The 72,089-nt window shown below is 35.7% G+C and overlaps 1 protein-coding gene and 2 long non-coding RNA genes across 3 annotated transcripts; 2 read left to right on the top strand and 1 right to left on the bottom strand.

Moving 5' to 3' along the window:
- The first annotated feature begins 20,093 nt into the window (after positions 1 to 20,093).
- Positions 20,094 to 29,604, top strand: LOC105532544. Its single transcript, XR_001005002.1, has 3 exons — positions 20,094 to 20,204; positions 24,080 to 24,156; positions 29,160 to 29,604. It is a non-coding gene; the product is annotated as an uncharacterized LOC105532544 (long non-coding RNA).
- Positions 29,605 to 41,089: 11,485 nt separating this feature from the next.
- On the bottom strand, positions 41,090 to 64,234 carry LOC105532543. The gene is made up of 3 exons (XR_001005001.1): positions 64,117 to 64,234; positions 42,266 to 42,349; positions 41,090 to 41,668 (listed from the first exon to the last, which is right to left on the bottom strand). It is a non-coding gene; the product is annotated as an uncharacterized LOC105532543 (long non-coding RNA).
- Positions 64,235 to 64,379: 145 nt separating this feature from the next.
- On the top strand, positions 64,380 to 70,977 carry MRPS30 (mitochondrial ribosomal protein S30). Its single transcript, XM_011970714.1, has 5 exons — positions 64,380 to 65,024; positions 66,464 to 66,609; positions 67,354 to 67,459; positions 68,645 to 68,821; positions 70,383 to 70,977. The coding sequence occupies exons 1-5, from the start codon at positions 64,436 to 64,438 to the stop codon at positions 70,670 to 70,672; spliced, it is 1,308 nt and encodes a 435-aa protein (XP_011826104.1). The 5' UTR covers positions 64,380 to 64,435; the 3' UTR covers positions 70,673 to 70,977.
- The last annotated feature ends 1,112 nt before the right edge of the window (positions 70,978 to 72,089 follow it).

Here is a 72,089-nt window from a genome sequence, read left to right as displayed (position 1 = left end):
CATATTTATAACTATAAAAATGTTTATATGACAAGTATTTATATGACAAAATCTATTAATCTAATTCACCATATTCATAAGTTGAATGGTTGCAGCTGGAAACCATCATTCTCAGTAAACTATTGCAAGAACAGAAAACCAAACACCGCATGTTCTCACTCATGGGTGGGAATTGAACAATGAGATAACTTGGACACAGGAAGAGGAACATCACACACCAGGGCCTGTTGTGGGGTGGGGGGTGGGGGGAGGGATAGCATTAGGAGATATACCTAATATAAATGACGAGTTAATGGGTGCAGCACACCAACACGGCACATGTATTCATATGTAACAAACCTGCACGTTGTGCACATGCACCCTAGAACATAAAGTATAATAAAAAATAAATAAATAAAAATAAACCCAGGACTTCAAAAAATATATATATATTTATTATATCATAGTTTTTGTGGATCAGAAATTAAGTATACATAGAATGTATTTGTAAATATATTTAAATATTTTATATGTATAAATATAAAGTATAATATTTATATGAATATAAATATTTAATCATAAAAATTTAGGGTATTATCTATTACCTATTTATATTTTATACAATATTTTATATCACTATAGTAAATCTTTGTCATTCATAATGAATCATAGAATAATTAATGACAAGATTTGCAAACTATTTCTCCAGTTCATTAAATTTGAAATTAGTCTTCCTACAAATCATTCTTTCTCATCATTGGCTGTCACCTCATAGTGCCTAATTTCTTTCTGTTCTGAAGTTGGGAAAAGATGAACACAACTAAGGATTAATGGTAATAATGCTTTAATGAATTTTGTTACGGAGCTGCTAGAAAAGTGTTTCTACCTGGGCAGGTAACTAGTTTGCCTTTCCCTAGTTTTAAACATTGGGACAAGGATTTCAGTGTGAATAGTTTACCTGGGAGGTGATTCTTTAAAATACCAGGTGGGCATTGGAGAAGAGAGACAGTACAGGTAAGCAAGTCTATAAAAGATAAAATACCAACTAGGTTCCTGTTGTAGTCAGCTGGGCTTCATCCACATAATGAATTATGGGAAACTCGGGATTATTCCACCCGAGTGAGGAAGAAGCTGGGGTATTTACCTCTAATTCATAATACTTTTATGGATGAATAATGAGGCCTGAGAATGTAGAAATAACCAGAGATACTCAGAAATGTTAAAGAAATATCAAAGTATTTTGTTCAACAAAAAATTCTTAAAACATGGATATCATGTAGATAATCCTAGATAATATGAAATATTATCATAGATTAAATATAAAATTTAAACAATTGTAGAATTGAGAGAATGTTCAAATATTCACTTCTAAAAAACACCAGCCCTGGTTGGAATCACAGGTGAAGTCAATTCAGCCTTCCAAAAATGGAAAATTTCAATGTTTTTTAAAGTTTTCCATGGTATAGACTGACAAGACTTTTCATAATCAAAATACAAACAGATACATCATTTTCAAATGTAAATGTAAAATCTCAAATAAATCACATAAAACATAATTCTACAATATATTTAAAGACTAATGTAAAGAAAATAAATGGAGTTTATTCCAGGAATATAAGGATGATTCAATATTACAAAATCCATTAATATAATTCACCATATTCATAAGTCAAATGATCAAAAACTAAGACCATTTGGTAAAACTTACCATTCATTCCTGATTTTTCAATAAATCTTAAATAAAATTTGAGTAAATGGGCAAGCGATTAAACACTAGAAACAGTTGTAGTCGTTTTGAGACAAAACAAGCACTATTAGTTATCTACTGCTGCAAAACAAATTATCAAGAAACTTAGACATTTAAAATATATATATTTATGATGTCACAGTTTCTGTGGATCAGAAATTCAGTAGCAGTTTAGCTGTGTGCCTCTGATGCAGGGTCTCCCATAAGGCTACAATCAAGGTGTCTTTTCAAGGCTTGACTGTGGGGAATTTCTACCTTACTACTTATACCAAAATAAAATCCCAGTGATCAAAGATTGAAACATGCATACACACACACACACACACAAATATGTTCTCTTTATTCTTTTTCAATCTTTGATAGGAAGTGCCTTTTTAAGCAACACTCAAAACCCAGAATCCATAAAAGTAGGTACACTGTAAATACACTCAAATTTCTTTGTAATAAGGACACCATAACGAAAGCACAACATAATATAAAACACACAAAAACACAAACTTAGAAAATACTTTCAACATACATCAGAGTAAAGAAGAGCTGATCTCCTTAACAGAGAAAATGCCTTACAAATAAATAAGAAAAACTAAAATTTTATTAGAATAATGTACAAAATAAATAGATTCACAAAGAGCTGAAAATGGCTCATTTGTATGAGATCTTCAGACTTAACCATCCTTTATACAATCTCAGTATTTCTATATCTTCCTCTGTCAGATTGGCAATAATTTTAACATGTGAGAATTCTGTGGCAAGGATATGACTAAACATGCAATTTCTTACACTGTTACTTTAAATAGTTTAAATCGTTATAATTACTTTTGGGTTTTGTTTTGTTTCATTTTGTTTTATTTTGTTTTTTTGAGATGAAGTTTTGCTCTTGTTGCCCAGGCTGGAGTGCAGTGGCGCAATCTCGGCTCACTGCAACCTCCGCCTCCTGGATTCAAGCAATTCTCCTGCCTCACCCTCCCAAGTAGCTGGGATCACAGGCTCACGCCACCACACCCAGTTAACTTTGTTTTAATAGAGATGAGGTTTCACCATGTTCATCAGGCTGGGCTTGAACTCCTGACCTCAAGTGATGGGAACCCATCTCGGCTTCCCAACATGCTAGGATTAGAGGCATAAGCCATGGTGCCCAGCCTCTTATAATTGCTTTTGATTATAACTTTTTTTTCCACTTTTATTTTAGGTTCAGAGATACACATGCAGGTTTGTTATACAGGTAAACTCGTGTCATGGAGGTTTGTTGTACAGATTATTTCAACACTTAGGTACTAAGCCTAGTAACCCAATAGTCATTTTTTCTGGTCCTCTCCCTCCTCCGAAACTCCACCCTCAGGTAGACTCCAGTGTCTGCTGTTCCCCTCTTTGTGTGCATATATTCTCTTCATTTACCTCCTACTTATAAGTGAGAATATGTGGTATTTTTTTTTTTTGTCCGTGCATTAGTTTGCTGAAGATGATGGCCCCCTGCTCTATGCATGTTTCTGCAAAGGACCATGATCTTGTTCTTTTTCATGACTGCATAGTATTCTAAGGTGTATATGTACCACATTTTCTTTATCCAGTCTACCACTGATGAGCATTGAGGTTGATTCCATGTCTTTGTTATTGTGAATACAGCTGCATTGAACATACACATGCATGTGTCTCTGTGGTAGATTGATTTGTTAATATATTTCTCTGTGTATATAACCAGTAATGGGATTGCTGAATTAAATGGTAATTCCGTTTTTAGCTCTTTGAGGAATTGCCACACTGCTTCGCACAATGGTTGAACTAATTTACACTCACACCAACAGTGTATGTGTGTTTCCTTTACTCCGCAACCTCACCAACACCTGTTACTTTTTGATTTTTTAATAATAGTCATTTTGACTGACGTGAGATGGTATCACATTGTAGTTTTGATTTCCATTTCCCTAACGATCAGCAATAATTAGCTATTCTTCGTATGCTTATTGGTTGCATGTATGCCTTCTTTTGAAAAGTGTCCTTTACCCACTTTTTAATGAGATTTTTTTTTTTTGAAAATTTGTTTATGTTCCCTATAGATGCTCAATGTTATAACTTTGTCATATGTGTTGTTTGCAAATATTTTCTCCCATTCTGCAGGTTGTCTGTTTACTCTGTTCATAATTTCTTTTGCTGTGCAGAAGCTAAGTTTAGTTAGATCCCGTTTGTCAATCAGAGATGACAGAAACAAGTGGAAAAACACTCCATGCTCACAGATTAGAAGAACCGATATTATTAAAACAGCAATACTGTGCAAAGAAATTTGCAGATTCTATGCTATTCCTGTCCAACAGTCAACGACATTCTTCAGAGAAGTAGAAAAAACTATTTTAAAATTCATGTGGAACCAAAAAAGAGTCAAAAATAGCCAAGGCAATTCTAAGCAAAAGGAAAAAAGCTGGATGCATCATGCTACTTGATTTCAAACTATAATACAGGGATACAATAACCAAAACAGCATTGTACTTGTACAAAAACAGACACATAGACCAATGGAACAGAAATAAGGCCATACAACTACAACCATCTGATCTTTGACAAAGCTGATAAAAATAGGCAGTGGATAAAGACTCTGTTCCATAAATGGTGCTGGGATAACTGACTAGACATATGCAGAAGATTGAAATTGGATTCCTTCCTTACACCATATACAAACATCAACTCAAGATGCATAAAAGACTTAAATGTAAAAATCCCAGACCGTAAAAACCCTGGAAGACAACCTAGGCAATACCATACTAGACATAGAAACTGGGAAAGATTTCTTAATAAGACAACTTTTAATTAAACATATGCCTGATATTTGACCCAGCAATTACCTTATTAGAAATCTATCCTAAAAACATTTCTGCCATCTGATATATCTATAAGTTTATTTACTTCTGCTTTTTTTTAATTGCAAAAAGCTGGAGCAACTCAAAAGTCTTTCAGTAGAGGACTAGTTAAATAGGTAATAATATATTCACACAATAAAATACAATGCAGGTCTTAAAAGTGAAACAAATCTTAGTATACAGCTAATACAGAGATATCTAGAGATTCAGTTAAGATTATTTTTAAATGGGGCAAAAGGCAAAAGAGTGATTATAGTATGTACCTAATTATATATCTATATTTTAAAAGATAAAATTAGAAAATATAATTGTGTGTATATATGCATACTTTTGGAAAATAGAATTGAATATTAGGTTGGGAAAGAGACTACATTTTCATGCTATCTGCCATGTATGGTTTGACTATGAAAATTGTAGAATGATTTTTCATTATTTTGCTTTTACTAAATACATAAATTATGTTATAATAATTAAATATGAATAATTGTATTATAATTAGAATTATATAGTAATTTACTTGAAAATTAAGAAAATAGTGATATATTCAGTCATTTTTGGAACAAAAATAAAGACCAACTTTTTCCAAAGTATGTTTTGTAGAAAAGTAATCTTGGAAATGATGTTAAAACAACAATGAAAACAGACATAACAACTACAACAAAAAAGCGTTCTTCAGTCAAAATAATTAGAAACACCAGGAATTCTGCCTCAAACAGCAAATTATGTGTATTCAAATATTTAAGCCTCTTACAAATCTTGCAATAAAGAAACTTTTCTGGTTAACCAAATGTATTAGTCCATTTTCACACTGCTATAAAGATACTACTTGACACTGGGTAATTTATAAAGAAAAGAGGTTTAATTGACTCACAGTTCCACATGACTGGGGAGACCACAGGAAATTTACAGTCATGATGGAAGGGGAAGTAGGCACGTCTTACATGTCGGTAGGTGAGAGACAGCATGTGTGAAAGTAGAACAGTCAGACTTATAAAACCATCAGATCTCATGAGGACTCACTCACGATCATAAAAGCAGCATGGGGGAAACTGCTCCCATGATCTAATCACCTCCCACCAGGTCCCTCTCTTGACACGTGGGGATTAAGGGGATTGTAATTTGAGATGAAATTTGCGTGGGAACACAGAGTCAAACCATATCACCAAGCATTTTCCAAACATTTATTCATCTTTCATTTGTCACCTATTAGTATCTTACAAATCATACTTGTAAAATCCATTTAGAACTGTACCAGAGGCAATTAATGCAATCATTTTAGCTATGTTTAAGAATGGTGTTGCGTATGTTTATTGTGGCACTATTCACAATAGCAAAGACTTGGAATCAGCCCAAATGTCCATCAGTGACAGACTGGATTGAGAAAATGTGGCACATATACACCATGGAATACTAGGCAGCCATAAAAAAGGATGAGTTTGTGTCCTTTGTAGGGACATGGATGCAGCTGGAAACCATCATTCTTAGCAAACTACCACAAGAACAGAAAACCAAACACCGCATGTTCTCATTCATAGGTGGGAACTGAACAATAAGATCACTTGGACTCGGGAAGGGGAACATCACACATCAAGGCCTATCATGGGGAGGGGGGAAGGGGGAGGGATTGCATTGGGAGTTATACCTGATGTAAATGACGAGTTGATGGGTGCTGACGAGTTGATGGGTGCAGCACACCAACATGGCACAAGTATACATATGTAACAAACCTGCACGTTATGCATATGTACCCTAGAACTTAAAAGTATAATAATAATAAAAAATAAATAAATTTTTAAAAAATAAATAAATAAATAAAACTTCCCAATTGGGAAAAAAAAAATGGTGTTGAAATACTCATTTCAGACTAGGCTGTCAGAAATTCTGGGAGTATGGCATCTTGGCCACATCCCTAGGTGCCATGGTCCTTCTCTGTCTCTCTGGGAAGTAATCTAATACTGAGAGGGGTGTTCTGACCTCACCTGGAGGATGTGTATAAGGCTAGAATTCTGAGATCTGTGCTCGAGAGAGCAGTAGTTGCTACAGGACTTTGCTCTCTTTGGTAACAAGCAAAAGCCAAGATACTTTTGGTGGATATGGATTACTTTTCCCAGAAGCCGGGCAAAAATCTTATTTGAATAATTCAAGTCGCAGAATCCTTTGGAAGGGGGCTGCCCTATGGACTTGCTTTTGGTGGCATTGTTTGTTCATGCCAGTGCTACTAGAACTAGAAGGTCACTGTTCCACCGATCTGATTGTTCCCAGCTCCTGTAGTTGGAAGAGATGCAGTTGCCATGCAGGGAGACCTTGGAGAACAGAAACTTCTTTGACAGGAGTTTCTGTCAACAAGGGTAAAGGTTCAGAGGGTAAAGACTTTCCATTTCATCATTTTTTCTTTTTATTTTTCTAGCAGAAAACACCTACGTATTTACTCATGACAATCTAATAAAACTAGGAGTCAAAAATAAAATAAAATAAAATAAAATGAATAAATAAATTTTTTTTAAAAAAACATATTGGAAATTAAGAAACAGTAACGAGTGACACCTGAATTAAAGATAAACTGAAAATAAAATTCACTATAAGACATTCAAAGTTTGCACTTATGAGAAACTTTATAACCTGAATGCTTAAATCATTTCAGAATTATGGGGGATAAAATTGAATAGTAAAGACAAGTGCCTGCATGTAAGGCAGGTGTGATTTTGTTGTTGTTGTTGTTGTTCTACACAATTATCTCTCATAAATGAATCGTTATATATTTGAGTTGTTAGAGAGTCTCTCAAATTATGTGTCATGTTCTCAGTATGTTTTAAGCAATGATAATCTAGTTGAGGAGGACATATTAGCCTTAAATGATAGCCCTCAATGCAGTTTGGGATGCTTATCAAGTTTACCTGACAGTGTTGACTAATGAAGATAGCAAATAAATTGAACAAGGATTTGGTAATTACTCTGGTGCAAATTATTTTGTATTTATAGGTCTTGTATTTGATGAGAAACATGAATTTTTAGAACTATTCAGAGTAAAAATATACTAGTTACATTTCAGAGATAATCAAAAATATGTTTTTAGAACAAATGAGAAAAAAAACTGTCTTATGCCATGCAAATGAGACTTAACTGTGTGAGGAAATACCAGAGACCATCAGGTGCTGCATCTTAAACAACTTAGGCCATGTGAAGATTAAGTGCATTACGAAAAAGTACTCAGTGACTCATCAAGCGGAACTAGTGGCAAAAAATATTGATGTCAAAGATGCATATAAAAAACTCAAATAAAATTGCTTCAAAAATATGAGAGAAGGAAGAGTGATATTCCTAAATTAATTCATGCTTCTAACTCGTGACAAAATGGAAACCTAGAATTTGTTATAGGTCCCTCCCTTACCCCTACCATGGGTATATCACCAAAGAGGAAAAGTTATAGGTTAAAAAAAAAATGAACGCAAATTTTGCCAAGCCAAATGAATGCCAAATGAGAAAAGGAATTCTTTAACAGGACACAAAACACACTGTGATAAAACGAACTATTGAACAACAGTAAAATTATTTTTAATCAATTGGCATTTTCAGAATAATAAAAGGGCAAAAATTGAAAAAGGGTATTTGTGACAAAAACTGATCAAGCACTCATATTTAAATATTCAAGGAATGTTTATGATTCAATAACAGATGACCCAATGTAAGATGGACAATAAGCACTTCAAAATAAAGGAAATATCTAATAACCAATAAACTTGTGAAAAAGTTATCAAAATTAGAGGAATGGACACTAATTTAATGTAATTTTCCAAGATGAAAAATTACTACATACTCTCCAGAATGTCTAAAATTAAAAGACAAAAAATACCAAGTATTGGCAATAATTTGAGCAACTGGCAGTCTCACACGCTGCTGCTGTAGAATACATTGCTACAATCACTTTTAAATTGTTTTGCATTATCTTCTATGTTTGACTACTACATATCTCATAACATAACAATTTCACACTCAAGTATTTATTCAGCACAAATTCATGAACATATACGTGAAACATAGATATAAGAATGTTTATACTCCCAAAGCAAAAACAACCCAAAGTGTATCAATAATAGAATAAATAAGTAGTGTTTTAGTCATACAATAAATACTGTAAAACAATTAAAATGAACAATCTACAACGGTGTTCAACCACATGGATGAATTTTATAAACCAAAATTTTAGTGAAAGGAGCCAGATACGAAACAACACATACTCTATGATTCATTTTTATATAGTTGAAAACAGACAAAACAAATCTATTGTGTTAGAAGTCAGTGTAGTGACTAACATTTGCTTTGGAGTAGGGATGGTGACTTGGACAGTGCAGGAGGAGGTGGTTGCGATGCTCAATTTCTTGAGCAGATTGATTGTTACCTTGGTTAGTTCAATTTGTGCTCATAATTTATGTACTTTTCTCTTACTTTTCAACTAAAAAATTAAAAGTGGATTAAAATCTAAATGAATAAATCTTTAAAATATTTAAAAGAATGTGTAATTTTTGTAATATTTAAAGATATTTATGGAAAAAGGTATAATAACCAAAAAAGGGTACTTAGAAGCCACAAAGGAAATAAAAAGCATACTCCACTAATAAAAAATAACTTTTCTATGGCAAATATCCCTGTAAACAAATTCTAATGAAATATACTACACCAGGGTAAGTACTTGTTCCACACAAAATTAAGTTTTACTCTTTCTGATGCATATAAACCACAAAGCCTAATAAGCTAATCATAGAGCCTAACAGACAAATGGACAATAGAAAATGGCAATAATTCATAAAAGAAATATTGCAAAAGGTCAATAAGCATAAAATATTTCTCAACCTCACTGATAGGAGGCTGCAAATTAAACGGTTCAAGAAGAAATTACAATATAATTTGGGTAGTAGTAAATAATCTCTTGATATTTATTAAAAACAACACATCTATTCTTTGAACTTGCAAACATACTTTTGAAAATCATAAAAATATGTGTTCAAGCATTTTCATTTCAGCACTGTTGCCTGTGGCAAAATACTGTAGTGGACAGAATCCTGAATATCCTCCTCTGTCTCTCTTTTTCTGTCTGTCTGTCTCTCTCTTTTCTCTTCTCTCTCTCTCCCTCTCTCTCTCTCTCATACACACACACACACACACACACACTTGAATAAATCATACTTATAGAATACTACATAGCTATTAAAACAAATGTGCTAATCATCAAGTTGACCTGGATGGCTGTCAGGGACACAGAGTGCACCTTAAAAAGCAAATTGCAGAGGTCTTGTTTTATTATGAAAAAAAATTTAAGCACAGCAAGAGAAAAAATTCAAAATGCATATATGCTAATATATGTTTGTAAATACTTATGAGCAGACATAAATATGTGGAAGAAAACACATCAGGTTGTTAGCATGATTCCCTGAGATAGGGTATTTTTTATTTTTAATTTTTTTCCTGTGACTCATTGGTGTCTTTATGAAAGACTAATGTGGACATTTGGAATTGATAAATTTTGTTATCATCTAGAAAGACATATCATATTTTGAAGAACTCTTCATAGCTGTTGAATCTTCTTGATGACAGTTTTACTTTATTTGGCATGCTTGATGTTATATCTACTCCACATTTTTATGACTGGCTTTTAATAAACATCTTTGAAGCACTTTCTTAATCTTTCTCAATTCTTGCTGGCTTGACCAAAAAGAGCACTTTTTCTGGAAGTGTGAAATCAGACACTTACTTAAGGAGCTGTATTTTGGTGATAATTTCTTTTTGTCACACAAAAGTTGTCATGGTTAGAGATACCACATAAATGCCTTGTCTTTCAATTTAAAGAAAAGTATAATCAGAACCAATGGCATTTTACCGGTTTTAAAAAGGTGTATTCTGTTTGTTATCTGTATCTATTTAACCATAAATTCGATCCATGTCACTTGTGGGTTTTCAAAGATTTTTTTTCATTCTTTAGGCAGCTAAAATCTAGGACAGTGTTAAGTTTCTTCATTTTGTCAATTATACATAAAAATTTAGAAACAACAGCAACAAAAATATTAGAAACTACATGAATCTGCATTTCTTGGATTAAATAGTTTAATAAAAACTATTTCTTAATATTTGTATACTAAAAACTAGTGATGGTGTTATGTGTTTCAGTATCCTTTCTCTTATTTGAACATCGGTTTCTGAAAGGAGCCTATATAATATAAATGGTATGTAGTAAATGAGGCACTGTCTTGGCTTGGACTGCTATAACAAATTACCATAGACCATTGACTAAACCACAAACATAAATTTCTCACAGTTCTGGAAGTTGGAAAGCCAAGATGAGGGTGCCAGTATAGCTAGCTTCTAGTGGGGGTCTTCTTGCACTTTGCAGACAGCCAGCTTCTTGGCTCCTCACATGGCAGAAAGAAGGTTATCAAGCTCTCTGGCCTCTTCTTACAAGCGTATTAATTACTTTCTGAAGGCTCCACCTCCAAACACCATCACATTGCTGACTCGGGGGATGTAGACATCAGTTCATAACAGGTACCCTTAACTGTTTCTTGTAGCTTGCATTCTAATTATGATCATCATCATCACCTCAGTGTTAGATGACAGGAAGCAACTTTTCCTTGGTTGAAGAATTCATCAACAGTTCGAAATTTACTAAAAAATATTATTTTACTTGCAATTTGACCTCTTTCAAGAGGGATAACGTTTAGATCACAGTCTTCAGAATTATTAACATGTATATCTTTTTTAGAGAGTTGATTTTAATGACCTATCATAATTAATAGACTTTAAATAAATAGGGAATCCTTTCCCCATTTCTTGTTTTTCTCAGGTTTGTCAAAGATCAGATGGCTGTAGATGAGTGGTATTATTTCTGAGGGCCCTGTTCTGTTCCATTGGTCTATATCTCTGTTTTGGTGCTAGTACCATGCTGTTTTGGTTACTGTAGCCTTGTAGTATAGTTTGAGGTCAGGTAACGTGATGCCTCCAGCATTGTTCTTTTGGCTTAGGATTGTCTTGGCAATGTGAGGTCTTTTTTGGTTCCATATGAACTTCAAAACAATTTTTCCCAATTCTGTGAAGAAAGTCATTGGTAGCTTAATGGGGATGGCATTGAATCTATAAATTACCTTGGGCAGTATGGCCATTTTCACAATATTGATTCTTTCTATCCATGAGCATGGTATGTTCTTCCATTTGTTTGTGTCCTTTTTTATTTCACTAAGCAGTGGTTTGTAGTTCTCCTTGAAGAGGTCCTTTTATTGGCTAGCCATAAGTATAAAGCTGAAACTCGATCCTTTCCTTACTCCTTATATGAAAATTAATTCAAGATGGATTAGAGACTTAAATGTTAGACTTAAAACCATAAAAACCCTAGAAGAAAACCTAGGTAATATCATTCAGGACATTGGCATGGGAAAGGACTTCATGTCTAAAACACCAAAAGTAATGGCAACAAAAGTCAAAATTGACAAATGGGATCTAATTAAACTAAAGAGCTTCTGCACAGCAAAAGAAACTACCATCAGAGTGAACAGGCAACCTACAGAATGGGAGAAAAATTTTGCAATCTACTCATCTGATAAAGGGCTAATATCCAGTACCTATAAAGGACTCAATCAAATTTACAAGAAAAACCAAACAATCCCATCAAAAAGTGGGCAAAGGATATGAACAGACACTTCTCAAAGGAAGACATTCATACGGCCAACGGACACATGAAAAAATGCTCCTCATCACTGGCCATCAGAGAAATGCAAATCAAAACCACAATGAGACACCATCTCACACCAGTTAGAATAGCAATCATTAAAAAACCAGGAAACAACAGGTGCTGGAGAGGATGTGGAGACATAGGAACACTTTTACACTGTTGGTGGGACTGTAGATTAGTTCAACCATTGTGGAACACAGTGTGGCGATTCCTCAAGGATCTAGAGCTAGAAATACCATTTGACCCAGCCATCCCATTACTGGGGATATACCCAAAGGATTATAAGTCATGCTGCTGTAAAGACACATGCACACGTATGTTTACTGCGGCACTATTCACAATAGCAAAGACTTGGAATCAACCCAAATGCCCATCAGTGACAGACTGGATTAAGAAAATGTGGCACATATACACCATGGAATACTATGCAGCCATAAAAAAGGATGAGTTCTTTCCTTTGTAGGGACATTGATGCTGCTGGAAACCATCATGCTCAGCAAATTATCAAAAGAACAGAAAACCAAATACTGCATGTTCTCACTCATAGGTGGGAATTGAACAATGAAATCACTTGGACACAGGAAAGGGAGCTTCACACACTGGGTCCTTTTATGGGGAGGGGGAAAGGGGGAGGGATAGCATTAGGAGATATACCTAATGTAAATGACGAGTTAATGGGTGCAGCACACCAACATGGCACATGTGTACATATGTAACAAACCTGCACATTGTGCACATGTACCCTAGCACTTAAAGTATAATAAAAAAAGAAAAAAATAGATTTTAAATAAATATATATGTATTTACTTATTTTGAGTCATCGATAAATTTGCAAAACTGTTTCTTAGGGCTTATGATTCAAAGTATACTGACAAAATAAAGCCAAGCAGTACAGTAAATGTACATTGGGTGATATTTCACTAACTAAACAAACCTTAGTTACTACTTGTATTGCTTAGATTTAAAGACAGGAACATTACAAATGGTTTAAAACTCATAATGATTCAAAATCTTTAAGGAAAAAAATGCACAAACCTTCCATTATCTTCCTTGTCATTTTTTAATGTTTTTCTCTTCTTATGTTTTTCTACTGTTGGATAAGGTGGGCAATGTGTATTCTGACATATAGACTAAGAAAAAAATTGCTATCAAGAAAAACAGAAAAAAAAACAACAAAAAGAAAAAAAAAGCATCATTTTTGTTAATTTGTAGTATAAGTTGAATTAAATGTGCTACCCAGTAGCATACAAAATCAATTTTCAAAAATTGAGTACTATGAATATAAAGGGAAAATAGTTCCTACCAAATTGGGAGTTTATATTCAAAGACAATATCTTTCAGCATACTGATCTCATATTACAAAGAACATAAAGGAGTTATTTAAAGAAAAAAGAAATAAAAATGTCAATTCCTTCACAAAGGAAAAATTTATTTGTGATTTAAAAACAAATTAAACAACTGCTTTAAAATATGCTCTTTGTTCAATCTCAAGCCTTTTTAATCCAAAAAGATTTTGAAATCAGGTGAATACAAATATTTATATAGAATATATAAACAATGCAGATGTTAAACTGTAGGACATAAACGTTTAAAGAGTTAGAGAGACAGGAAATAAAGATGGCAATAAACACATTACTAGAATATTCATCTTAAAGATCATTGTTCATCATTGTTCATGAAGCTGACCTTCTCAGTTCTTTCTTTTTTTAACTTTCATTTTAGGTTCGGGGTACACACGAAGTTTTGCTATATAAGAAAACTCATGTCACAGGAGTTTCTTATACAGATTATTTTATCACCCAGGTAATAAGTCGAGTACCAAACAGTTATTTTTTCTACTCCTCTCCCTCCTCCCACCCTTCACCCTCAAGTAGTCCTGTGTCTGTTGTCCGCTTCTTTGTGTTCATGAGTGCTCATCATTTAGCTCCCACTTATAGGTGAGAACATGTGGCATTTGGTCTTCTGTTCTTGTGTTAGTTTGCTAAGGATAACAGCCTCCAGCTCCATCCATGTTCTCGCAAAAGGCATGATCTTATTCTTTTTTATGACTGCATGGTATTCCATGGCATATATGTACCACGTTTTCCTTATCCAATCTGTCATTGATGAGCACTTAGGTTGATTCCATGTCTTTGCTATTGTGAATAGTGCTGCAATTAACATAAGTGTGCATGTGTCTTTATGGTGAAATGATTTATATTCCTCTAGTATATACTCAGTAACAGGACTGATGGATTGAATGGTAGTTTTTAGCTCTTTGAGAAATTGCCACACTGCTTTCCAAAATGGTTGAACTAATTTACACCACCACAACAGTGTATAAGTGTTCCATTTTCTCCAAAAACTCATGATCATCTGTTATTTTTTGACTTTTATTAATGATAGCCATTCTGATTGATGTGAGATGGTGTCTCACTGTTGAACTTTTTACGTCTACTAAATATCTGAGGAATTATGTTAGGTCTCTAAATCATGTCTGTTATTCTTTCAGCTGCCAATAATAGCAGCTAACTTACTATGCTTCATTTTAATAACTAGATAATTGGTGTCTTGGAATAATATTTAACTGGTCCATTTTAAGATCCATTGTGAAGTCATTTCCAGTCATTTCGAAAGTATAAACATTTTCTCACTTGTAAACTACTTCAAAGCTTGGGCAAGAACACTAAGCATGTCAAAGTTCTTGTTTCTTCCCATCTCTGACTTCAAAAATGTATATTAAAAAAGATGGTAATTAATATTCAGTATGACTTGGGTGATATTTAACCTCTGAATCAGTTTAGCTTCATTAGTTTAAGTTTGTAATAATACAATAAGCATGAAAGTTTCAGATCTTAACCCAATAATCTTTAGTGACATTACACTTCATAGTCTTGCTTCAGCTCTTCATGTAATCATCTCGTGTGATTTTCTTGTATTTGTTTTCAAAATATTATTTGGCAACCCAAGGTTCTTGCTTAAATAACCTATTTTCTATTTAGTGCACACCATGCAAAAATTGTCTTTAAAGACAAAAGACCAAAAACGACACACAAAACAGTAATAAGTTTAAAAATAATTATACAATACTCATACCCTAGAAAGACAAGCTCACCTGATTCAAAGATTCCACATGGGCTTTGGTTTTACAAAATAACTATTACTACTCTTCACTTGTCTGTAGCTCTGGGGGCAAGACCCCATCTGGCAATTGTTCCAGTACAAAAGGGGAATGGTAGCAGGTGAGGGGATGGGATAGATGTCACCAAAACCAGAGAAATGAGCAGATCCCAGAATGTGTGAATAAGTCCAAAAAGCTTGGAAGGAGATGTTCACCAAACCAAGTGGGTTAGAAACAGATGTAGAAACTGAGCTAAAGTGCCAGAAATCCAGGAAATCAGAGGATGAGAGTAATTGCAAGCAGGTTCAGAGAGAAAACAGAGGTTTTTGGTGTAAAATGGCATGTGGTTTGCAGCCCATGATCCAGCTGGGCTCAACTTTTCACAAACATATCTGTGAAGGCACAGGAAGATTAAAAAAGTCAGAACACTGTAAACCAGAACTGACAATTAACCTATTGCAAGTATCTATGAGAAATTTTCATAAACTGGAAAGTAAAAGAATTGAGTTGAAAATTGTGATAGGTATTTCAACCTTACTTTACTTAATTAGGAGTAGGTAAAATTTTCTCTTTCCTGTTATTTCCCTGGTCCAAAAATAAATCTGCATCAATCAGAACACTAGGCAAATATCTTTTTACTCTAGGGAGGCTATATTTTGAAATTCATCTTCCTGCCCCTTAACCCATGATTATTACTACCATGACAACCCCTTTTTGTACATATGTTTGGAGATTACAGAAAACAATGTTATAATGTGTATGTGGGGTGAGGGGTGGTGAGGAGTTGTCTAGTGATGTACAACATTCTAAAATGTATGATCTGAGTGCTGCAAAATTAGGCAAAACTAGATATCAGAGGCCCTATGTCTGATCAGTAGCACGTCACTGACTATTTGTTAGTGAATATTGGGCTAAGAGTTATGTACATCAACATGTTTTTCGGTTGTAGATGTGGGAGATAAGCATCTGTTTGCAAGTATATAGAGCTTAAGGCAATGGCACCCAATCAATGAAATTTGGGATATGCAAGATAAGTATATGGTGAAAATAATATTTTTTTCAGTAAGGCATTGACTGGAGTTACTCAAGTCATGTCAAAGAGGAAGGTCCCATATAAGTTTTGCAACTATTCACAGCTTTCTAATACCCACTAAGAATGAGATATTTGAGGCAAAGGACCCTCTGTATTACTTTCCCTAGGCCGCTGTTGGTATTTTGAGAAGGTGAATGAGGCAGCAGTCCCACGTTTTTATTTTAAATTTTCTGATTGCCACAAAAAGTAGTAGCTAATTAAGTATTTTACTTTTATTTGAAATAATGGTCAATGTAGGGGTGAGATTTTGGCAGCAGAGTGGACAAGCATAAGCATAGATTCAGCTTGTCTTCTCCATGAATAATATCATTGATCTCACTGTGTGATTTTAAGGTGGACGTGAAAACAATCTTTTTCCAGATATTTATTATTTTCTTTTTCTTTTCTCTTTTTTGCTATGTTTAAGGTCTATGATAATGTTTTGATATACATAAATAGTAAAACAATACCTACGGAAGCATATTAATATATCCATAACTTCATATAGTAATTTTTTTTGGTTCGGAGTCAGAGCACCTGAAATCTATACTCTCTTAGCAAATTTCCATTTATACAAAGCAATTATTGTTGACTATATCCTCATGCTGTGCATTAGATTTCTAGATTTACTCACACTATATAACTGCAACTCTACCTTTTGACTTACCTCTCCCCTTTTCCTTCACCCTGGTAAACACAGGTCTACTATTTTCCGCATATTTAACTGTTTTGTTATATTTTTAGATTTACATATATAAGTGAGATGATGCAATATTGAAAGCAATTTTAACAAGAGGATTTCAGAACTGTGCTTGTTAACAGTAACCTCACTAGATTAACTTTCAGGCTTGATCTGAATGTATATGATTTAAGATATTTATTAAAATACCAAACACACCTAAACTTTCTCTTGATATTTCATAGGCATTGCTTGCAAAAGAAGCATTTGTGAGGATCACAGGGCTCTGCATAAAGTAACCTTTTTTTTCTTGTCCCTGAAGTTTTTATGCCCAAGTATCTTTCTGTTGCGAAAATCATTGATTTGGGTTTTGCCACTTACTTAATCTTGGTCCTCAAATCCAGTTGCCCAATCACCTTGCTGACTTTACCCTACAGCATCTGCCTGACTTTTGTTATCTTAGTTGAACTTTTTGAATAAAACTTCGGGCCCATTTACTAGCCTCCTTCCTATTTTATCAGGTCTATTTATATCATCTGCCCTGTGGCTGCACAAGTCCTAACATGATCTTTATCTCTCTCAAATTTAGTTGGTTATTGTGATTATATGTTGGCAAAAGCCCAAAGACAAAACAAATTAGTAAATAATCATGCTGTTTGCAGCTTTCATTTCATATACCTTACTTGATTTCCACATGGAGAAATCTGATGTCTATGGAAGGCCAGAAGTTAAGACAGTACTGAGTTCTCTTTTAGAGAAGATAAGAATGTAAACAGATATAATTAACAGATTACAAAATTTTTTCATAAGTGTAAGCAGACATAAGTGTAATCAGGGTCATAATACTGCCAGATAAATTCAAAGCTAGTTTATTTGGGAAAGCTTAAGGTACTTTCATTTGAAGTAAGAAAACATTTATTGCTGTATATTCTGAAAAAGTGTTGTGCATTTGTTCTCTGCACATTGAGAGGATTTTCAGTGGAAGTGTTGCTGCTTTTGTGTGAGTTGAAATCTTCACACTTAAATCTTTGCATCTGGAGAAGTTTAGATTTAGAAGATCTGTCTTTCAACTGCTCTCCAACCAACCTCATTGCACATTGTATATCATTCTTTTGTGTCTTTTCTCTCTTCAATAGTGCACATGGCTCAGGTAAAGAGTAGATATAAAAAAATATAAACACACTCTGGAAGTTTCTTGATTCTTCAAACCATCTTAAAATAGAATTTGTAAGCCTAAATTCACACTGAGTCTCAAAGTTTGTATATGGTTAATTTACTGTTCTGTCTGTCTTGATGCTGAACCGATGTTTTTGTTTGTTTAATGTGAGTGATCTTTCTAATCCCATTAAGTGGAAACAAAGTTTACAAATGTAAATCCATTTTACTTTGATTTAGTACTTTTGCAAGACCAGACTTCACAAATCAAGGACTGAACTTTGACAGCAAGAGTAGTTTCAAAAGGTGTTTTTCCTCTCACCTTCGAGAAAAAAGGAGTAAGACCTTTCTAGGGATTTCTTTTTTTTTTTTTCCCTCGAAAGATAAACACTGGTAGTATGGGAGGTTGAGGGGATTGGACTTGGCAGAGCTCTTTTGTTCAGAAGTAAATGTTGAGCCTACACTGATATCCTACAGATGGAATACGATCTGTGAGATTATTCCTGTTGTTTTTCTACTACTAAGTCAATTAAGATTATTTGAAGGGAAAAATTAACAGGTACTCTCTCTTGGGCATTGAGGATAAAACTTTGGACTCTGGGTCAGAAGAAATGGAACAAGCTATAATCATAATCAAGCCATAATAAACAAGCCTCACTTTTCATATGTATAAAATAATGGCAATAGTGGTTAGTATTTATTGAGCAGATGGAATTTCTACTTCTAATTCTCACAATAGCCCACTTGAGTTTCTGCAATAATTTATTTAGTCAAATTTACGTGAAAATGCCTGCCATACTATATACTATTGTTCTGAAAATCAAATGAGGCAATTCATGTAAAACTATCTGAAAATTAAAGTTAAATTCTCAGTAGGGAGGACTCTTGGCTATCTTTCTTGAAATCATTTTTATAGCTATTTTGCATAATTCAGTTGCTCTCAGAGGAAAAAGAAGTTGTATACAGATTCTACATTTTAATAAGCAATGTCAAAATAAGAACATAGAGATAAACACTTTTTCCCTTGAGTAACAAACAACTTGAAAAAGTCAGTATAATACTTTTGACAGATATTATTAACAGGAAATTGTGGAATTAGTATACTTAAAGTCTAGGGAGAAAAATTTTACATTTTTCTCAGGAACTCTAATAGATATGTCAATACAAGAATAAATATGAATCTAAAATTAACCTAGTTAATATGACCAATAAAGAGTAATAATGGGTGGGAGACAAGTGTTTTTCTAAAATATGTTTATACTTTTATTTCAAATACACCAAAATTATAATTCTTCTTTTTATATTTTTGAAACAATGTCAAAAATTATATAGCAAACATGAGAGTGAGAGAGAGAGCTAAGCAAGTAGGAATAAACTTTAGTCCTCAATCTCAGGCATGCAAAAATATATATATATTAATATTTTTCTACAACTTCATTTTTGACGCTGAGACTCCATGCTATCCATCTGGTAAAAAATTCAATTGTCATCATTACTAGTGTCCTTCCTATCTTGACCCCTTGGTTCTTTTCCAGTGCTAAAGCATTGAGGGATGTTCATTGGTATAACTATCTAATCATCCATTCCTCTGTTTGCGCAACCTCTTCAGGTCTCTGTTGCTTCTATGCCAGGTGATATGATTTGGCTGGGTCCTTACCTAAATCTCATCTTGAATTGTAGCTCCTATAATTCCCATGTGTCGTAGGAGGAACCTGGTTGGAAGTAATTGAATCATGGAGGTAGGGCTTTCCCATTCTGGTCCCATGGTAGTAAGTCTCATGAGATCTGATGGTTTTACAAATGGGAGTTCCCCTGCACACGTTCTCTTGCCTGCTACCATGTAAAATGTGACTTTGCTCCTCATTCATCTTCTGCCATGATAGTGAGGCCTCCCCAGCCATGTGGGACTGTGAGTCAATTAAACCACTTTCCTTTTTAAATTACCCAGTCTCAAGTATGTCTTTATTAGTAGCATGAGAACAGACTAATACACCAGGTTTTGATGAGAGAATGTTTTCCTATTTAATCTCATTCACATCAGGAATCTTGCTGCTTTCTTGGTTACACTGCCAGAAAACACAGATCTTTTTCTTACCTCCTTCACAAGCTCAGGGGATCTCTATTCTTGAGTGAGAGTCTCCCATCATCCATGCTATGATATTGTGACTAGATAGTTAGTCTTCAACTCTACGACTCTTGCAATCTCCAGATTGATAAAAATGTATTTTGTGTGTTAATGAGATGACTGGTGACTGACCTCTAAATAGCCTCAGAATGGGGGTCACCAGAAAGACCAAGGCGTGATTATAGGGCTGGGAATTTCAACCCCATCTCCCAACTTTCAGAGAGGTGAGAGGGGCCAAAGGATGAGGTGATCAACAATGGCCAATGATCTAATCCATATAGGCATGCAATGAAGCCTCCACAAAAAACTGAAAGGACTGGGTTTGGGGAGCTTCTGGATAACTGAACAAGTGGAGGTTCCTGAAAGGTGGCACCCAAAGAGGGCATGGAATCTTCATGCCCCTTCCCACATGTTTTGCCCTATCCATGTCTTTATCTGGCTCTTCATGTGTGTTCTTTGTAATACTCTTTGTGATAAAAAAATAAACACAAGTAAGTGTTTTCCTGACTTCTGTGAGCTGCCCTAGTAAATTAATCAAACTGGGAAAGGGATCATAGAAACCTTAATTTATAGCCAATTAGTCAGAAGCAAAGATAACAACCTGGGACTTGCAATTGGGGTCAGAGATGGGTTTAGTCTTGTGACACTGGTCTCTTAAACTGTGGGATCTGCTGCTACCTCCAGGTAGATACTGTCAGAATCGAATTAAATTAGAGGACACCCAGTTTGCTGGAGAATCTGGTGTCATAAGTGTGTTGTGGTATGTGAGAGTAGAAAAAATGCAAGCTTTTTTTTTCCTTTTTTTTTTGTATGGACGCTCTTATCCTTATGTATGTCGAACACATATTGTCTTAATCTGTAAGTCTTCTTTTACATGCTTTAAACTTCCTTAAGACTTACATGTTTATAAAACAAAAGCCAGAAATATTTGCTGTTTATTTCTGATTTCTGCCTCTGTTTCTATCCTTAGAACTGTTCAAACTGACAATTTTCTTAAAATGGATCAAAGGAGAGAGAAAAAATGTATAATTTAGCAGACTATGTATAATTTTAGCATGTATAATTTAGTATCTCACCGTGGTAGGATGAATAATCACCCCCAAAGACGTTCAAATTCTAATCACTAGAACCTGTGACTGTCGCCTTATATGGAAAAAGATATTTTGAAGATGTGAGTAAATTAAGAATCTTGAGATTAAGAGATTATCCAGTTGGGTCTTTTAAGATCCTTGCAACAGGGACCAGGAGAAGATAGAGTCAGAACAGTAGTAGGTGATAAGTTGATGGTAGCAGATATTGGAGTGGAGTGCTTTGACAATAGACTACAAGTCAAGGAATACTCTTATAGAAGCTAAAAGGGAAAGAAACTGATTCTGCCTCTAGGTCCTGAAGATCCCCAGTGAAACTGATTTTTGACTGCTGACCTCCAGAACCATAAGAAAACAAATTTGTGATGTTTTAAATCTCTACATCTGTGGTGATTTGTTACAGCAATAGGAAACTACTAAAGTCAGAATCCCCTCACTTAAATGCTAAAAGTTCTCGAAACTCAATGCTTGACAATAAATTCTTTTCTTACATGTTTTCTCTTAACTGGAATAATTAAGATATTCTTAAATACTTTTCTCTTCCATGTGGTACATTAAATTATTTATCTAAAGATTCCATATTTTAGTATTAACAAACCTTGTTTTTCTTTGCAAAAATTACTATACGTCTTCATAAAGCATTTAATACAAGGACAAAGTTGGTCCCCATCCATGAAGTGCTCTATCTGATAGTTTTAAATAGATTTGATCTTGACAGTTCCATATCTATTCATTAACTGAGAAAGAATTACAAATATTTATTGTTAACCCACTGCATTTTAGGTCTTTTATCTAGTTCCTATGGGCATAATGATAAATAGAAAGAAATAATCAAAACTACAAAATTATTAGTGCAATAATAGAAAAATATGAAGAAAGCTCTGATGTTGCAGGGCAGAATCTTATGTGAACCAATGAACCAGTCCTAAGGTATTTACATTGTCCAAAATTGAGTGTAATCTCCTGAATTTACTTAGTTTGACCAATGGCGTATATACAAGCATAATTCAAGCAGAGACTTGATGCACACTTGCTCATTGGAGCTTGTTGTTTAGGAACTCTTACTCTTGAGATCCAGACACCATGTGAAGAAGTTCAAGCTAGTCATGTGGAGAAATCCAAATAGAGAGGGAAAGAGTTTCCATACTATTAAGACATAGCGCTTGGGTAAACACATAGACAAAAGACTGTCTCTAAGATACCTATTAGCATGACTTCTGATCCTGCTAAAGAGCTAAACATGGAGGAAGCTGTCTTGAATGCTCCAGCTCCAGCGACCGTCTGACCACAAGCAAGAGCAGCACAAGAATGGTGCAGCTTAGCCCCTGCCAACCTACACAATTGTGAGCAAATAAAATGGTGGATGTTTTAACCCACTAAGTTTTTGAACTGTTTGCTATGCAACAATAGATAACTGAAATAGAAATTAGTATCTGAAAGTAGGATACCACTGTAATAATAACCGAATACAGGGGTGGTGGCTTTGGGACCGGGCAGTAAGGAGATTGTTGAAGGAAGCTTGAAGTGCAGGAAAGAGATTGCTATTAAAAGCTTGAGGGGATTGGAGTTGTATATTGCTAGAACAATTGGGAGGCTATCACTTGCAGTAAATTGAAAGTGACTATCAATCTGTAGTCTAGAAAAGGTAATTTTCAAGAAGAATATTTCAGGTATAAATGGTCTTTTTAAAGTCTTTCAAAAGAGAAGTGAACTAAAGAAGGAAATGTTCAGTTTTTGAACATAATTTAGAGGAGATTTTTACAAATGAGAACTTGTTGGGTTGGAAAGCAAAACTCTTTTTCATTCCCAGGCTTTCCAGTTGGTAAAAGGTTTTCAAGGTAAAAACAGGTCTCAGTGCATGTATGAAGCACAAGGTAATGACAGTAAACCGCAACTTCAGAATAGTAAAAGTCAAGGAAGGGTACAACTATAAGACCTCTTTCAGAGAACTGAGAAATATTTAAGATGGTGCTTTATAAACGTCTCAGCCATACAAAAGACTTATAGGATGTTAAGGATATGTGTTTGATATTCATAATTTGATACTCAGGAAACCCACAAAGCTTTGAAAGGAATTATATTGGTTTGCACTAAAAGGAACGAAGACATTTAAAGCAAAAAAAAAAAAAAAGATTTCTAAATCCTACAGGCTAAACATAGCCTTACAAAACTATTCATATGCAAACGCAGGATATTATAATAGAAAATAAAGACCCCAGAGGGTGGAACAAAGAGCTGCAAAACAAAACACACAAACAAACAAACAAAAAAACCACTCTCAGAGAGCAACACTGAGTTCTAATGAACTCACTATTTTTGCCCTGTGAACAATAAAGAGGGCTAGATTCCAGAATTTCAACATTAGTGACAGTTATGTGCCTCTCACCACCCCATCGATCCTTTTTAAAGAAGATATTCCATTGTGGTTCATCTGTCCCTATCTCACCATTGTAAATCCCTATTTGAACCTCAGTGTACAATATGGGTAATAGATAACTTTAGTTCACAGATCTTCAGATCAGGGATAACTGCACCAGAGGAGTCCTATCCATTATTTGAATGTCATTTCAGCAATGATGTTCTAGACTCTATGCCTGAGACTAATGCCATAAAGGAATGAAGCTTTAGCAGTCTTCTGCGAGGGGCAAGTAAGTATATTTTATATACACATACTCTTGTGAACAGTGAAAAATGAGACAAGTTAGCCTACTATGGTTTCATTGATGCTGTTAGAAGACATAAAACTCATGGGTCAGAGCTGAAAGATAGATTATTATTCTTAAGAATAGAAGTAGTCAGATCATTTGCATTTTTGTGCTAGTTGCATAAGTCTCACTTCTCACAGGGTGAGGTGAAGAGGGCCACATTCCACCTGCACATGCAGCAGGTTGTGTTTACAGGAGAGGAAACCCAAGTCTAGGGAACCCAAAGCTTTCATCATTGACAGGATGCTTGCTTGACCTTGCTCTGGATAAAGACATCAATTTTATACCGGCCTTTTGCTCCAGATAGAGACACTATGTTTGCTTCAGAGAGTATTTATTACACAGATACTGTCATAAAACGATAAAAAATCAATGTGCAAAAATCACAAGCATTCTTATACACCAGTAACAGACAAACAGAGAGCCAAATCATGAATGAACTCCCATTCACAGTAGCTTCAAAGAGAATAAAATACCTAGGAATCCAACTTACAAGGGACATAAAGGACCTCTTCAAGGGGAACTACAAACCACTGCTCAGTGAAATAAAAGAGGACACAAACAAATGGAAGAACATACCACACTCATGGAAAGGAAGAATCAATATTGTGAAAATGGCCATACTGCTCAAGGTAATTTATAGATTCAATGCCATCCCCATTAAGCTACCAATGAGTTTCTTCACAGAATTGGAAAAAACTGCTTTAAAGTTCATATGGAATCAAAAAGACCCCACATTGCAAAGACAATCCTAAGCCAAAAGAAGAAAGCTGGAGGCATCACGCTACCTGTCTTCAAACTATATTACAAGGCTACAGTAACCAAAACAGCATGGTACTGGTACCAAAACAGAGATACAGAGCAATGGAACAGAACAGAGCCCTCAGAAATAATACCACACATCTACAGCCATCTGATCTTTGACAAATCTGAGAAAAACAAGAAATGGGGAAAGGATTCCCTATTTAATAAATGGTGCAAAAGTAGAAGGCTGAAACTGGATCCTTTCCTTACTCCTTATATGAAAATTAATTCAAGATGGATTAGAGACTTAAATGTTAGACCTAAAACCATAAAAACCCTAGAAGAAAACCTAGGTAATACCATTCAGGACATAGGCATGGGCAAGGACTTCATGTCTAAAACACCAAAAGCAACGGCAACAAAAGCCAAAATTGACAAATGGGATCTAACTAAAGTAAAGAGCTTCTGCACAGCAAAAGAAACTACCATCAGAGTGAACAGGCAACCTACAGAATGGGAGAAAATTTTTGCAATCTACTCAACTGACGAAGGGCTAATATTCAGAACCTATAAAGAACTCAATCAAATTTACAAGAAAAAAATCAACAACCCCATCAACAAGTGGGCAAAGGATATGAACAGACACTTCTCAAAAGAAGACATTCGTACGGCCAACAGACACATGAAAAAATGCTCATCATCACTGGCCATCAGAGAAATGCAAATCAAAACCACAATGAGATACCATCTCACACCAGTTGGCAATCATTAAAAAACCAGGAAATAACAGGTACTGGAGAGGATGTGGAGAAATAGGAACACTTTTACACTGTTGGTGGGATTGTAGATTAGTTCAACCATTGTAGAACACAGTGTGGTGATTCCTCAAGGATCTAGAGCTAGAAATACCATTTGACGCAGCCATCCCATTACTGGGGATATACCCAAAGTATTATAAGTCATGCTGCTATAAAGACACATGCACACATATGTTTATTGGGGCACTATTCACAATAGCAAAGACTTGGACTCAACCCAAATGTCTATCAGTAACAGACTGGATTAAGAAAATGTGGCACATATACACCATGGAATACTACGCAGCCATAAAAAAAGATGAGTTCATGTCCTTTGTAGGGACATGGATGCAACTGGAAACCATCATTCTCAGCAAACTATCGCAAGAACAGAAAACCAAATACTGCATGTTCTCACTCATAAGTGGAAATTGAACAATGAGATCACTTGGACACAGGAAGGGGAACATCACACACCAGGTCCTATTGTGGGGAGGGGTTGGGGGTAGGGAGAGCATTAGGAGATATACCTAATGTAAATGACGAGTTAATGGGTGCAGCACACCAACATGGCACAAGTATACATATGTAACAAACCTGCACGTTGTGCACATGTTCCCTAGAACTTAAAGTATAATAACAACAAAAAAAAAGGAGAGTCCAGAACAAAGTCAGCTGGTACATCCACTTGTAAGAAGTACACAAATGCAAGACACTCATGGGCATTATCTCCTAGCAATTACTTTCACTTATTAGCAAAGATTTCTATTTGTTTGTTTTAGTACTAGACATATTTCTTTTTATTTTAAAAACTTTAATCTCAGTTCAGTTCAAAAATGATCTCCTTCCCTTATCTACCACAAGCTAAAACATTGCCTCCTCAGCTCTTGGAGTAAGGTGGCAGAGAAACCTTATCTTCTTCCCTTTCCTGGCATTTAGTTTCCACAGTAGGGACATTGTGGAGAAATGAGGGTGGAGAACAAGTATCTGTGCTGGAGAGATTCTCTGACCTCACTCTGGTTTCAATTGTTCTCACCTTTTCTCCTAGTGTCCTATTCATATGATGCTTAAGTGCTACACAGACTTATTTTTTTCACCTTGCCACAGGCCTTTTGCCTCCTCCAAAGTATAGTCCTGACTCCCTTTGACAAGTCAAAGGTACAAAATCCCCAATCCTTTCTCTAATATATACATCTAATCACTTGACCTCTATGACCTCTTGAGCAGCTCTGCAGCTCATCCCACACCACTAACCCCCATGGTATCCTTTCTTGCACATTCCCATAACCCTAAGTGGCCCTATTTTATTCCCAGACACATTACACTATGACCCTTTGAAAACTTGAAGGCATGTCCCATTCCACTAGACCTCCAGGCCTCAGAAATCTCTATACAAGGAAAAGCACAAATATCTGTGTTCAAATTTCAGAGGTTATATGTCGAGTTATCTTAATTTTTCTGATACCCTAATAAAAGCAATTGAAGAGAATAGTATAACATACTCTGAGATTTCAGATGTTTATTCTGAGGATTCTCTCGCTAAAATTTTCCCTAGCGTTGGCCTGAGTTGAGATTTTAGTCTCTGCATCTCAGCAAGTGTCTAGTTGGGAAAGACAAGACACCAGGCATCTCTTTCTGCAGGAATTCCCCAGTCTCTGTGAAAGATCTACTTACAGTGCCTACCTTGGTTTTGGGGAGGAAAAGCAACATTGCTCATAGATATTTATCAACTGAGGGGTGGCAGTAAGACTGCTTCCAATGCCTCTTGGCAAGCCCTGCAGCACTGTGGCTAGATCCTACTCTAGGCTACTTGGAGACATCTTTCTGAACCTGCAAAGTAGGGTGCTAATGACCCTTTGTTTTCAACTTTATCCTTTCCCTACAATTTTTAAACAGAAAGAAAAGTCACAATCAATATTTTGACTGAAAAGACAATTCACAATATATATTACATTATGATAATCTATTCCTATTGTGTTAATGTTGTATCATATTTCTGTTGATATTGTTATAACTTATCCCAAATATTTGTTGGAAAAGTGGATTACAAAAAAATTCCACCCACAAAACAGACATCTGTGTATATAGCATGCATACAGTATTTCTGACCTTCTAAGTTCTCTTGTTTATCTGAGCTGCTTCTGGATTGGAGATTCACATGAGAATCATAATTACAATAGTAGACCCAAGGTGGAAAACTGAGGATGAGCTAGAATACTATGTATTCCAAGTATATTTTAGATAACTTCTAGTGATTTTTTTTTGGTTCTCGTTAGAAGTCCTTTATTTTCCCAGGCTTCATCGATTCTTTACTCAATTTGTTGCCATAATGATGTGAAGCTTTTTCAACTCTCCTCAAATCCAGCTCAAATCCAATATTAATCACATATTGCTTCCTTCACTTATACCTCAGGATCTTTATTTTTAGTGTAAATAAGGACTACCTATGACCTTTGCTGAAATTCACATTCACAAATCTCTCGCATATAAATTTTATTAGCTCAAGAATTTAAAATTTTTAACAAAACTTTTGCATAATTTGAATGTAAGTGATACATTGGGCCCTCTATTTTCCCACCCATATAAGGGGTGGCATTCTTCAAAGTATTATAAATACTTTGGAAGCAGCATAATCTATTAGATGAAAGTACTGGTTTTAGAGTCAACCAGTTGTGCATTCAGATCCTGGCTCCATTATTCATTAAATCTTTCTTCATTTTTGAAGGAAGATAGACATTTGTTGACAGCTAGGGGCAATAAAAAGTATAATTGCCTTAAATAGGATAAACAGAGTGTCAAACACTTCTGCAAAGAGTGAGATAGTAAATATTTTCAGCTTTTCAGTAAATATTTGATCAGGCACAACTACCCAACTCTGTTGTTGTAGCATCAAAGCAATAACAGAGAGTACATCAGCAAATGACACCAGCTGTGTTCCAATAAAAATTTATTTACAAAATCATGTGCTGAGCTAGATTTGGCCCACAAGCTATAGCTTGTTCACTCCTCTAAAAGAACATGAAAATGATAAAATCATATTTATGAATGCATTAATTATAAAATATAATTTGGCTATCATTTTGTAGTTCTTTAAATAAGTTTTCCTAAAAGACAGAAAATGAAAACAAGACTTGATTATAGGGTTATATTGTAGAGAGATTAAGTACTACTGTGCCAGATTTTGTATCTCTAATTGCTACACATCTGTCCATATGATGTGGTGGCAGTTATTTTAAAAATGAGATTTGAGGTGGAGTGCGTTACTTTCTGTTTGTAGTAATTGATTTATAAACCTATACTCTTTGGCATGTAGCTTTCAGTGCTTTCCTATAGTTTGTGGAACAAATTTTCCAGCCCCTTGACTGTTTTTTTTTTTTTTTTCTTCATGTGACTTTCTTTGACCAGTGGAATAATAGCAGATGTGACATGAACAGAAGTTTGTAAAGCTACAACATGATTGGCCCTGTACTTTTGAACCTAGGTAGGACAAGAAGGATTTGCTTAGACTAGCCTGCTGGTCCCACAGGAGGATATGAAACATGTGAGGCAGAGCCATCCCCAAGTGAACTCAATTGGTTCCAGAGTATGAATGAGAAGACCAGTAGAACCATCCCAGCAAGACTGACTTGCACAAACTTGCACCAGTCTGAAGATCTGCTGGATAACTGATTCAGTGTTTTAAGCCACTGAGTTTTGGGATACTTTTTAATGCAGTATTATTTTGGTCAGAGTGAAGTGGTTAAAGAGTTAATATTCTTATGTATATTACACACAGTCAGATAGACCAATACACACGTGTGCACACACACAGAGAGAAATATAGGTCTAATGGCTTAGAATTTACACTTTAATTTCCTTCTATTCCTTGACATATTTTTTATTTTTCAGTTTCCATTGCTGGTATCAGGAAATGATGCTAGAGAGGTAGGCCAGAACCAAACAGAATAGGATATGCCAAGATAGAACACAGTGGACATAAGAAGCCACTGAAGGATTTTAACCAACATCTCATATTTATACTATAGTTTAAAGTTGTCATATTTTCAATCAGATATGAACAAGTAGAGTTTTGTTTTTCATAAAAGAATTATTTCTACATATAGCTTCGTATCTGCTAATGGGTAAAATAATTTAAACTTGGCCCTGCCTGGCAACCCATTTTCTTCCAGTTTAAAACTTAGTCTTTTTCAGGTTAGCTAGGCCAATTCCAGGTGATCTTCCTACTTTCTTTCTCACATTTCCACACCACCCTTCTTTTTTGTCTCTCCCTGGAAGGTATCTGACCCTAAGGAAAAACTCGTAAGAGTGAGGATTGGAGAGACCTCTGTTCCACTAGTTGCTTTCTGGGCCTTTTCTGGTCTCCACTGTTGATGTATCCATCCCTTCTGGCCTTTGGGTGCACTGACGCATCTTGCTATTGCCTATGGTTATGCCATAGTTCCTAGTCGAAAGGCTCATGTTCTTTTCTTTTTTTTTTTTTCGTTTTTTCTTTTTTGACAGAGTCTTGCTCTGTCACCCAGGCTAGAGTGCAGTGGAGTGATCTCAGCTCACCTCAACCTCTGCCTCCAGGATTCAAGTGACCCCAGCCTCCCGAGTACCTGGGATTACAGGTGCCCACTACTGTGCCCAGCTAATTTTTGTATTTTTAGTAGAGACAGAGTTTCACTATCTTAGCCAGGCTGGTCTCGAACTCCTGACCTTGTGATCCACCAGCCTCGGCTTCCCAAAGTGCTGGGATACAGGCGTGAGCCACCATGCCAGGCCAAGGCCCATGTTCTTAATACTTTCCTAGTCTCACTCCCATGTGTCTTTGGATCTGCTTTATCACATTTACATACCCTTGGCAAATGGGAACTTATGAATGTTTCCCATTCACATGTATGCTGTAGGGAACTAGGACCAAAGGTTATCTTGAGCCCATTCTCTCTCCTTAAATACACTGCATACATACAGGTGTTCTTTGAGATGGTACTTTCCTAAAGGTCAAAAGTAAAGGGAAATACAAACTTCTGCTTTCAGCTGGGTATGAAAGGTAAGAAGACAGAATCTAAAGTAATGCCTCTCAAACTTTAACTACTATGAATCATTTAACAATCTCTTTAAAAGGGAGACTTTTATTTAGTAGGTCTGATTTGGGGCCCAAAATTCTGCATTTTAAACAAGTTTCCAGGTAATGCTAATACTGCCAGTCCATGGACCACACAATGAGAAACAAGGATCTCAAATTCTAAAGCACCTGAAGACTAACTGGAAAGCAAAGTTAATGTAGAAGAAAGGGCTTAGGATAGCTTACCACCCTCTCAGTTGGCCTTGCCAACTCTTTAGTACTGTTTGACTTTCTTCCTCGGAAATCCTGAAACCCACCAAATTTACTTTCAAAGTTCACAATCATCACTCTGTGTTGTAGCTACTTTCTGTTACCCTAAATTCTTTAAAACAGTTTTCTGTGCCTAATTCTTTTGGTACTGTTTTTGCCTAATCCAGCTGAGCACAGAAGATTCTCAATAAATACACGATGAAAAGTCTGTGCTCTCAAATTAAAAGCTATGGAAAATATTCCAGTATCTTTATCAAATATCTTCATAAGTTTAAACACAACAGCAAAACTTCATCAACTAGTTTACTTGTACTGATAATGTAGAGTGAACAACCTGGTCACCCACTTTCTGGTTACTAAATTTAAAAAAAAAGAGAGAAAGAAATTTATATCTAGTTTGGAAAACTGAAAATATTATTGATATTTACCTTTCCCTCTCTTTTCTTCTCCATCCCCATCCTGTACTTTTTGTCCTATAATATCCATTGGCTAAGTGTTGAAGCACTAAAACTAAAATATTATAGTCAATCTAACATAAAATTTTGCTATGTATTTATAAGATTGTAATTCATCTCGCATGTTTACATACTATTCCTCTTAAATGATTAATAATATAAAGTAATATATATATAATGTGTATTATATATTGTATTCATCTGTTTTTACACTGCTGATGAAGACATACCCTGGACTGGGATGAAAAAGAGTTTTAATCGACTTATAGCTCCAGATGGCTGGGGAGGCCTCACAATCATGGTGGGAGGCTAGGAGGAGCAAGTCATGTCTTACATGTAGGGCAGCAGACAAAAAGAGGGCATATGCAGGGAAACTCCCCTTTTTAAAACCATCAGATCTCAAGAGACTTATTCACTCTCACGAGAGCGGCATGGCAAATAACTGCCCTGATGATTTAATTACCTCCTACCAGGTCCCTCCCACAATACGTGGGGATTCACAATGAGATTTTGATGGGGACACAGCCAAACCATATCCTATATTATGGAAAGTTTTCTAACATAATGCTTCTAGAAGTCTTTTTCAAAGCACAAAAATAATTATTATAGTATAAACTGTCTGTACAACATTCAAACAACCAGTTTGGTGATGTTATAAAATCAAATGAGAGAGGAGGAACTGATCCAAGCAGCAGGAACACATATCCAAAGTAAAATTTGCAACAGAGCATGTTGAGATCATGGTTTTAATTTTTGAAGGACATTATTATCTTTAAACTATTATTTTCCAAGCTCATATATGATCATTTTGAAGGTTCCCTGAACGTTACATTTGATTTTAAGGTCTAATCCAAAACGAAATATAGAATGTGCTTTGTTTTCTATAAAAATGTCAATGACTATCTCTTAAATTAGTCAAGGAAAGACAGATTACCAAAACTCAAACTTATTCGAATTATTTTTAAGTGATTCCAGGCAATACATATATAGAAGCCATGGAAAGTTTTAGCTTCAAATAACAAAATTGATATAAGTGGGGGGGTTATGGAAAATATTTGGTCACCTTAATTATAGGTTTAAATGCTACAAATACTATAATAAGAGTTTTAATTTACTTTTTTTGATTGCTAAACAACTAAGCCAACTTTACAAACGTTAAATTCAATAAACTCAATATCTCTTTAAAGCAGGATTTCTTTCTCTCCCTGGGCATCATTTACTAATAGATAAAAACAGAGTAATAAATAAACGGCTTCCCTAAGGCAGGTAAGGCAACCTCCATGCTAGACCAGTTCTGAAAACAGTAACCAAAACTCCCCCCATTTTCTTGCTTTTACTCTCTATAACTGTTAATTATAATAAAACATAAGGAAATGTTTTCCCTAAATGATATTCTTGCTCTGTTATTGTATTTTCATTAATATTTTTACTTTATTTAATTTATTAATATGAGGATGAAACAGTTTGGCATCTCTTTTCCACCACTCAACGTTATTTTCAATAGATTGTTTTCTATTATTTGGCAGTGTTCTGGAAACCACCTACTCATTCATATTCGATGTGGTCAGACCACTGTGGTGAACTGAAGACTGAAGACCACCATTACTATTTGTTTAGTGTTTACATTTTGTTTAATAGGGGTTTCCTATTTGGGACTACTTTGGGAGATGCATCTCAGATAATTATGACAGGAAAACAGTTGAGAAAAGTCTACATGATGCAATCCTAGACTGGAATTCTCAATCTTGTCTTCCACTGAAGAAACATGTTTTCACTACATTTATGTCTTTCTCTCCACTATTTCTTAAGCATAGAAATATTTTTAAGGTAGACAAAAGAATGTATGTGTTTAGTCCTTAGATATTTTATTTATTGATTTCACAAGTTGTGAAAATATTTTGCCTGAAAACTCAGTTATATTATTCTTAGATTTCATTTGTTGGCAGCCACTATTAGTTTATTTATTTAAAAAATATTTTACATAGAAAAAGGTGCTGTGGCTGTATCCTGAAACCTTAGATGTTTCTCCCATTAGACTTATCTATTTTGTTTGTGACATGATCGCTTAGCAGGACACAGTAGACCATTAGGAAAATAAGCAAATTCTTATCTGGTAGTCATTAACTAGAATCACTCATTCTCATTTCTCTCTGGCCTGGAAGTGGGTTCATTTCTCATTCTGGAAAATATTTTGATAGAGAAGTAAGTGCTGGTGAAAAGTGAATATGTGGCAGACGGACTAGAACGGAGAAGGGACTACAACTACGTTTGTCTATGTCATCATTGACAGGGGTTAACAAAGACAGGGTCAATGACTAGCTGCTGGCATTGTCATATTTCTGGGCTTAAGTTTTGATGTAGAAATAGCAAACTATGAAACACGTTCATCGTCAATCTCTTCTGCCTTTTTGAAGGGACTTCTAAGCCCTGTCAACTAACAGCTTTAGATAACAGAGTTTTAATATACCGTATTGATAACAACTATTATTGTTATCAATAACAAGGACCTTTTATTCCTTTATCAATATCAAGGACCTTTTGTTCCTTTTGCTGAAAATGTCCTATAACATGCATCATTGCTCATGTTAAGTATCTCTGAGTAATAAAACTGGCAGAGGAATGGTTTACAGTAGTTTCTGTTTAGTCCTGTGAATCAGAAAAAAATAAAAACGACATGTTCTTTTTATAAAGTCAATATCATTGAAATTAAATTAAATTAGAGAAAACCTAAAATTTAAGAAAACTTAACAAGTGTTTGCTACTTATAAATGTACTTTAAATATTACTTGTCAAGCTTTAATAATGAGCAGATTCCTTTTAAAGGGGAAAAAAATGCTCTCACAGATCAGTGAATAAGAGATTCATGAATCCAAATTTGAGATTCCTCAATTTAAGAAAACATCTTTGAGGTGTAAATTATCAATGAGAAAGAAAATATTTTGGCTTTAAATATAACAAAACAAAGTTTTTAAAGATTAAGACCAAAACAAAATTAGAGAAAAGTCCAATGGATTATGTAGATCCCTAAAGAAGGGCTCTAACCTGAATTTCTGGATAAAAACCTGACAAGATACTTGGGAGCATCTGACTTATTTAATAAATTGCTGAAAGAATTTAAACATTTTCTAAAATTGCCTATATTAAAGTTGGTAATATCACAAAGCCTGTAAGTGAATATGACTCAATCTGCATTTTGGAGAACTCAGTAATATACATAATTTGTAAAAACATGTTTATGTAGTAATTATGACATGTTCCAGCATCATCATTTTGACAGAGATCAGTGGGAGCAAATCATTAGATTATCAATGTAGAGGAAATGGTCACTGAACCACAGCCAAATTTTATTGGGACAAAGTATTACAAGACATGGGCCCAAATGATTACTTTTTGTGGAAAGATTAATAAGTGTGGATATTGGCCATGGGAGTAGAGTCAGTGACTCTTTAGTTTAATAACAGAGTAATGAGAAATTCGTCATCTGAATTCTTGCTGAGCTAGTTACTTAAATGCGCCCATGGGAATGAAATGAGGTAATCGTGAAAGCCTTTTGAAATCCCCCAAATTGTCCTCATTTAGAAGAAAAAGTCCAGAGACCCTAATTTCAATTAACTGTTTTCTAAAATACTGAAGGAAGAAGGTGTGGTTTGTTATATGGTGGTTTTTATTTTTCTCTAGCAAGTCTCAGTTTTCTGAGAGCCCCAAATTAAAAAAGAAATTCCAAGTTTAGTGTAAGAGGCAGTCAGGAGAGAAGCAAATGGATATTTAGCTACTTCCTTCTCTCATAAGTCTATGCACAAACCAGAACCAAATGCTATTACCACCACATTAAAGAAAAGAGGGAGAGTGGTTGGCCATGCTAATAGAGCTTCTATCAGACATTAACCCTGTGTGTGGTGATTCCAGAAGCCAGTTCTCTAATTCTTGACAATTTTTTCATAAGCACTGACTAAGGATCACAGAAGGGGTCAGATATTCTATCACTGTGAATTCGTCACTCAGTTTATTTAAACATATCTCAGTTCTATGTAAACAGAAAGTGCAAACATATTTGCAACCTGTTTATTATTCATCATATTTGCTATATTTTATGAAATGCCCTTTGTGGACCAGGTGCTATGCTAAAAGTCTTATATATCGCATCTTAATTAAGCCTTACAAATAATGCTAGGAGCAGGTATACAGCCAAATATGTTCAATATAGCACATGAGAGATACAAGACTTGAAACCCATCTGTTTCTTATTCCTACATTCTAAGCCACTTCATTATACTACTCTTCCATTGTTTTTGCTTCTATATAACCATTTAAGACTAGGTGATATATTCCAAAGGAGTTTGTTGACTCATAGGTTCATTTAGATTGTAGGTTTTAAATCTAGATGGTAATTCACACATTTGGGATTTCAATACCAGTCGCAACTGGTCCACTTCAGTTGCTAATTTTTAAAAATCCAGCAAATATGATTTTTCCTTTTCCTGTGCTATGAATAATCAAGTGGACAGTTTCCATGTGAATAAGAACTCATCGTATGAATAGTATATACAATAACTATATTATGTTTTATATATTGTATATTATTGTATAAATAGTATACTATTTATATAATGAGCACTATTGATACAATGAATATATACTGTAAAAATAAATATATAAATATATATGCTATAAAATATATAGTGTATATATGTGTGTATGTGTGTATATATATATATCATACACATCTTGGCTTGTGTGGTGTCTGACCTGTGTTATTATAAGAGAAAATGAAACCAAGAGGACAAATTTATTTATTTATTTATTTATTTTGAGATGGGGTGTTGTTCTGTTGCCAGGCTGGAGTGCAGTGGCGTGATCTCAGCTCACTGCAACCTCCACCTCGAGGGTTCAAGCGATTCTCCTGCTTCAGCCTTCCAAGTAGCTGGGACTACAAGCATGCACCACCATGCCGAGCCAATTTTTGTATTTTTTAGTAGAGACAGGGTTTCACCATGTTGGCTAGGATGGTCTTGATCTCTTGACCTTGTGATCTGCCCGCCTCGGCATCCTAAAGTGCTGGGAATACAGGCATGAGCCACCGCTCCTGGGCGACACATTTATTTTGCTACTTAATCAGCCATAACCTAGAGGTCATAGCATTGCAGTTCAGTATAAGGCTGGAGAGGTAGATTTTGGCCATATACATAAACACACACATATCAGACATGTATATAAATGCACACACTCATCAGACCAGTGGGAATCTGGGTCACAGTATTTCATGGGCAAAAGGTTTGGAAGATTTGATTAATAAAGTAGGCAATGACATTAGACTACAAAAATTATTCTGGAAATCAATGATCTCAATGTATTCTTGATTCCTCCAACTATCTGTTGTATCAAATTCCAGTTTGAGCATCATATTTTAAGACTATCGTAAGCCTCCAACATCAGAGGATAGTAGCAAGATGATGGGGACCTAAAATTAGTACTAATATTAAGATGGCAAAAAATTGAAGGTGAGTTTAAGAAAATGAAAACGATGCTTAGTTAAATGACAATTTTCAACAAGTATTTGAAAGGTTGTTATGCAGAAGCAGGAAAGAACTTATCTCTATGTGGTTCTCAAGGGCAGAAGTAAGACCAATAGCTAAAAGCTACAGAGAAGGAGTCATCAAGTTTAACTCAGGAAAAACTTTCTAGCGATTAATACTTTTCCATAGTTAAACAGGTGACCTTAAATTCTCACAGAATGGGAAAAAATGAAAAGTACTCTAGAACTCTTTTAGTCTTGTTTCTTAATTTTACGGATGAGGAAATTAAAGTTTGGCAATAAGTGATTTGATGAAGGTGATGAAAACTAACTGTGGATTCAGAGTTATAACTCTTTCTCTCCTCTTGTACAAACTAATGTTTTGGGTTTTTTTCCTTTTGTTAATACTCCATGCCATCTCCAAAGCAGTGAACTTGTCATTGTTTTTCATTCATTCAGAAAATGCTTAATAACTAATCACATGCAGCCCAGCAGGGGCTTTGTAAAATCATGATAACTTTGAGCAGACTTTCTTGAAGGAGACTTACTCAATTTTTCAATTAGAGATCACTAACACAGAGACTGGCATGTAGCTATTGTTAAATCAACTGAACAAGACTGAATAAAATGGAGGATTATTCCATACACTTCTCAAATCCTTCCAACTCTCAGCCTAATAGCATATGAACTAGGAAACAGAATTGGTTCAGAACAGAGGTCTAAGTGTGAGACTATAGTATAGGCAGGGTCAATAGAAGAGAAATGAGGGGAAATAGAAGGACTCTAGAGAAAGCAGGAGGAGTAAAAAGCAAAATCATAACAGAGTCAGAGTTATGGGATCTGCTTTGGAAATCAAAACTTACATTAAGGAAGGTTTAAATAAAGGCATCCTGGAAAGTAGGGGGTTAACAATAGACTTCTTTCTAAGTCACATGCAAAGTAATTTTTTAAATATTGTAGTGAAAAGGTAACAAAATCCAATTTAACACACTCATTCCTAAGCTATTATTTGGGAGTAAGACCAATTCTAGTCCTTAAAGCATCTTCTATGACACTTTTTCATCTTATATTAAATCTTTTCTGGAGGAAATGTTCATTAGTTCAAATAAAGCTATTGTTCCTGGTTAAAAGAGTAATGCCAACTCGGAGTGGTTTTGTGGGTTTATTCTCCACTTGAGACTAGAGGCTTCAACTTCATTAGCAAACCATATTGTTTTAAATTAAATTTCCAAATAAATATACTTGGGTGTGAATTCAACTGAAAATATTCTGCAAAACTAAAAAAAAAATTCCAAAGTCTAAAAACATTCCAGCGGTTTCGAAAAACTGAAACATGTTGAGGGTTAGTTCTTGCCAAGGATTTTAAAATAATGGTTTGTAACCATACCTGCCCCACAAAACCTAGCTGCTGTTCAAGGCACACTTCCCTCCCATACATAGGTTAACAGTGACATCTTGTGGTCAGTTTTTACTTAAACATACAGGCAAAGTACAGAAATACATACTTTCATCATTGCAAAAATATCCAATTTCTCCTTGCCCTTCCAAATATTTCTATGGTACTTATCCACTATGCAAACACTCTTTTATATTTTTTTATTTTTGTGGGTACATACTAGGTGTATATATTTATGGGGTACATGAGATATTCTGGTAAATGCATGCAATGCGTAATCGTCACATCATGGAAAATTGGTGGATAGCCATCTCCTCAAGCATTTATCTTTTGTGTAGAGACAATCCAATTATACTCTTTTAGTTGTTTTAAAATGTACAATTTAATTATTATTGACCATAGTCCTCCTGTTGTGCTATCAAATACTAGGTCTTTTTCATTGTTTCTGGTTTTTTGTACTCATTAAATATCCTCACCTCCTCCCATTCCCCCACTACGCTTCCTAGCCTCCGGTAACCATCCTTCAGTTCTCTATCTCCATGAGTTCAATTGTTTTGATTTTTAAATCGTATGAATGAGTGAGATCACACAATGTTGCTTGTCTTTCTGTGCTTGGTTTATTTCACTTAAATAATGACCTCCAGTTTCATCCATATTATTGCAAATAATCAAATCTAGTTATTTTTCATGACTGTATGTATGTACCACATTTTCTTTATCCATTTATCTGTTGGTGGACACTTAGGTTGCTCCAAATCTTGGCTATTGTGAACAATACTGCAACAAACATGAGAGTGCAGGTATCTCTTCGATATGCTGATTTCATTTCTTTTGGGTATATACTCAGCAGTAGGATGGTTGAATTGGATAATAGCCCTATTTTTAGTTTTTTGAGGAACCTCCAAACTGTTCTCCATAGGGTTGTACTAATTTACGTTCACACCAACAGTGTACAAGCCTTCCCTTTTCTCCACGTCCTTGTCAACATTTGTTATTATTGCCTGTGTTTTGGATAAATGTCATTTTAACTGAGGTCAGATGATGTCTCTTTGTAGTTTTGATTTACATTTCACTGACAATCAGTGATGTTGAGCAACTTTTTATATGCTTTTTTGACATTTGTGTATCTTCTTTTGAGAAATGTCTACTCAAATCCTTTATCCATTTATTTACTTATTTATTTATTTATATTTTTTATTTTTATTTATTTTTTGAGACGGAGTCTCTCTGTCGCCCAGGCTGGAGTGCAGTGAGACAATCTCAGCTCACTGCAAGCTCCGCCTCCTGGGTTCACGTCATTCTTCTGCCTCAGCCTCCAGAGTAGCTGGGACTACAGGCGCCCGCCACCACACCCTGCTAATTTTTTGTATATTTAGTAGAGACGGGGTTTCACCATGTTAGCCAGGATGGTCTCAATCTCCTGACCTCGTGATCTGCCAGCCTCGGCCTCCCAAAGTGCTGGGATTACAGGTGTGAGCCACTGTGCACGGCCAATCCTTTGTCCATTTTTAATCCATTGTTAGATTTGTTTCCTGTAGAGTTGTTTGAGCTCCTTATATATACTGGTTACTAACCCCTTGTCGGTTGAGTAGCTTGCAAATATTTTTTTCCAATTCTTTGGGTTGCCTCTGTGTTTTGTTGACAGTTTCATTTGCTGTGCAGAAACTTTTTAACTTGATGTGATCCCATTTGTCCATTTCGACTTTGGTTGCCTGTGCTTGTGGGCAAGAAATTTTTGCCCAGACGAATATCCTACAATGTTTACTCATAGTATTTTCATAGTGAGAGGTCTTAGATTGAAGTGTTTAATCCATTTGATTTGATTTTTGTGTATGATGAGAGATAGGGGTCTAGTTTCATTCTTCTGCATGTGCATCTGCCCTACAGGATATCCCTTCATGATCCTAAGTGGTATATACTGAGTGTTATAAGTGAAAACTTTCCACAAATATGAAATTAATATGTGAGTGTTGAAGGAGAGTGGGAAAATCATGTCTGTTAAATGAATGAAGCTAAAATCTTCATTTTCCTGATGCTTTCATCTTTCTTATCCTTACCACTGACATCACAGAGTACTAGGTAAACATAATAAACATAGTAACAGTTAACATTTGTTGAACAGTCATGACACATCTGTAACCCCCCTAAGCACTTTGAAGTGCTATTATTGCATTTAAACATAACAACACCCCCATCAAGCAGTTATGTCGTTATTTCCATTTTAAACATGAATAAAGGGGACACAGAAAGGTAAAATGACTTTCCCAAGATGGCAACACTAATCATTGGTAGAACTATGATTTGCCCAAGGCAATCTGACTCCACTGGATGCACTTATCCACTAATCTGAAAAAGAGGTGCTGCTGGATCAGAACACATGGGTTATTATCCTCTAGCTAACCTACATTGCAGAGTGAATCAACACCTTAGGTTTTATTCCTAGTGTTCCCTGATAATCTTAAAGGCCACAATCATAAAAATTCCACCTCTCTTTTTGTAGGAAGTCATTGTAGTCATAGTGATATTTTCTAATTAACTCAACATGCAACTAATTTAAGAACTTGAACGCAACAGACTGATTTCAAATTTCAAGAATGAATAAAGAAAATAAACTAGTTTTTCTTGTAGATCTCCAGGTGCTATAAATTCTAAGGATCTTTCTCATCAATTTCTTGAACTAGAAATTAAAGTCTCTTCTCTTTTGTGATGCACTAAAGTTCAATTGCTCTATATAAATGCAATTTGAGGTATTAATAATTGAAAAATAATGTACAAAAGCCAATCATGAGAATGTTGAGGGCTGCCTGTGTGTGTACATATATGTATGCATTTGTGTATATGTGAACTTATAAATACACACCCATAGACCCTGTTTCTCATGCAACCCAAACCCCATTGTGCATTATTCTATTAACTCAATCTGTAAACCTTACCCTCTGATCTTCTCTTGATGTTTTGCATACCCTTTTGTATACCCTTCTGGGATATCCCTGGCTCTTCTACTTCATTGCTGGAAAAAAATTAAGCATTCTCTAGATTTCTGTCAGTAAATTTAAGTTTCTACACTTGGCTACCCCCTTAGCAATATCTAAGCAGAGTTTAACCTAGAAATTTAGAGCAAAAACGTTTTAATACAGGAAATTATTTTGCTGTGCAATATAGGCAGACAGTTCGCCTTCAGAAATTCAGAAATGCAGCTTTTAGAGGGAGGTCAGCATCACTGGTTTCAACTACCTGCAATACAGAAGGAAATAATTTATTTCATAGGGAAAAACATGAAAAGGACTCTTATCTCACACCACACACAGAAATGAATTCCAACTGAACTAAAGACTGAAATGTGAAAAAAAAACCCAAAATTATTAAAATTTTGGAAGATAATATATCATAATGTCATATTTGTGAAGTATTTCTTTAACCAGATTTTTTTAAATGAGCAAAATACAAATATGATCACATTGAAGTTTAAGAACTTCTCTTTATCAAATGTAATACTGAAGACAGTGAAAAGTGAAGCCACCAACTGGGCAACATATTTGCAAACTATTAAAAAAAAAAAAAAAAGATGAACAAATCCTGAATAGGCACTTCACAGCAGAGGAAATAAAAATGACCAATAATTGTGTTAAAATAAGCTCAAATTCATTAGTAGGCATGGAAATGCAAATTAGAACCACAAAAAGATGTCATTTTACCCAATGAATGAAAACTTAAAAGTCTGACAATAACAAGTTTTGCTGACAATAAATTGCTAGTAAGTGAAAGAACTGTTCAAAATTGACATATAATAGTTAAACTAAAACACTGTTAGAAAACAGTTTGTCATCTTACTAGAGTTGAAGATGATTCAGCCATCTTTATTCCAGACACTCCACTGCTAGCATACACTAAAGAGAAGTGTATATTTAAGGAGGGCTGTTTACAATAGGTCAAAATGAGAAGCAATGCAAATGTTAAACAATAGGAGGATTATCTGCTGAGAGCTATCCATGGAATGTAATACTATATAACATAAAAATCATCAAACCATAGCTACAAAATTCAACATAGATATATCTCATAAACTTAAAATTGAATGACCAAACACATTACAGAAGAAAATACAAAGCATGCCTTCATTGATATAAAGTTCAAGAACATGCAAAACTAAACAATTGAGAGGCCATAAAAGTTGTTCACTGTGAAAATCCAAGGCTGCCCTTTAGAGAGGGTAGATATTTAGGAATATCCACTCATGACAAAACTACAGAGACAAAATAATAATAAACATAAAGTTCAACATAAACATATGTTGAACTTTTAACAAAATAATAATAAACATAAAATTCAAGACAGTGGTTACCTCCGGTGGAGAAAAGGAGGGATAGGATTGGACTCACAGCAGAGGGGGAACTCTTGAAAGCTTTCAACTGGTGATGTCCTATTTCTTGAGCTGGAAGGTAGGAATGTGATTGTTTATTTTGTTTAATTCTTAAATTTTACAAAAATTTTATCAATATTATCTTATGTGTATTCAATATTAAATTACAAAATTTAAAAGGACTCTCTGGTTCCACTTCCTCACCTGCATAACCTGGCCTCTCTTACTATTCTTCACTACCAACTGAGTTACCTTTCTTGTATGCAAACATTTCTCTGCTTATAGTTTTACAGTGGTTGTCCATCCCCAACAGGAGTGTACGTAGCATACAAGACTCTGCATAAAGATACAGTCATTAAAATATCATTAATTTTCCAGTTTATCCTCTCCAAATTTGAACTTGGGCACAGACTATTAAACTCAGTGTAGAGGATCAGTGCAACCAGAACTCGACTTTGGAATCTGTACATGATCAGGTATATTCAACAAGTAATTGTCCACTTGATGGAATAATATATAATTCATGTATTCAGATTCTGGTGAAGCATTACTTTTCTTCCACATTTCTTACTTCCAAACCAAGTTTTGTTCTGATTTTTAAAAGAAATAGGCTGACGGGCATGGTGGCTCATGCCTGTAATCCCAGCACTTTGGGAGGCTGAGACAGGTGGATCACCTGAGGTCCGGAGTTTGAGATCAGCCTGGCCAACATGGTGAAATCCCATCTCTACTAAAAATACACAAAATAAGCTGGGTGTTACGGCAGATTCCTGTAATCCCAGCTACTTGGGAGGCTAAGGCAGAAGAATCGCTTGAACCCAGGAGGTAGTGGTTGCAGTGAGCCGAGATCATGGTACTACACTCCAGCTTGGGCAATGAGAGTGAAATTTTGTCAAAAGAAAAGAAAAGAAAAGAAAAGAAAAGAAAAGAAAAGAAAAGAAAAGAAAAGAAAAGAAAAGAGCAATCCGTAACCAGTAAAGATAAATTAGAAATTACAAGGAGAAAAAATATCAATAATCCCATCATTTCCTCTCAACTTTTGTTAATATTTTATTGCACTTCTTTCCTGTTTTTTTCTGTGTCATTATGTGTGTATGTCTTCTCCTATCATGTAGTTTATACATTTTTTTAATCTTGGGTTTTAAACTCATCTTTATTTCAAAACTATTTTACTATTTTAAAAATGTTATTTTAATGGTTTCATAGTAGTCTTAATATACTACAACTTATTTTACCAGTCCTCTACTACTAGATATATGTGTGTGTGTGTGTGTGTATATATATATATATATACACACACCCCTCATAATGATTATACAAAATTGTGCCTAGAGGAAGGGGAAGAGGCAGAGCGGTGACTCAAATGCAAGGGAGAAAGAAGTTTAGAGGAACAGGGTTTCTTTCACTAATTGTGAAGAGAGAGAGAAAACTGTTCTGGACAGAGGACCAGGAAGCTGGATGGAAGAAACTCACCAACCAAGTAGTAGTAGAAAAACGACTGCCCCCACCTGCAGGTCAACAACCCTGGGTACTTTAAACCCTCGTGACTGGGAAGTAGGGACTTAGATCTGCTGGAGATTAGGTGGAAATGATGGTGCCATGATCGGTGAGCTTCTAGTCCTTGACCTGGGCAAAACTAAACTTTTTCCAGAGACTGGGAAAGCAACCCACTGTCAACACTAAAAGTTGTGTGTGTCTTGGATGCCATAAGGCACTCTATTATCCATGCCATGTAAATATGCAGAGACACCTTTGCATCAAATAACATAGCCCTTCTAATAAAAAAACAAAACAAAACACAGTTGTGTGTGTGTGTGTATTTAATATGTTAAATTATATTGAGTCACTCTGATTGAATTATAAACTTTTTCCTCAGGGTCAGAAGTAATGACCATTTTAATAGACTGAACTATATCACCAAAATACTCCCCAAAAAGGTGGTAACAATTTACTTTCCAATTGTGAATATCATACTTTTGATGCCTATTCATAAATTATTTGAGACTATTTTAACTACTTGAGTTATTTTAGGAAAATATTAATTTTAGGCCAACTTATTTCAACATAAATTTGAAGGAACTATGTTGAATAATGAGACGAAAATTATTGTTTTTCTACTATGTTATCTTACAGACAAGTTTTCATTAAACTGGGTTGACTTCACTTGCCAAAGACATTTGATATATCAAATGCAGTCATATGTTCTAAATATAACAGATTACTGCCATGTGCATGAGTTAAGGAACATTGTATTGTGTAAGATGAAAGAACATTTAAAATATATGGTTAAATTTCAAATAATTCATGTTGCATACATGTTCATATTTTAAAGACAGGGAAATAGGAAAATACATAGCTTGGTATTTGAGGTATAATCAGTTTGATGACACCTAAGCCATATTGAAATCTGGTCATATCTCCAAAAGAGTATATTTAAATTCATTGGTAACTCCTCAAAAAGTCTTTACTGGGGAGGAGGAAGCAGAAGCTACATATGGATAGAGATAATAGGATGTCTGGAAACTCATCAGTCTAATATTAAAGGAAGCATTGTGTGCATGACTTCTTGGTGCCTCACTTATAAACTGTGAATAGATAATGAGTGGACAAGCATTTCTACTGATCCTAGTTTTATTCTGTTTGTTATGATTTTTGGCATTAATTTTGACTTTTAAATATATTTTATTGAAATATTATGTTGATTATGGAGTTTTTTAAAACCCTCCTTAAGTTTTGCACTGGTGGCAAGTAAGACACTCAAATTACTCCTGTCTCAGTAGACATGCCCCTGGCTACCTTTTTCTTCCCTTCTTTGTCCAGAAGTTTAGCATAGTCATGTGGCTGCTGAAGTCAGAATTTCCTACTGTATCTTCCAAGCCAAACCTTTCCCCACGGGCTCTTTTTTATGCTTCAAAAGGCCTCCCTCTTTCTCATCTCACAAACATCAAAAGAACTCTTAAATACATTCTATTCCTAGGTGTTCTTCTCCTAGCTGGTTGTAGACAATATAATAGACAATATATTGCACATGAATGTTGAAGGGTCATTATATTACTATTGCTAGGGTAAATTTATGTGTTAAAAAGATTTACCTAGAGATAAACTCTCTTATCTATTTTGACAAAAATATGTATGCTTCTAGTGGTATGATGATAGCTGTGAACAAGACATACAAGATTCCCATTCTCATGGGATTTACCTTATGGAAGATATACAAGCATAAAGATTTGATTAGGATTGATGACATCTCATGCACTTTGGCAAATAATGAGGAAGGAATAATAACAAAAATGCTGGTAACATAGTCAGGACCTATAAACAATCTTGAAAAGATAGGCTTGTCTGATCTGGGTAAGATGGCAGAAAATAAGATAAATGTAAACTGTTGAATTTGAGTTTTAATGATAACTACAGAGAAGGGGCTGTAGCTTAGTGATAACTCATACACTTTGGTACATAGAAACTCAGTAAGAATTGACAGTTTGAAATGATCCCACTCCTAATTCAGATAATATGTAATATGGAGGTGGGTGTTTCCAGGGTTGTTGTTTCAGGGATATAAAACCATTCTTTGGTTTGCTAGGAGTCACAGAACTCAGAAAAGTGGTGATATTCATGGTTATAGTTTATTACAGTAAGTTAGTACACATTAACATCAGTAAAGAAAAAATGTGCATAGGGTAGAGTCCTAGAGAAAACAGGTGCTACCTTCCAGTTGTCCTCTTCTATTGCAGTTACATGGACAATGCTTACTCCTCCCAGCAATAATATGTGACAATACATACAAAGTGTTGCCAACTAAGGAAGCTCACTTGAGCATTTGTGTACAGAGTTGTTTTAGGGGTTGGTCACATAGGCACAGAGTGCTTGCCTGATAGACTTTAGTTACTTGTTCTCTAGTCTTTCCAGATGTCAAGCTGATAATATGTGATCCAAAGCCCCAGGTATACAATGATACTCTCATTAAGCAGGATATACCACGGGACTAGAAGTTATCCCCCAGAACCCCCAAGACCAGTTATTTTATTTATTCATTCATTTATTTATTTTTGTAATGAACAGAATTTTAACACTCTGAGTCTGGTGAGTTAATCTTTTACTGCACAGTTGCTTAATTTAGCAGGACAAAAAATGTCATAAAGGAACCAGGACCATCTTTCCACTCCATCATTCTTGGTATTCCTGTGATGTCTCTTTGCATAATTGTAAATGGCTGAAACAATTCCAAGCATTACATGAAGATATAACAACTATTGTTGAAGTTGATGGGGTACCTTCCTTTATCAAACTAGAAAACCTATCCAAGAAGCTTCAAGAAAAATTGTCCTCAACCATTGTAACTCAGGCTAATCATGATATACCCCATGGACTGAGGGGACTGTTACCTTTCCAGAGCACACTGGAGAGTAAATGCCTGAACACAATTCAGGTTCTACTAGTTAGGAAGAAGAGGGCAAAAGAATGGTCACTGGGTTCCAAAACTATCTGCCACAACCAATCCATGTTTTCACAGGAATCAAAACTGAATAAGTCAGAAGTTATAGGAATATCAAGCTCAATTTAGTATAATGAAAAACACTGGATTCACACACTACTTTTTATGTATTCTTAATGTAGCACCTATTACATTGTATTCAAATTATCTTTCCATGAAATGGTATTTACAGCTATGCTTTGAGGTTCTCAAGAACAGGGACAAGTCATATTTCTATGACTAACCCTTAACATACATTAAACATTAAATAAATCGTTGATGAGAACATAAATGAATTAACAGAGTAGTCCGAAAAATAAATAGGGATACTGTGGCAGTAGGTGACTTCTTCATCATTCACTTGATAAGATACAAGAAATAAGTCAGGTATTAAAATGGGTGCTGATACAAAATAACCTTTACATATGCTTCTAATACTAGATATTTTAAAAATGGAATTGCTAGATCATGAGAATAAATTGGTTTCTAGTGCTAATAATGTACTTCCTTTTCTTGTATTACCACCCCCAAATAATAATACTAATGAAAACATAATACTTAAAGAGCATCTTATTTAATGACTCTGTGAGAAATCAGGACAGGCAATAATCAGCTTATATAGATAAGAAAATTGAGGCTATGAGGTCTTAAGTAACTTCTCCAAACTCACACAACTTATTAAAGTAGAGGAGCTGTTACAGGAAAGCAGTCCTGATTCAGACCCCAAGAGATGGTTCTGAGACTTCACACAAGAAAGAATTCAGGACGAGACCATACGGTAAAGTGAAAGCAAGTTTATTAAGAAAGTAAAGGAATAAAAGAATGGCTACTCCATAGGCATAGCAGTGGCATGGACTGTTTGACCAAGAATACTTATATTTATTTATTGATTACATGCTAAGCAAGGGGTGAATTATTCATGAGTTTTCTGGGAAAGGGTTGGACAATTCCAAGAACTTGGGGTTCTCCCCTTTTTAAGTCATATAGGGTAATTACCTGACACAGTCATGGCATTTGTAAACCTTTATGGTGCTTGTGGGAGTGTCTTTCAGCATACTATTGCATTATAATTAGCATATAATGAGCAGTCAGGAAGACCACAGGTCACCATCTTGGTTTTGGTGGGTTTGGGTTGGCTTCTCTACCACAACCTATTTTATCATCAAGATCTTTGTGACCTGTATCTTGTGTTGACCTCCTATCTCATCCTGTGACTAAGAATGCCTAACCTCCTGTGAATGCAGCCCAGTAGGTCTCAGCCTTATTTTACCCAACCCCTATTCAAGATGGAGTCACTCTGGTTTAAACACTTCTGACAGAGCCAGGAACATAACCCAAATAACCTGATTCCAGAATTCTTACCCCTAACCACTACACTTTACAGTATTGACTCACTCTTTCTTGCCCATGTTCTTTACTTCCTTTCCCTGGGCCATCAAACATTCTTCCTGAAATCTAAAAAACATAATCTCTATTTTTTATTTTATTTTTATTTTTTGAGACATAGTCTCGCTCTTGTCACCGAGGCTGGAGTCCAATGGCATGATCTCGGCTCACTGCAACCTCTGTCTTCCGGGTTCAACCAATTCTCCTGCTTCAGCCTTCCAAGTAGCTGGGATTATAGGCACCTGCCACCACACCTGGCTAATTTTTGTATTTTTAGTAGAGACAGGGTTACACTATGTTGGCCACGCTGGTCTCTAACTCCTGACCTCTGATGATCCACCTGTCTTGGCCTCCCAAAGTGTTGGGATTACAGGCATGAACCACCACGCCTGGCCTATCTCTACTCTTAAAAGATAATTATACATAAAAAGTCTTTCAAAAATCTCCACTTCACATAACTGCTGGATTAACTCACACACTCCATTATTCTATAAGACCTACAAAACTGTAGGAGAGAAAAACATAGTTTTCTCTAGCCCTTATAATTCTTGAGACTTCTCTGTAACAAAAGACAGATTAACAAAATGTGAAAGGAAAAAAAGTCTTGGGACCCTAAAATCTCTAGGTTAAAGGGAAAAGTCTAGCTGGGAACTGCTTAGGGCAAACCTGTCTCCTATTCTACTCAAAGCCATCTCTCTGATCACTGACATAAATGCATATCTATTACCTCCTTTGGTGAGGCTAACCAGAAACTCAAAAGAATGCAACCATTTGTCTCTTATGTATCTATGGCCTGCAAGGCCCCTCCCTGCTTCAAGTTGGCGCACCTTTTCAGACCAAAGTGTTCATCTTATATATGTTGACTGATGTCTCACATCTCCCTAAAGTGTATAAAACCAAGCAGTGCTCTCATTACCAGAAAGGGATCTCAATCCACACCACAAGAGAGGGTTCCTGGTTCGTGCATAAGAAAGAATTCAGGGTGAGTCCATAGTGTAAAGCAAAAGCAAGTTTATTAAGAAAGTAAAGTGGTGAAAGAATGGCTACTCCATAGACAGAGTAGGGCATTCTCGAAAGTAACAGGAAGATACGGCGAGATGAGCTCTGCTACAAGAATTTGTGATAAAGGATTTATTTTCTTAATTACTATATTTTGCAAGAATTGATATTATTATCTTTAAAGCAAAATTAAGAATGTTTCTGTTCTCAAGATTCAGGATATCAGGACATTCCTAAGTCTGGGTCTCTTTAGTGAATGCTATCAATCTGTTCCCTTTACCATGAATATCTAGAGGCTGGGAATACCTAACTATCTGGCAATGCAGCCCAGCAAGTTTCAGCCTCATTTTCCTAGCCCTTACTCAAGATGGAGTCACTCTGGTTCAAACGCCTCTGACACTCTGGTCACTTTGGGCATATTTCATCAGGATCACCTGAAGCGGTTTCACAGGCATGCATCCTCAACTTTGGCAAAATAAACTTTCTAAATTAACTGAGAGCTGTCTCAGATATTCAGGGTTCACAAAGAGAAAAACAAACAAGTTTTTTTTTTTTTAAACATATATTGCAGATATATATGAGAGAAAACCCAGAGAAATGAGTCCATTTCTAAGTAAGTCACAAATAAAGGGTTTAAACTTCATGCTTAGATTTCATTTGCTAAAACAAAAAAAGAAGGGTGTGGGGAAAACCCACAAAAACCCATCTATGGACAGATGGCCAGGAAGAGCACAGATGGCCAGGAAAAGCACATTTGTTATGCAGATTTAAGTCTAATCCCTCTCCATTCATTCATTCCCCTCTTGCTGTTGCAGAGAAAGGGAGACATTCTTACAAGTGTAATTTCCTTTATAGATGTAAATTTCTCTTACAAAAGGGTAACTTTTCAAAGTTAGTCCTGTGCCTACATTTTCTCAAAATAACCAGTTCAAAATAATCAATGTGCCAAAGAGGCATATTTTGGGGTCATATTTTGGCCTCCTGCAGTCATGTTTTGGTGTAGTATATCCTGAGACCCAATAGTATAATGTAGAGCAAACACAAAGTACCTCTGCTTCCACTGCCCAGATGTGCTTATCAATATCTTCTCAAACGTGTTATAACAACATTATTTATTATTGAAGAATGTAGTTAAGCTAAAATAACCTAAAATGATAAAGAATGAATATAAAAAGAAAGAAAAGCATCTTTAAAATTATGTAAATTAAGCTTTAAAAAACTTGAGAAGTGTGGGTTGTCCCAAAACAATTACTGTTGAATTAGATGGGTCTCAGATTGTGGTGAAATATGGGAGCAGGAGGAGAGAAAGGAATAAGTCTAAAAAAAATCTATATTCATATTGTTTTGTGCTGCCAAGTCTGTCCTGCAGACTCTGGCTGAGCGATGGATGAAAGAATTACACTGACCCAGGCATTTTACCTGACAGCTTGGCTAGGGGACTGTACCCCTACGAACCGCTGACGAGAGTGTAGTGCAGCCACCGAGAGAGTGCAGCCCCAATAAGCTAGTACCACTCACATTTATTTAGTAAAGATTTAATGAAAAAGGCTTGGAGCAAACACAATTTGTGGGTAATAACCATAGTCACCACCCTCCCCAGTAGAGGGCAGTCCTGCATGCAAATGAGCAAAGGCTGGTTTCTGGAAACAGGAGTAAACAAATTTATCTAGATAAGTTCCTTTACATTCCTTTGTTTTCTACCCTTTGCTCTCAGGGTCCGGATAAGAGAATTTGGCTGCCTTCAGGCAAATTTTCTTTTGAAGCTTTTGCAAAACCTCCTGGCCTTCCAAGAAGGTTTGTGTCTTTCCCTATAACTTTTTATAACTTTTCCCACCACCCTGACCAATCTCCTACAGTTTTGTAAATGTAGATCTATTTCACATTAAATAAACCAAAAATGGAAATCGTAGATGGTAAATTATGGGAGTGATTTATTAAAAAAAGAAAAACAAAAAACCTGGGGATGTTAATTAGGAAGCCATATTTATAAAGGAGGGCTTGGTACTACATCAAAAACTGGCAGTAGTTCCTATAATTTTCATTTATTATTTAAGATAATTTTAATTTATTTATGTAACTACCTTTAAAATCAAGAGCTATTACAAATTCCAATGGTTGGTGATAAAGGTATTTTCTAGAGACATCTGCATTTCAACAGGAATTTCTGGAGACAGAAAAGTAAGGACTTTTCTCACAGAAGAATTTTAAAACTAGGGAAAAGGGATGGGACCATTATAGGTCTGGAGCATTCTGTCATACTGAAACACACCGAACACACATTCACAGAGTTGTGAATCTGAATGCTTTCCTCTAGAAGATATTTAATGTGACAACAAGAGCGTAATCATTCCTTGTGAGAGGCCAGCTCTGTTTATCTCACAGGGTCCTGGCAAATGCCTGTTTTCTCACTAAGAGAGTACAGAGTTGTGATCAGTGCAGTGGGTCCTAGCAACCAGAGGTCATGCCAAATGTTTGAAAGACAGCTTATTTTATTAAAAAGGCATGCTTCCTCTTGATTTCCTTCTGGGATAAATCTACTTAACTGAATATAATACAAGCTAGAAATATTTCAAAATGTCAAATTGTTGTTAAAATGTATTCGAGTGGAATATTCATGAGAAAATATGCCCTTTAATTAATGTTATATTGGCTGAATATTTCCTATCCTAAATTTTTCTATCCCTTTCTATTATCTTTAACTGAATTATGACATGCATGAATAAATGGCAGGGAAAAAAAGGATAAAACTTTTTCTAATCTTTTATTTCTCAAAGATTCAATTCCCTGTATTTCCCACCATTATCTGCTTCACAGCAGAGTATCTAAATATCTATGCTTCTTGTTAAAAGTAATAGGAAGATTACTGTGTACATAAAGGCAACAAGGCCTACAAGGCTCTTTCAAATGTTCAGCTCAATTAACACTTGAAATTCTACCAGAAAAGTAAAAATGTATGTGGGAGGAAAGACAAGTAGGTAGAATATTTGTTAAGCTAGAAAATCACTTGACAATTGAAATATTACACTTGGAGAAAAGGAATCAACTCAAATTGAGAAACAGGAGATCTTAGGTGTTGTTTCTTAAGCTTCTTTTAGCATAGGGCAGAAAAATAAAACAATATAGCAAATAAAATTGGTCAATATGTGAGTGTCATTAATACAGATTGCCTTTAAAGTGGAAGAGAGTTGTGAATCTGAATGCTCTCCATTAGACAATATTCAGTGTGACATCAATGACTTTATCCTGAATTGTACATTGACAAAGTGGGACATGGTTTAGGTTATAAAAGTGAAAAAAGTCGATGGGAGCTAAAAGAAGGATATAATTCTTCTGACACAAGTTCCAACATCATTGTGCTGCTGGTCAGAGGCAATGTACTTGTGGTAGCCAGAACTAAAAGGACAGTTGGAAAGAGCATTTTATCTATATACCCAAAACATTTACCAAAGCAAAATTTGAGACCAATATTTACTAAAAATCAGTATGCAGTTGATGTTGAACCATACGCAATCTAGTAAAGTGATATATAGCCATACTGAGCCTATACATTTATTTTAGTTATTAATTCCTGAAACATCAAATGTATACATAGTCACATACAAATTGAGATAGTAGTTTGTTAGGACTTGTTTCTCAAGAACAGGTCACAAAGATGACACTGATAAAACAGGATATGGTAAAGAAACTGGCAGAAATCAGTCAGAATCAAGATGGTGATGAAAGCAATGTCTAGCTGTCCTCCCTGCTCATTTTACTCCTGGCATGTTAATAGAAACACCCAAAAGTGCCATGACAGTTTGCAGATGCTATGGCAATTCCCAGAAATTACCCTAGATAGTCTAAAAAGGGCAGGAACCCTTGATTCTGGGAACTCCCTACCCCTTTCCTGAAAAACTCGTAATTGACCCCTTGTTTATCATATGATCGAAAATAACCATTAAAAATAGACAACTAGCAGTTCTTAGGGCGACTCTGCCTATGGGGTAACTGCCATTTTATTCCTTCACGTTTTAATAGACTGGCTTTCACTTTACTCTTGAATTCTTTCCTGCTCGAATCCAAGAACCTGCATGACCTCCCAGGCTGAAACTCTAATTTTGGGGTTCATCTTGTGACAAGCTGACCTCCTCTTGTCAATTCAAAGTCAAATATAATCTATTTAAACCTGCATCTACTATATACCTCTAATTGTGTAATAATTGGAATGTTTCTCTTGAATTTTATCATGCATAATCCAGTTGCACTATTCTTTTGTGAACTCTATGACATTTAAAAAAAATTTAAGAACCACTGCTGTAGATGGAATAAATAAAAATCTAATTTTTTTAAAGTGAAGGATCTTCTGTAGCAAAACAGGAAACTAGAATTGCGACTTTGAATTCATAAAACTTCTGTGCAGCAAAAGACTCCAAAAAAAGGAAAAGATAAATTATAGATTACACAAAATATCTGCAACTTTTATGACATATATAAGGTTAACAAAACTAATATTAACAATAGACAAAGAACTTCAAGGAGAAAGACCCCAAAATAAATGCAAATGCCAACAAACACATTAAAATGAGTCCTCAAACCCCAGGCCACAGACTAGTAGCAGTCTGTGACCTGTTAGAAACCAGTCCACACAGCAGGAGGTGACTGGTGGGTAAGCAAGCATTATTGCCTGAGCTCTGCCTCCTGATCCTTGTCGGATCAGCCAAGGTATTAGATTCTCGTAGGAGTGTGAACCTTATTGTCAACTGTGCATGCGAGGGATCTAGGTTGCACACTTCTTATGAGAATCTAATGCCTGATGATCTGAGGTGGAATAGTTTCATCACAAAACCATCCGCAACCCCCACCTCACACCATGGAAAAATTGTCTTCCGTAAAACCAGTCCCTTGTGCCAAAAAGGTTTGGGACTGCTGCATTAAAAGATACTCAATCTCACTTGTAGTCTGATAAATAAAAGTTAAAACAATTTCCAATATATTAAGTTTGGCTGAAATTATATAAGATTTTTTTTTAAACTGCTAGTAGTATTGGTGAGAATGTAAGAAAATGTGCACTTTGTGTAGTATGGTAGGAACATAAGTTGTTGGCAATATGTCTAAAAATAAGGGTACATAACCTACACCACAAAAGTTCCACTGCTGAGAGTTCAGCCCACAAAATAAAAGCATCAGCACTTAACACGTTTTTCTTTTTTTTGTTTTGTTTTGTTTTTGGTTTTTTGGGTTTTTTTGAGATGGAGTTTCATTTTGTTGCCCAGGCTGAAGTGCAGAGGCACAATCTCAGCTCACTGCAACCTCCACCTCCTGGGTTCAAGTGATTCTCTTGCCTCAGCCTCCCGAGTAGCTGAGACTACAATTGTGCACTACCACGCCTGGCTAATGTTTTTGTATTTTTAGTAGGGATAGGGTTTTACCAGGTTGGCCAGACTGGTCTCAAACTCCTGACCTCAAGTGATCTGCCTGCCTCACCCTCCCAAAATGCTGGGATTACAGGCAGGAGCCATTGCGCACACTCTTAAAAATGTTTTTTATAGAATTAATCGTATTGTTAAATAAATACATGAATAAAAAAGTAATATAATTAACATGAATGTCCATCTAGAAAAATGTCTAAATACCTGGTGGTATTTTGATATGCAGCTATCAAAAGAAGTTAGTTAGATTTTAATCTATTGACCTAGAAGACTATCTGCAGTATGCATGAGATTCTATCTTGATTTAAAACAAATTCTCTCCAAACAACAACAAAAAAAAGTGTTTGGCACCCACATAAAATATTCATAGCTTTATGAGCTTTGTGGGAAACAATGACCATATCTGTCTGCTACTCTGAAGCCAAGAGTAAGGGCAAAAGACTGCAGAAAAACAGAACAGTAACAGAGAAATGAACCTGAATTCTTGATTTTTTTTCTTCACACAAAACAAGTCTAGAAACAAGTACTAAGGCTAGAGCATGGCTTAAAGAAGACTTGAGTATCTCAGATACACCTATCTTTCTGCTTCACCATTCTGAATGGGATGTTTGTCCTAATGGCTTATGGTGTCTTGCATTTGCGTTCCAGAAAGAAAAGTAAAAGGGTGAGGGGCAAAGAGCCTCCACTTGTGCAGTTTGTCTTTTTATTCAGGACAGAGTGCCCTCTCCAGGGACTCAGTAAGACAAAAGGTGGGGAAATGGGTAATTTGATTGATCAACTACTTGTATTGTTATAAAATTACAATACATGTCAGTGGGTAATCAATGTACATACTAGAAATAAAAAAATATGACTCAAAACCTACAATAGGAAGGGTGCAGTGACTCTTGACTAACTCCAGGGCTTTGAGAGGTAGAGGTAGAAGGATCACTTGAGGCCAGGAGTTCAAGACCAGTCTGAGCAATATAATGAGACCTACCTCTGCAAAAAAAATAAATAATTAGAAAGGCATGATTTGTGCCTATAGTTCTAGCTACTCAGGAAGCTGAGGTGGGAGGATTGCTTGAGCCCAGGAGTTCAAGACTGTAGTGAGCTATGATTGCACCACTGCACTCCAGCCTGGGTATATAAAAATATTTGATTCTTTGATGATTTATGTAAAATGATTTTTATAAAGAATTCAGATATATATATACACACACACACACATACACATATATCATATGTATTGCATATATTCCTAATTTTCTATATATCTTCTCTCTTCATCTCTCCTTCTGTTTCTAGATAGATGATAGATAGACAGATACACAGTATATAACTATTTATGTTTTATTTTCAGCAAAAGTCCCAAAACACTAGGTGCCAATCAGTTCCATATTTCCAAGGAAGGTGCCAGACTACCTACAAAATAATTGCAAATGAGTTTTTAAATCACGGTTTATGAGACATGGTTTTGTATTTCTTGACTCTCCCCTGCCTCAAAAGACATGAGACTGAAAAAGAATACTGAGAGCCTATGCCAACCAAACCTCATTATTGAGAGGACAGAAGGTATATTTTTCCAACATCTCAAGCCTAGCTAGGAAAAAGCGTCTTCCAATAGCACCTCTTGAAGGAGCTTGGTATGGGTTTCCTGAGGACTGGGGACACAGTGGACTGGTGTCACATTCACAACGTGAAACAAGAAGATGTCAGTGACAACCTAATGAATGGGAAAGAAGCCTAAGTAGAGAAACAGAGGAAGCCCATTCTAGCCTCTTTGTATAGCAAGCAACCTGTGTTAAGTAAGAGTGGAGAGAAGATAGAAATTTAAAGTTGACAGCATTTTTTTTTTCTTATTGCACTGAACTGCACATGCAATTACTGAACTGAGATGTTTCCATGACTAGAAGATGGATGTAAGATCAACTGGTAAAGTGACAAGATTTGCTCGAGATTTTTTCCAAATATAAGAAAGAAACAGTTCTTCAGAGCAGTTTTCAATAGGCAGTCAGTAAAAAGAATAAAGCTTGTTAAATAGTATCTCACGTGTCCTTTTGAGGGTGTACATACATGTAAATATTCTTACACAGGAATAGAATTCTGTAGAAAGATATACAAGAGAATAGTAACAGTAATTGCCTATGGAAAAGGAAAAGAAGGGATAAGATGGAAGAGGGATCTTCACTGTCCATTCTTTGGACTCCAAATTGTTTACTTTGGGCATTTATTACTTAGGAAAAATTGATTAGGTCACTGACATTCTGCAGCAACTCTGATTTATCTTTATAAACATCAATTATAAATTATGTAATCATGTTGAAAAGTAGCAAGTTCTGATCAATAGAATACCAATAAAAGGAGCTAGTTAGAAAGTTTGAAGATCCTGAATTTGCATTTTCTTTGAAACCTGAAGTGTTATCTACTTTTTAATCAAACTTATCTAGGGGATTGAAAACTGGAAAAAAAATTATCATTTCACGGATTTATTTTGTGGTTGAAATTTTCTGTCTTGAATACAGCTAACACATAGACTTTGACAAAACAAGAGTTTTATTTCTACTCACTTATACTATTCCTTAACTACTACCAGTACCACCACTAAAGACAAATAAAGACAGACAGATACTTTTCAGGTTTACAGGAGGATACTTTACAGGTTATTTATCCTTGACTTACTCTTACTTAAATTAACAATTAACCTGAAAGTTCCGTGCTCTGTTATAATCATGATACAAAATATCAGTCAGTAAGAAAACTACCCCATGTTTTTCCCACAAATTTTTGCAAAGCATTGGGGTACAAAGGTTGCTCTGAAATTATATGAACTAATAAATTTTGCAGCTTTTTTTTCCATAGACATATTAAATTTAATTCATGGGAAATTTTCTGCAACATTATACTATTGATATGTACTGGAGAAACTTATCCCAATTACTGTTTTTAATTTAATGAATTACTCTTTCCATGACTATATTTTGTTGTTATTTTGTTTAGGTTTATAGGACACTAATGCCTCAAGTTTGTTCACCCACAGCGGAGGACTCTATCTTGATTATCAAAGTTAAAATGCTCTTACTTTTTAGAGTCAAAATAACTCATAAAATAATTTACTGATATGGCAGTCAACTTCCTCCATTCATTCACAGAATCTATGTCCTTTTGAGTTGACTTTAATTTTCCTCTGGAATAATGTCAATCTCTGTTTATGAGAATTCCACTGTGATCTCCAGTGTTCCAGGGATCAGCAAACTAATAACCCTGCCTAATCACTGCTAATGTTGTCCTATTATCCCCATATCACCAAGATTTTTTTCTGCTTCCTTCATGTTGCTTATTTATGGGAAAGGAAAAATTATGGACAAGTCAAAATAATATACAAGAAATTATGAAATATTTTCCTTTATAGCAAGTGCTTATAAATGAATTTCACATTTTCCCAATTTTAATTATTACTGAATTGTGCATACAATCTTAAGATGCTGACTCATAATCTTTCAAGAGTTTTTGCATCCCTTCAAGATCCAAGGTTCTAGGTTACAAAACCACTGGTATAAAAAACATAGGCTTCATGATCTAAGATCATGGTTTCATGCTGGTCTGGCATTTCGGAGGCTGAGCTAATGTCTTAACCACTTAGGGCTGCATTTTTTCATCTACAAAATTAGGGCCATATGCCCTGATTTAAAGTATGTTGCTGACAGAATTAAAACCAGTGGCACGTATAAAGTGTTGGTGTTCAGTAAATGTTATTTTGCATCATTTTACATGTGCACCTCATTAAATCCCCATAGCAAACTTGTAAAGTCGGTACTATTAGTCTCCTAATTAAGAAAAGAGAAAGTGGCAGAGCCTGGCCAGATCTCAGTTGAGTTCATTGAGCTTTCAAATCAGTACAGGGACTAGTTTAGGAAACACAAAGAATATACTTCCATGGATGGACATAAGTTGTTACAAGTTGAACCTGTGGGAAAAAAACATTCATCTTCATTTTTTCATATCTAACTATAAATGTAAACTACATTAAACATTCAAAATCCTATCAGATTCTATGCCCTCTTTTATAACAGTAGTTTATAGTTTGCAACACTCCCTCTAATATCCTGAAATAAAATCTTCAGATAACAGACTGAAACCCATAAATTCAAAAAGTATATCTTTATATGATACTCCACTGTAATATAAATTTTAAAATGTAATTATTAATTTGTAGTTCAAGATAAAATGCTCAGGTTCCCCTATTTGTAGAATCACTGGGATTGTGACAGCTACCGATGCAGACCTACTGAAGCCTACTTAACCTGAAGCATATAATATTTCTCCCTAAGTCCAAGAACTCTACCTCATTTGCTTTTATTTTTTAATTAAAACTTTATTTTAAGATAATTATATATTAACAAGCTTTTGCAAGAATAATACAGCTAAATCTCCTACACCTTTCACCCAATTTCCAGGAACATCTTGCAGAACTATAGCAAAGTAATACACCAGGATTGACATTGATACAGTTAAGATAGAGAACATTTCCATTATCAGGAGAATCCCTTATGTTGCTCTTTTATAGGAATTTTCACTTCCTTCCCATCTCACCTACTCCTTAATCTCTACCAACTACTAATCTGTGTTCCACTTCTATAACTTTGTTACCTCAAGAATGTTATAGAAATGAAATCTTACCATACGTAACCTTTTGGTATTGGCTTTTTGCGAGGCCAGTGTAATTTTCTGGAGATTTATCCAGGTCTACTGCATGAATTGTTCAAGAACATCTGCTTGTTTGTTTCCGATGTTGGGCTATAATGAATAAGGCTGTATCATGAAGAGGTTTTTGCTTGAAAATAAATTTTCATTTACCTGGGAAAAATGCCCCAAGAGTGCAATTGCTGGTTAAAATTTACCAAGTTTTACTTTTATGGATTATGCTTTTGATATCAACTCTAGGAATTCTTTGCCTAATCCTATATACTGCAGTTTTTTTCTCTTATATTTTGGTAATAATTGTATGCTTTCATTGAAATTTGTAGTCATTTTAATTTAATTTTTCCAAAAGGTGTAAGAGATAGATTGAAGTTTATTTACCTATTGACCAATGGGTGTCCTATTGCCCCAACACAATTTGCCAAAAAGGTTATCTCTCTCCATTGATTACTGTAGCTATACATCAAGGCTTGAAATCAAGTAGACCGATCCTCCTACTTTATTCTTTTTCAAAATTGTTTTAGCTAATCTTCATCTCTTGATGTGTAAGAGTTTTATGACTTTGCAGACCAAAAAAAAGGGGGAGAGAGGGAAGATAATATTTACTTTGAAAGGTGATTGTGACTATGTGGTTATGTAGATTTAAATACATATGAAGTTCTTAATACAGTAGCTGGCATGTAATGTAGACACTTAGCTTCCTTCCTATTAGTTCCGAACCAACTATCAGAAACCCTTCAAAAACAAATCAAGCACAAAAATGCACCTTTCTTTCCCCAAAATATTATGCTCTCAGTTTTACATAAATTTGTTATACATACAACTGGGTAAGATATCTGCGTTACGTAGGAAATATATGCAAAAGAAACAACGCTCAAAAAGAACCAGCTGCAACTCCCACTACATCTGTTGGTAGGAAATAGTTTCTGTCTCCTTCTCACCTCATCAATTTGATAGTAAAAAAGCTCTGGTAAAAACTGCAGTTGATTGGGAAAGTTTAATCTTATTCAAACATCAACAGAATTGTCTGATGCTCAACTAAAATTGATCAAGACAGACATTCAATACCAAAAAATACAGTGGTTACAAATATTATCCCACTCATCAGAACCTGTTTCTGAATAAGGTAATTGTGATCGCTGGAAAAGTGTTCCATTCCACCTTAACTGTACTGGCTTCCTTGCTATTCTTCCCAGTTTCCAGGTATGCTAGAGGAGGATTGGGGCCTTTGTTCAGGCTGGAATCTTCCTCCCTCCCACCAGACGTGTCTCCCACCACATGGCTCTATCCTTCATCCCCTTCAAGTGTTACTCAAATGTCATCTTCTCAGGAAGGCCTTGTGTGATTAGTTTATTGAAACTATTCCACTCAACTCCTATGTCTAACACTATTCAGTCTGCTTTCCTGCTTCATTTTTCTTCTTGGCTCCTAGTACTATTTAATTTGGAATATGTATATGTGACATATTTGGCTAGATTACTTCACCCATTAGCATGTAAACTCCATGAAGGCCTTTATTTTATTGCAGTATTTTCTGCACCTAGAACAGTATTGGTATACACCAGTCACTTAAATACCTGTTCAATGAATGATGTAGAGAGGGTTCAAAAAGCATTGGAGAATGTCATGGCTTCACTGTTTTGAATTGTAATACTTTAAATAAAAGATCAATGGAAACATTAACAGGAAAGATCTTAACATCAATTTTCTTCCAGGAGAATTTAAACATAAACATATACAAATAGATAAGCATATGCTTTACAAATTCTCCCATTCCCTTCTCTAAACCTCAACCCACTCTCTCTGCCACTCTCCCCTAAAAAAATGAGGGATTAACAAAAAGGTAAACACACTGTGTCCATAGGCCTTTTTCCCTCATCCGACTGCTCAGATCCCAAATTTTAGAGTCTTTCACGAATCATCTTTTTCTCATTGCTTCCCACTGTCTCCACTGCTATTACCCCTTTAAGCCACAATAAGTCCTTGCCTAAAATATGGCCAACTGTCTGCTAACTGGTTTCCCTCTTCCAAATTTGACCTGCTACAATCTTTACTTCCAAATCAGCTACAATGCAATGGACTGGATTGTCTCCCCACTAAATTCATATGCTGAAACCCTGACCCCTAATGTGAGATAGGGACATTATGGAACTAACTCAGATTTAATGAGGTCACAAGGCAAGGGCCCTTATGAGACGAAACACCAAAGAGGTTGTTTTCTCTTCACCCTATGAGGACACAAGGAGAAGGTAGCTGTCTGCAAGTCAGGAGGAAAGCCCTCACCAGATTCTGATCATATTGGCATGCTCATCTTGGACTTCTAGCTTCCAGAATATAAGAAAATAAATGTCTGTTGTTCAAGTCACCCAGTATGTAGCATTTTGTTGTGGAAGCCCAAGCCAACTAATATGCTGAGAAATTCTTTTAAAAACCTAAGTCACACCATGACGGTCTTCTGAGTAGAACCCTCCAATGACTCTCCAGTCTTAATCCTAGCAATTGCCTTCAGGAGCCTTTAGTTTCTGGCTCTTTTCCTTTCTAGCCCCATTTCCTACTACGTTGCCCACCCATCATTCCTTTCAACCACACTGGCCAATTACCTAACTCTTGAACGCATCAGGCATGTTTCCATCTCACGGCCCTATACTAGCTGCTCTTTCTAGAACAGCATTCATTGATACTGGTATGGTTCACTCCTCACTTCCTTCAAACCTTTGCTAGATGAATGTTTTCCTTTCAATAAGCATTGCAAACAACACTCCTCACCTGCCCCCACCCCCACCAAATACACTGCTCTGATGATCTTCACTTCTCTAGCTGTTTTTTTTCCCCTGTGTGTTTATCCCCTTTTAACACATCATATAATTTACTACTATGATTATATTTTATTGTCTGTCTCCCTGTTAAGAGTGTAAACTTTTGTTTGCTTGGTTCATTAACTATCCTGAGCACTTGGATCACTGCCTAACATATAAAAGACACTCAATAAAATCCATTAAGTAAAACCGACTGAGAGGCCAGCAGCCTGGGTTCCAGTCTCAATACTGCCCCTACCATGCTATATTACTTTGGCTTTATGTCTGTTTCCTTGTGTGTAACATAAAATCTTTGGACCATATTAGATAGCCTTCTTTCCATGGCTCTGACTCAGTCCTTTCTCATAGATAGGCTGTTCTGTTCATTGCTAGTCTTACTCGACCTTTCCTCTGGCCCAGACTGCTCCACCCTTCATTAAGTATACTTTCTTTCCCACAGCCTCATTCCTTGGTTCATAATGTTGATAATCAGTAAGTATTGAATAAATTGAAGTTATTTTGATTCACTCACAAAAAGCCATAAAGGCACTTTCTGACAGGATTATGTCTTTTGGTGTTAATTGGTCTCTAGCTCTAATTTCTAATCCTAAAATCAATGCTGTAATACTATAAGTATTTAAAAAATATCAACCTAGGATTTCTATGGTACATTCTCAAGCAGCGTATTTATTACTTATTTACACGAAAACCTGTCACTTCGACTTAGATAACATTGAGTACCTCACTTTTACTCTTTAAATATTAAATTTCGGTTTTAAAGATCTCAAGTCTTCATGTCCTCCTTTTGTTAATAACGTAGAACGGATATTTTAGATTCCATTAGCAACTTCTCACTGAAGATATTAATGAAACTGAAGTATTGTATTTTACTTCTAAAGGTCAGTTTAATAGACTTGTAGTTTCAAAGTTAAACCGTACCATCTGTTTTGACTTAAAAATATAAATTCTTTTTAGCAACAAGACATTTGGGTTTTAATACTCTAAAGAATTATTACAACAAATCCAAATTAATATTCTAGTTCCTAATTATAGAAGAGTGAATCAATAAATTAGATTACCCAAAATAAGATGAGATTTTGGTGATTTTTTTTAGCATATATTTACTGAGCACCCATTATGCACAGGTATTGATTTGTTGCTTAATATTAAAAATTAAATCAGTCCCTTTTTAAGAGGCTCACAGATTAGTAAGAACAACTCGTGTTGAATTTACAATGGTTTTAACACAAGGCAAAATTTAAACACAATTCTTTAATAGTTTTATTTCCTTTTTCTGTCTTCCCCAGTTAAATCCAAGTAAAAATACGCCCCTCTTTCAAAATAAATATCATTAAACAAATTATCTGTATTTAAGCACAGATAAATATATAGAATTATTTTCCCAAAGATTAGTAGTAGGTCACGAGTGATGCTTGCATAATTTTTAAATATAATCAAGTATACTGAAAAACATGCTAGTAATGTATTTCCAAAAATAAGTTTCTATTCCTAGAACTAAAACTGAAAAGAAGTGTTGTGAGACACACAAATGAAGCCAATACGTTTAACCAAGGGCCTGCCATTTTCCTGCAAGATGTTCCCAAACAGTTCCTGGAAAGGGAGGTTGCCCTATAGGGTCCTACAAGTAACCTAGGTGGCAGCATCTCCCACCAGCGTAAGGCCTAAGCACACAAGCTCTTCCTTCCATCTACAAACGCAGGAAACCGCGACTGGAGAAGTTATATGATTGGCTAACCCATGAATGACGCAACATAACTCACGCCCACTGAGACTCTGCCTTTCCTAGACTGGCTCAGATTACGTTTTCCTATTGGCCCCCTACAGCAAGAGAGGGACAATTGTTTAAGTCGACCTCTGGGTCCGGAACCGCGGGTAAAGATGGCGGCGGCCAGGTGGTGGAGGCCTATGCTTCGCGGTCCGAGCCTTTCATTGCACACCGCGGCTAATGCCGCCGCCACGGCTACAGAAACGACCTGCCAAGATGTCGCGGCGACCCCCGTCGCGCGGTACCCGCCGATTGTGGCCTCCATGACAGCCGACAGCAAGGCGGCACGGCTGCGGCGAATCGAACGCTGGCAGGCGACGGTGCACGCTGCGGAGTCGGTAGACGAGAAGCTGCGAATTCTCACCAAGATGCAGTTTATGAAGTACATGGTTTACCCGCAGACCTTCGCGCTGAACGCTGACCGCTGGTACCAGTACTTCACCAAGACCGTGTTCCTGTCGGGTCTGCCGCCGACCCCCGCGGAGCCCGAGCCCGAACCCGAACCCGCGCTGGACCTCGCGGCGCTGCGTGCCGTCGCCTGCGACTGCCTGCTGCAGGAGCACTTTTACCTGCGGCGTAAACGGCGCGTGCACCGTTACGAGGAGAGCGAGGTCATATCTTTGCCCTTCCTGGATCAGCTGGTGGCAACCCTCGTGGGCCTCCTCAGCCCACACAACCCGGCCCTGGCCGCTGCCGCCCTCGGTGAGCCTTGGATCCCCCAGGGCGGAAGGGAGAGATGGGGGATTGTACTGGGTTACTCCGCCGCAGATTTACCCCTCATCATTTCTTTCTCTCTGCTTCGTTCTTGTTTTCCTAGTTCTTTCGTTCCTATCTGGGGTGACCTAGTTTTGTAACAGTCACTGCGTTAGGAATCTAGAGACTACGTGTTTGTGGCTGCGCTAACACCTACCAGCTCTTCAACTCTGGTAGCCTGAGCTCTCTAGGATTCCAGTCCTGGACTCTACTTTGTGAGGGTTAAGCCGAATGGAAGAGCAGTGGTGATGAAGAAAAACGCCACTTAAGAGAGTGGGGCGGGCCAGGTTTCCTTTTGGCTGTTCCACCAGAAAGCTGTGTGACGGTGTGTCACACGGCTGAGTAGTATTCTTTTTAGCTTAATTTTAAATTTAATGTGCCTTTTCTTTTTCTTTAGCAACTTCTTTTTTGCTTAATTTTTCGCATTTTACGGTAGTGGTTCTTCGTCGTACAATTGTGAAGATTAAATGAAATATTAACTAAGATACCTAACATTTACTGAGTATTTATGTGCTAGGCCCTGTTCTAAATTTTGTATGTGCCAACTTATTAATCCTCACAATAACCGTTCACGATGGGTAGCAATGTTTTGGTAAATGCAAAAAAGACCAAAATGTAACAAACTGAGGCATAGAAACGTTAAATGTGTCTGCCTGAGGACCCTATAGCTAATAGATTGGCGCGGGGTGGGGGGTCAAACTTCAAACCCCCATTCCAAGTTCCTAGTAAACCATCAGCAGCTTCTGTGTAACCGCTCAGGGCGGACATGAAAAGTAATTAACATATAGATAATTTTAAAAATTATTGTTTTTGACGTATTCATCATTTTATATCTTCTACGAAGTGGATGTCTTAATATTGAAGTAATGTTAGGACTGTAGATGTGTGCTCAACTTAGCCTTGCTGTGTACATGTTTTTTCCCTTCTCCAGTTGAGAAAGAAGTCTTGAGGAAAGCGTCATGAACTTAGACTACTCCTGATGGATGGCCTAGAAAACCTATTTAACTTTGTCAAGACCTAGGTTCCTCTTCTATAAAATGGAGATAATGAAAAGTATACATACCTTTGGGAGTTATTGTGAAAATTGAATTGGTAGTTCATAAAATAGTCCTATTTTTGTTTATGGTGAATGATACTCTTGTTAGTCTTATTTTCTTTTATTACTCCTAATGAGAAATCTCTTTGGTTAATGTTCAGAGTAATGATGGCACAAATAGACAAAAGTTTGAATGTTATATTTAAGTCATAATAGTTAAATTGTCACATAACCCAGACTCTTACTTCCATCATTCTTATCATTTGCTAAGTTAGTACTCTTTAGTGTTCTAATAGTAACCAAATTTATTTAGATGATCAGATGAAAAAAATTTTGAATATCTTTTTGATAGATTATAGACGCCCAGTTCATTTTTACTGGGTGCGTGGTGAAGAAATTATTCCTCGTGGTCATCGAAAAGGTCGAATTGATGACTTGCGATACCAGATAGATGATAAACCAAACAACCAGGTTCGAATATCCAAGCAACTCGCAGAGGTAAGGATTTATTGTGATTATGTATCTGTTGATATCTCACGTAGGATCTGTCATAGGCAGGTTAAGTAATAGTAGAATAAAATGTTTCAGATGGATCTCTTGCCTTTCAAGTTTCCTTTTTGAAGACATCACATCTCAAAAATCTTTTTAGCTTATGTAATCTGCTACGGTATACACCACAAAGGTCAGATAATCATTTTAACAAAAACAGGTTAAGGTGTCATTTTGCCAGGCCATACAGATCTGTATGTTTCTCTTAATACAAAAATTCTGAAATAGTTTATGATTGTAATTTACTAGACTGCACTAGCTAGTCATAAACCAAGGAAGTTTAACACTTATCAGCTGGGCCATTTTACATATTTGCAGTTCTTTTGGAGGAAAGTATATTTTGAGTATTGTCTGTGCTTTCGTGTCAGGGTTGACATACTTTTTCTGTAAAGATCTGGATAGTTAATATTTTAGGCTGTACAGGCTGTAAATCTCTGTTGCAAGTGTTCAGCTCTGCTCTTACAGTGCAGAGTGCCATACACAATTTATAAATGAGTTTCTGTGGGCTGTCTTCCAGTAAAACTTTACCTGTAAAAACAGGTGGCTTACTGGATTTAGCCCATCATTCAATGATAGTATTATCAAATCATTTTGTGAAACCGCCTCATTTTAAGATTTTTAAATCTAATGAGTGTGAGTAAAATACATACTAATGTTGCTGTGAATTTAGTATGTCTTTTCTTTTTCTTTAAGTTTGTGCCATTGGATTATTCTGTTCCTATAGAAATCCCCACTATAAAATGTAAACCAGACAAACTTCCATTATTCAAACGGCAGTATGAAAACCGTATATTTGTTGGTAAGTTTCTCTTTTGACATATTATACTATAAATGTGTTCAAAGTGTCCTATGCAAATTTGGAGTATTGACTACAATGAAGAGTTAATTCTTGATTACCGAGAGGTTTACATAGTCCGTGAGCAATATAATTCATAATCTCAAAGTGTCCTATGCGAATTTGGAGTATTGACTACAATGAGGTTAATTCTTGATTACCGAGAGGTTTACATAGTCCATGAGCTATATAATTCATAATCTCAGGTTACTGCAACATGCATAAACACTGGAAAGAAAATATTGTTTAAGTTTGTTATTTGAAATTTTACTTGTTTCTACCGAAATAGCAGTATTTAACTTTAGAAAATAGGCTTTGTTGACTTATTAGATAGAAAAATAAATTTGTGTTTTTTTAAAAGTAAAAACTTTTAGAACTGGACTTGAGATAGCTGTTGACTTTTTTAAGTGTTCTATTTGCGCCATGGATGGTGGTAAGATCAGGAATTCACAAATTCATAATGCCCGATGTCTGCCGTCCCTCGTGCAGCTTATTTTGTCATTTTTTCTTCCTTTGTTAATTCCTACCCAATGTGAAGAAGTCTTAAGAAGGTTTTATACTAGCCCTCCAGACCTATTTTATCAGCCTCTTCTCAGTCACTGCGGTCTTAGGTAGTGACCTGCAAGGAACACTTGGTTGAAAAGACTTTGCCACTAAGATCAAGAATGTCAGCATTTCATGAAATGTTGCTACTTATTTTTTTTTTTTTACTTAGAAAAGTAGTGTAAAAATAATTTTTAAAAATTAGGAGCAAAGTGTGTAATTATTTCATTAAATAAGTTTTTAGAGTCTTGAAGTAGTTGTATCCTCTTGGTTAATATGACAAGGAGACAACCATAGCTAATCATGACTAAAGGATTTGAGAAAACAGATAATAGAAATTTTAAATAACTTTTCTATATATTCTTTCAGCTTCTTCCTTGTTTTGATGGGCTTTATGATAGCAGATTGAGAAATTATGCTTTTCTGTGAAATTTAATTTTATTATGATCCATACGATATATAAGTATATTAATATTCCTACTTATGTATTTAGAGTACTGAGAATATGATGTATAAAGAAGGAAAAAAAAGGCACAAATACTAAAACATGTGCTCCAGATGTTCTACATGTTTGTTTCATCTGAAATGTTTTTCTTTGCTCTTCAGGCTCAAAAACTGCAGATCCTTGCTGTTACGGTCACACCCAGTTTCATCTGTTACCTAACAAATTAAGAAGGGAAAGACTTTTGAGACAAAACTGTGCTGATCAGATAGAAGTTGTTTTTAGAGCTAATGCTATTGCAAGCCTTTTTGCTTGGACTGGAGCACAAGCTATGTATCAAGGTAAAAACTAATTTTATAGCATTTTCTTTGAAGATACTTGTAACATTCTAAGAATATAATGGTTAAAATTGTTTTCTTTGGGTTGAAACATAGGTTGAATCTTAACATCTTTAAACTTTTACATTGGCCCAAAGTACAGTTGTTTTAAAATCCATGTTTAAATACTATACAGTTGAAATCTGACACTGAGGGGATTGTTTTTATCTTTTACTTTGACCATCTCCTGTGTGAATGTACTTTTGCACGCATTTTAAAGACTGTAGCCAACTAAGTCAACCCTTTCTAGATGAAAATAGCTTTCAGAGGGTAGAAAAGGTAAGGATTTTGTGGATTAAATATTTATATTCAATCAATGGCTATCCTATATAATTTCTTTAAAGGTTATATCCAGGATTTGAATTAGGAGATTGTTCATTCAGTAAACAGTAACTGCTTTTTTATATGCTATACTCTGTTCAAGATGCAGTGTTGAGTGAAACAGATCCTGCTTTCTTAGAGCTTATATTATAGTGGGGTAGGGGGGCAGTGGTAAAAGATAATAAGCATGTAATATGTATAACTAGTGGTAATATTATGGGGAAAATAGCATAAAGAGTAGAATGATTTATAGGGGGGCAGGTATAAATGAGGTATGGAGAAGAATTTATTTTATAAAAGTCATTCAGGGGAGGTCTCTAAAAATGACTTCTCCTAACACCTGAATGGCGAGGAGCTGCCTGTGCCCAAATCTGGAGGAAGACACTTCCAGGCAAAAGGAGCAGCAAGTAAAAAAGTCCCTGAGATGGGAACAGGCCTGAAATATTTAGGAACAACATGAAGGGTAACGAAGAGTGGGACAAGGAGAATGATGTAGAAGGACATAGCAGAAGCCAAAGCCTATATCTTACAGGACTATTAGAGCTCATTGTGGGGCGTTTGGATTGTATTCTAAAACCTGAAGTAATGTAATACATGTTTTTTTTTTTAACGTATATATGTATTTTAACGTTATACTCAAAATCGAGTTAGATTTCTGTAACAGAATTGAATAGAGAAAGTGGGAGTAGGAGTAGACGGAATTAGACATAAGAAAGAAGTAACTTTCTTGAAGATGGTAGAATGGCACTGTTTATTTTTGAAAGATAAAGTACTTCCTTTTACAATAAAATTAATTCCGTATGTTAACAGTATTATTCATTTGCTATCTCCATTAAAGATGACGTAAGATACGTGTGGAGAAATAAAGTTACTGCTTGGTAGTTGAGTAATGACATAGTACCAGATGTAGAAGGCATCTGCATAGATAGAGCTTGCTGCTCTTAGATGAAGCAAGTAAGGCTGACATTGTTGAAAAAGATTAATCATGAGATCGAGGATAGTAGAAGGGAGGAAAATATTATTTGTGCAGAAATTAAATACAGGGTTAGAATGGAGATGATAAGGAAACTTTGAGGTCTTCAGGGATTTTGTTACATAAAGTAAGTTGTAGGAGGTATTTGATACCCTCTAATGTCTAATGTGTTTGTTTTGTTTGGGTAAGATATATTCTGTACGTAAATTTCAGCATAACTTTCTTCTACAGGATTCTGGAGTGAAGCAGATGTTACTCGACCTTTTGTCTCCCAGGCTGTGATCACAGATGGAAAATACTTTTCCTTTTTCTGCTACCAGCTAAATACTTTGGCACTGACTACACAAGCTGATCAAAATAACCCTCGTAAAAATATATGTTGGGGTACACAAAGTAAGCCTCTTTATGAAACAATTGAGGATAATGATGTGAAGGGTTTTAATGATGATGTTCTACTTCAGATAGTTCACTTTCTACTGAATAGACCAAAAGAAGAAAAAGCACAGCTGTTGGAAAACTGAAAAAACATACTTGATTGAGAACTTTGGGAATAAATTTTACTGAAGGAACAGTAATGAGATTTGTAACTGTCAACTATTAAATACATTGATTTTTGAGACAAATATTTCTTATGTCAGCCTGTTATTAGATCTCTTACTCTGCTGAAATTCGTCACTGAAAGATTTAATTTTAGTTACCTTTTATTGATTTAAAAATAATTGCATTTGTGTATTGCTAACTGATAAGACAAATTGCGTTATTGAGCTATTAAATGCACATTTTAATATAAATGCAGAAATCCCAAATAAAATACTAACATACTGAATTCAGTAATTAAAAGAACCCCCTGCAGCCGGGTGCAATGACTCACGCCTGTAATCCCAGCACTTTGGGAGGCCAAGGTGGGTGGATCACTTGAGTCCACGAGTAGTCCTGAGACCAGCCTGGGCAACATGGCAAAACCCCATCTCTACTAAAAATACAAAAATTAGCCTGGCCTGATGGTGCATGTCTGTAATCCCAGCTACTCCGGAGGCTGAGGCGCAAGAATTGCTGGAACCCGGGAGGCAGAGTTTGCAGTGAACCGAGATTATGCCACTGCACTCCAGCCTGGGCGACAGAGCAAGACTCTGTCTCAAAACAAACAGAAGAACCCACTACAGCAGGGTAGAAAATCAATTCAGTAATGGACTAATGTTAGGAAGTAATGCCAATACAGAACATTAGTTGTTCAAAGGAGAAAGAAGGCTTTGATAGAATTCTCAATCTTGGTTTTAAAAGAAAAGATAGATATTAATAGGACAGTATAATGGTGAAACATAAGGGATAACCCCATTGAAATCAAATTACTCTAAGCTTTGAGCTTTACATGCTTTATTTGCTAATCCATTCCAAGTGCCTAGATTCATAGAAGTAAGAAATCAATAAATGTTGGTTGAATGGATGTGAATTAATGAATTTAAGGTAGTCAACCTTTTTAGTTTAAGATCTGGTATATCTTCTTATTTACTTGCTTTTTTTTTTTTTTTTTTTTTTTTTTTGAAACAGAGTTTTTGCTCTTGTTGCCCAGGCTAAAGTGCAATGGCACAGTCTCGGCTCACTATCACCTCCATGTCCTGGGTTTAAGCGACTCTCCTGCCTCAGCCTCCCAAGTAGCTGGGATTAATTACAGGCATGCACCATCATGCCTGGATAATTTTTTGTATTTAATAGAGACGGTGTTTCACCATGTTGGTTAGGCTAGTCTTGAACTCCTGACCTCAGGTGATCCACCCACCTCGGCCTCCCAAAGTGCTGGGATTACAGGTGTGAGCCACTGTACCTGGCGTATATACATCTTTTATTTCTCAGCAAAGTTTAGAGTTTCTTTTATCTCCATGCATTTCCTATGTATGCCTACATTTTTGTGTAGTTGGAAATGGATTTTCTTTCCAATTT

This window comes from Mandrillus leucophaeus, unplaced genomic scaffold, assembly GCF_000951045.1.
Source record: "Mandrillus leucophaeus isolate KB7577 unplaced genomic scaffold, Mleu.le_1.0 Scaffold968, whole genome shotgun sequence".
NCBI classification, from domain to species: Eukaryota; Metazoa; Chordata; class Mammalia; order Primates; family Cercopithecidae; genus Mandrillus; species Mandrillus leucophaeus.
The sequence above is the reverse complement of the archived record's forward strand: the minus strand, read 5'-3'. Positions and strand labels throughout refer to the sequence as shown.

Excerpts from the sequence above, each read along its gene's own strand:
- MRPS30 (XM_011970714.1), top strand. The coding sequence starts at position 64,436 with ATGGCGGCGGCCAGGTGGTGGAGGCCTATGCTTCGCGGTCCGAGCCTT. Across the intron at positions 65,025-66,463 it reads CCTGGCCGCTGCCGCCCTCG|ATTATAGACGCCCAGTTCAT; the intron begins GTGAGCCTTGGA and ends TCTTTTTGATAG. Across the intron at positions 67,460-68,644 it reads TGAAAACCGTATATTTGTTG|GCTCAAAAACTGCAGATCCT; the intron begins GTAAGTTTCTCT and ends TTTGCTCTTCAG.